At 36.1% G+C, this 72,089-nt stretch overlaps 2 non-coding genes and 1 pseudogene across 2 annotated transcripts; 1 reads left to right on the top strand and 2 right to left on the bottom strand.

Moving 5' to 3' along the window:
* Positions 1–2,952: 2,952 nt before the first annotated feature.
* Positions 2,953–3,085, bottom strand: LOC126025437 (small nucleolar RNA SNORA51). Its single transcript, XR_007501442.1, has one exon. It is a non-coding gene; the product is annotated as a small nucleolar RNA SNORA51 (small nucleolar RNA).
* A 30,346-nt stretch (positions 3,086–33,431) lies between these two features.
* LOC126025085 (U6 spliceosomal RNA) lies at positions 33,432–33,538 on the top strand. The gene has a single exon (XR_007501132.1). It is a non-coding gene; the product is annotated as a U6 spliceosomal RNA (small nuclear RNA).
* A 19,893-nt stretch (positions 33,539–53,431) lies between these two features.
* LOC126024841 (uncharacterized) lies at positions 53,432–53,610 on the bottom strand (annotated as a pseudogene).
* Between the last annotated feature and the right edge of the window lie 18,479 nt (positions 53,611–72,089).

Genomic DNA, 72,089 nt, shown 5'->3' with positions numbered 1-72,089 from the left:
GGTCTTGAGTCCCATATTGATAGACTCAAGGTCTTGAGTCCCATATTGATAGACTGGAGTATGAAATTTCATCTTCAGGGGGAAAAAAGTTAACAGAGAAAAATAAGCCTGAAAATATTAATATAAAACTAGACCAAGACCAGTGTCAGATTTTAACACCAAATAACAAGCTGTATTACTTGGTGCAGAAACTTGACCACTCTAAATTTTGCTGTCTATGCCTGAGAAAAAGTAATAAAGAGAAATAAAGAATCTTCATTTTTTTTCATATTTCTTTAGGTCAAATGAATCATTTACTTATATCTCTGAAAGCAATTATCAGCCACTGGTGAGAAATTTAGATCAGTACTAAAAGAAGATGAACTGAAATCCAGAGTTTTTCTTATGAACTGTTGCTGTTAGAAATGCAGTTTCAGTGATCTAATGTGAGTTTTGGGATAAGGCAAGGTGATACATGGCTCTTTGCTTGTTTCCTTTACTAAAAGATCTGCCTGTTCTATATTAAGTGAGTCCCTACTATAAAATTTTCTGTCTAAATAAAGTAATTTTCCATGAAAATTTATCATAGGGATTTTTTATCAACATTATGTTTTATGATAAATGAAGCAAGACACTTTCTTTCAACACTGAATCTATAGAACATTTTCAATAAAAAAACAAAAGGGCATATAAGAATAAAAGCAAATAAAACATAGAGAGAAAATTAGAGAGAAATTACAGAAAGACATAAAAGTAGGGATCAGTCAGGAACACGCACACGCACGCACACACACATACACACACACACACACACACACAAGATCCAGTGGAGTCCAAAATGAAAGAGACCTTGACTATTTTCATATTAAGCATGACTTTTTTCCCATAATCACAGTTACTTCATATCCTCTCAAAGTTGGCATGTTTCTCTTGGGAAGATAAACCCTCTCTGGCAAGCTCTCCACATGCAAGCTGAAGCAGGAAGCCCCAGTCATCATTGCATTATGCAATCTTTCGTCCGGCCAATAATTGTCTATCTAGCATGCTAGCCTCCCACATTCCTGAGATTCATCTAAAACAGCCAGGAGATTAGATTAGTGTGTATTTTCAGCTATTCACCATCACTCTTAACTTGTGTGTGTCCTTCTGTCAACTGGATCAGGATCAGGAAGGCTTCTGGCAGCTGAAGTCTCCTGTTCTTCACTGTCCTGTCAGAAATGCCCAGGGTAATGTTCATCACTTTCTATGGAAAGGAGAGACAAGAGAAATTCAATTGTATCCTAAATCCTTATTATCAAAAATTGTAGTATGATAGAATCCTGTCATTACAAAACAATAGAAAGCATTCAGTTGAACAAATAATTCTCATATCACATTTAAATATATGTATATATTTAATATAAAAAGTGGGGGTTTAAAAAAACCGGGGATACCACTCTGTGCCCCATCTTCTAGAAGCTGTGTGATTAGTTTTATCATTTTTTCTGTCTCTTCATTAAAAATTTAGGAATAATAATTGCCACTTTATGAAGTCACAAAATGATCATTTGAGGTTATGTATATAAAAACCCTTTCCTGTCAATCAGTGTTAGTTTCCTGCATCATTATCATACCTTGCTTCCATGTATGTACATTTTCAATTATGTGTTTAAAGAGTTTATCACAACACTTATTAGAGAATGCTGTAATTAAAACTCTGAGAAGCATGCCAATGCACAAGCTCTTCTAAGATGAACAATAAGGTATTTTTTTCATTTCAAGGCCTATCAGAAAACTTGGTATTTAAGCAACTATTATAATTGTTAAATATTGATAAAAGAAAAAAAGAGAAGGTCAAAATGAGGATGGATGGAAGGAAAAGAGTGAGGGAGAGAAGGAGGGAGGGAAGAGGAAGAAAAGAAGGCAAGAGAGGGTAAGAAGACAGACTCATGGGTTAATAGCCAATCTAGGAGTAGAGTACATGTTTCAGTCTTCATTTCTATAGCTTGGGGACCATATGTAAAACTGGGGATAAAACCAGGTGGCTATGTGCATGACAAGCAGCCTACCCACTGTGTTATTAACCTGGTCTCATGCTAATCATCTAGCTTTGGGAGGGATTCTCTCATTGTAGTTTTACACTAACAGTTTCTTATAAAGACATCATCCATGATATAATATTAGTCATTCCAACTCCATTGTGACTTAATTTTAACTAATTTTGTAAATATGAAAAACATACTGTTTCCAAATATATTTACATACTGATATACGAGGTTTAAAAAATCTTCCTATCTTTTCAGCAGGACTCAATTCAACTTATAAAATACTACATTTCCCAGCAAACCCCAAAAATTAAAAAGATAGAGAAATCAACTAAAGACAAAGGAAAAAAGAATAGGAAGTTGAGGACCCAAAGAGAGAGCACAGCAGAGGGCACTTGTCTTGCATGAGGTTGACCCAGGATGAACCTGGGTTCCATCCCCAGCATCCCGTATGCTGAGCCAGGAGCTATTTCTGAGCACAGGGCCAGGAGTAACCCCTAATCATCACTGATAGTGGCCCCAATACAAAACAAAAAAGAGTAATAAGTTGACAGGATAAGTGAGACTAAAAGAATGACTATAAATGACTTTTAAAATTACTTTATTCAAAAGTTATTTTAGATAGAGCCAGAGTGATAGCACAGAGGGTAGGGCATTTATATTGCTTGTCGCCAGCGCTGGGTTGAGTCACAGCAATAACTATGGTCCCCAAGTCTTCCAGGAGTAATTTCTAAGTGTAGAGCTAGAAGTAACCCCTGAGAGCTGCCAGGTATGGCACAAAAACTAAGGGAAAAAGTTATTGTGATTTAGTTAAATCAATTCCAATAAATACTGTTAATGTTTATGTTGTTGGTGTAGAAAGTCACTGCACCATACTAATACAAATGTGCCAAAGTCTTTATATTTGTTAAATGGATGGTATTTTGGTTATTTTTGGTTCTCTTTTTTTTTTTGTCCCCCCATTCACAATACAGACCAGGCAAAGGGCCTGGTTTGAGGTGTATATGGAGAGCATTTACTGTACCTCCTCTTTCTATACAGTCAGTGTAAAGAACACAGCCTGTGGTAAGCATTGAGAGGCCTTATCTTTCTTTTATATATATATATATATATGAACCTTCACCAGTGCAACATTCCCATCACCAATATTCCAAGTGTCCTTCCTCCCCACCCCACACTGGCCTGTACTCTAGACAGGCTTTCTACTTTGGTTACTTTCTATTTTGGCTATTTTTTAATTTCCAAATGAGTAGTGAATTTTGACGCAATAGTTTAGAATGAGGGTAACCATAAAGTCTCTTGCAAAAAACTGTCCCATGAGGTTTATCTTTGATTTACAAATTCTGGCCATGGCAACCTGGCAGTATTAGAGGTATATTAACAATACCTGAGGGCCCCCAAGGAAACTCTGTATAGAGAATAACAGAACACAGTGATGATTAGCTCTCTTGAGTCTTGAGAACTGAAAAAAAATTAGAATATTTTATCTGTATTTTAATCTCTTTTAGAATATTTTATCTGCATTATACAACTATTGAAAAACTTGAAGGTTCTAACTCTAAAAACATATTATTAATTACCCTGTCTCACCTTACTGAGTCCTGCAATTTACAAATTAACTATTTGCCCAACTTGGTCTATTGAAGGGATAATGAGTATTAAAGAGAATCAGGCTTCTGAAGTTTCCTCCTGAGTCACAATGATTATGAATGACTCATACCCTTTGTATCTTCAAAAGACTTTCTCCCATAGGCCAATGGAGAACTCAATTCTGAACTTTCTCAAATGGAGGTTGGCAGTAAGTGTGAAGGCTATGAACGCTAATGGGACCACCAAGGAAGAAACTGAGAAAAATGGAGGAAGAAGTATGAAGTCTACATATTTACTCTTAGACACATTTTGATAAAGGTTTTTTTGTTTGTTTGTTTGTTTTGCTTTCCTGGTACTAAGAAGAGATGTTATTAGAGGCTTTTATAGTGCTTCTTTAATAGGCATGCCCAAGGCCAAAAAGTCTTAGTGCCACTTGAATTGCACTTCTGTATTCCAAAGGTTGAGACCTCAAGTATGGATGAACGGTGAGATAATCTTCACTAGGTCATTGATACTGAGCAATAAGGGCCTTGAAGTATGCCATTAGCAGAAGAAACCATTAAACAGAATTTCTTTTCCCTTCCTGTAATAAGAAATGCCGAGAGGTCTACTGGGGTAAGGTGAGGGGATTAGTTTCAGAGGCACAGATTTCTCAGATTTCCCTTTTGTGTATATAGCAGGTGAATTTATACATAAATAGCAGAGATGTCTAAATCATTTTTCAATGAACATAAGCAAAAAATGGTTTTCTGGTATTGGCATATTTATTTATTTTGGGGAAAATCTTGTGCCACACCCAGTGATACTAAGAGTTGCTTCTGGTTTTGCACTAAGATTTATTCTTGGTAATGCTCAGGGACCATATGGGATGTTATGATCAAACCCAGGTTAGTTGTGTGCAAGACAAGCATCTGACTTGCTGCTGCACTATTGCTCTGGTCCTTGGGGATATATTTTTCCTCCTCTCTTCCTTAGACTATCTACCTTTTTCTCCTCAGATAATCTTAGTTCAATGACCAATATGAAATGTTAATTTTATATTGCACACATAGGTAAAATAACCCAAGATTTGTCTTTTTCGTTTCAGACTAACTTGGTTGAATATTATATCCTGAAATTTGTTGCTAGTGACAAAACTGTCATCTTTTTGAGTGAGCAAATAGTATGCTATTGTTTAAATATACCACGTTTTCTTTATCTAATGTCAGCGTTTCTTCCATGTTTTATCAATTGTAAATAATCCTGAAATAGTATTGGAATATAAGAAGTTATGTCAATGTTTCTGGATTCTTTAAATATCCAAACACAGGATTGTTGGGTCATGTGAAATTCTACATTTAACTTCTTAAGGAAGCTCATTAATATGTTCACAATATTTGCTCCAAATTACATTAACTTCCAACAATTTTTGGAACATGAAAAAAAAAAGAAAAGAAAAAAAATAATCTTAAACTGATCCTCGGTTTTTTAATCTGCAAAATTCAGAAGCTCCAACTTAAGCTTTGGTGCAAAAATTAAAAGAGAAAATGAAAAGGAGAGAATTGGGGATGGAACCAAGAGGGAGCAGATATCTTGCAAAAAAAAAGAAAAAAGAAAGAGAATTCCTTTTCCTTCACACCATCTTTGGCAATTATTTATTTATTTATTTTTGGTTTTGGGGTCACACCCGGTAGCGCTCAGGGGTTTCTCCTTTCTTTGCTCAGAAATCACTCCTGGCAGGCTCGGGAGATCATATAAGATGCCGGGATTCAAACCACCGACCTCCTGCATGAAAAGCAAATGCCTTACCTCCATGCTATCTCTCCAGCCCTCAACAATTATTCTTATTTATGGACATGTTTTAACCCCCAACGGTCTAAGTGTTTCTTTTTATAGTGGCATAACAGGAGGGGGTGAATTTCCAAGGGGCATGTCTAGGGGGGCATGTTCAGGTTCAACTGTTACTACAGTGTGGGTATCCAAGTCCAGCTGCCGTTGCATCAACAATTATCAAAAAGTATTCCAAAGGATGACAGAATAACCTTTAATGTGTGATTATTTAATATATGAATATCTGGAGAATTACTCTAATGTTCTACTTTTCCAAAATTACTCTAAGTACAGCATTCAGATGTTTTCATGTGGACTGATTTCTCTATTATCACACAAATAGTGCTATGATGAAAAAAAAGTAGTGACTGCTCTATTGATAGATTTAAATCATAGATGTGCATCATATCACAAATTCTTAGTCTATATTCACTGAATATTGATTTTTACTTGCAGACATGTAGAAGTTCTTTGTTATTTCTGTTTGGGGACATGAGAAACACATATCTAGCTGTTGTTTCTAGAAAGCCTTTTTTTTTTTTTTTTTTCTAACCTAATAAGGTAAACTAATATAACATAATATAGTGACATAACATAACATATAATATAATTAATATAATAATAATACATGTAAGTCAAAGAAAGTTTCTGATTAAAAACACAATTTTTTTTCCATAATGGCTTACATATCTTTCACTGTAGTATTTTGGGTACATATTCACATTAAATCAGGGGAATACCCATCACCTAATATGTCCTCTTCTCAATCAAAAATCAAATATACTGAAAATAGGCAGAGTCCTGTCTAGAGGCTTCCAACCTCAGTTTGAGAGAGGATGTGAAAAAAGTAATTAAAATACCACAACAATACACACACACACACACAAAAAAATATCGAATTAAATAACCGATAAGCACCACAACAATAAAGACAGGCACCACACAATAATCTCGGTTCTGAAATCAAATCATACTCAAGTGCAAAAAAGAAAGAGAAAGACAAAACAAAATAAAATAAAATAATATTGGAGACATCAACCGTAATCTCCACACCAAAATAAAGACGTCAAAAAAATAGATCATTTATTCTCCTCTTGCTGCTTTCGTGGTATGTGGAAGACTTCTACTTTATCTTGGATGGTAAAATCAGACCTGTTTCTAGAGATCTTGGTGGCTGTGCAGATCAGGGAATGGAGTTTATGGAGTCTTTCTTTGTGGTTCTAGCAGTTATGCTTCTTCAATGTCCTTTTTTTGTTTTTTATGTATTCTAGGTGTTTCAGAATAGTGCTACCATTCTGTGTTTTTCTTTTGTCTTCTGACTTACTTCGTTTAACATAACATGATCTAGGTCCATCCACGTTGCTGCAAAGTCTGTGATTGTATCATTTCTAACTGCCATGTAATATTCCATTGTATATATGTACCACATCTTAATGATCCATTCATCTGTTGTTGGACATCGAGGTTGGTTCCAAGATTTGGCTATTATACTGAGTGCTGCAATAAATAGTGGGGTGCATATGTATTTTGGAATGAATGTCCTTCCATCTTGGGGATATATGCCTAGGAGAGCAATTGCTGGGTCAAATGGCAGCTCAATTCTGAGTTCTTTGAGCACTCTCCAGACTTTTCTCCATAGATGTTGGACCAAGGGGCATTCCCACCAGCAATGAATGAGAGTTCCTTTCATACCACATCCTCTCCAACAAAGGTTGTTCCCATTATTTTTGATGTGAGCCAACCTCACTGGTGTGAGGTGGTATCTCATTGTTGTCTTGATTTGGATCTCCCTGATGATGAGTGAAGGTGAGCATGTTTTCATGTGTTTGTTGGCCATCCTTCTCTCTTCCTCAGAGAAATGTCTATTCATTTCGTCTCCCCATATTTTTATGGCTTCGTTTGGTTTTGAAGGACTCAGGTTTCTGAGCGCTTTGTATGTTCTAGATATCAGCCCTTTATCTGATATATCAAGTGAAAAGATTTTTTCCCATTCTGTTAGCTGTCTTCTTGCATTAAGTAGGGTTTCTTTTGCCATGCAGAAGCTTTTTAGTTTGATATAGTCCCATTTGTTTATAGTTGATGCTAACGTTTTTGCCATTGGTGCTCCATTCTCAAAGACCCTTTTAATATAAAGGTCTTCGAGTGTTCTGCCTATTTTATTCTCGATAAACTTTATAGATTCAGGTCTGATTTCCAGATCTTTGATCCATTTTGAGTTGACTTTTGTATAAGGAGTGAGATATGGGTCGATTTTCACTTTCGTGCATATGAGTTTCCAGTTGTACCAACACCATTTGTTGAATAGGCTTTCTTTGTTCCATTTCATATTCTTGCCTCTTTTATCAAATATTAGTTGGCTATATATCTGGGGGTTTATGTCTGGGAATTCTGTTCTAATCCACTGGTCTGAGGTCCTGTCTCTGTTCCAGTACCATGCTGTTTTTATTACTATGGCTTTATAGTATAGTTTCAAGTTAGGTAAGGAGATACCTCCCAACTTCTCATTTTTCAGAATGTGTTTAGCTATCCTGGGTCTTCTATGGTTCCAAATGAATTTTATAATTGATTGTTCTATTTCTTTAAAGAATTGTGTCTGGATTTGGATATGGATTGCATTAAATCTATATAGCAATTTGGGTAAAATAGTCATTTTGACTATGTTAATTCTACCTATCCATGAGGATGGGATGTTCTTCCATTTCTTTAGATCATCTTCAATTTCTTTCTGAAGTGTTTTGAAGTTTCCCTGGTATAGATCTTTCACTTCTCTTGTAAGGTTGATTCCTAGGTATTTGATATTTTTTGATACTATCTTAAATGGAATTGTATTTTTAATCTCTCTCTCCTCAACTTCATTGTTTGTATATAAAAACGCTACTGTCTTTTGTGTATTGACTTTGTATCCAGCCACTTTACTGTATTGGTTGATTGTTTCTAGTAGTTTTTCTGTGGATTCTTTAGGGTTTTTGATGTATATCATCATATCATCAGCAAATAGAGCTAGCTTGTGCTCCTCTTTCCCTACTTGAATTCCTTTGATTCCCAGAAAGCCTTTTATGTCCCAGAACACTTTGGGAGTTGCTCTTGACACAGACTTTCTGTTTGTTTTGTTTTCAGTTTTTGGACCACACCTGGAAGTGCTCAGAGTTTACTACTGGTTCTGCACTGAGAAATAATTTTCCACTGGAGCTCTGATGCCAGGGATAAAATCCAGGTCATCCTTGTGCTAAGCAAACTTCCTATTCACTATAGTATCTCTCTATCTCTGACATAGAACTTTTAAGTCCAGGACAAAGTCCTGCTGAAGCCAGAAACTGGATTAAACTTTCAAATTAAGTTTGTTGAATTAGGAGCTCAAATTCATATAATCATCATCATTAATACATGGCTTTGCACTCCCACAGACTTCTCCATCTTCAAAGCATTTTGTGAACATTAACTAATTAATCTGGGTTACAAAATGTGCCAAGACCCAGAGGGCTACAACTGTTCAGATATAAAATGGATTCTGTTGATGGTAGTGATTAGAGCAAGCATTGAGTCAATCAACAAAATGTACCATCTCAGTAAAAGAAAAAAAAATAAAAGCCTTATAATAATATTGATAGATAAAGAGAAAATAATTCTACAGAATCCAGATCACATTAATGATGAAAAGTCTTAACAAATGAAAAATGTATGAATTTTCCTCTATACACTCAAAACCATTTGCCACAAGCCCACAGCATATCGGCTTGTACTGAATAGATAAAAAAAACTAAAAGACTTCCTTCTAAGATTAGTATGAGACAAGTTTGCCACTCGCACTACTTATATTTATTTAGTACTGGAGTACTAGCCATATATAGGCAATAAAAAGATATTAAAAGCATCTAGAGAGGAAAGGAAGAAGTCAAGCTCTCACAATTTGCAGATGACATAAATATTTAGAAAATCCTAAAGATTCTAGAAGATAGGTCCTAGAAACAATATATTTTTATATTAAAAATGTGACAGACTACAAAATTGATAGACAAAATGTCATGGATTTGTATGTATGAATAATGAAAAGGAAGAGATGTTAAAACACGATTCTATTCTTAACCGTGCCTCAGAAAATCAAGTACCTCAGAATCTACTTAATAAAAAAGGTGAAAGACCTATGTAAAGAAAACTACAAAACACTTCTTAAATGAATTTAAAAAAAAGACAGGAGGAAAAGAAAACAGATTTCCTGCTCATGGCTTAGGAGGAATAATAATAGAATAATCACCAAAATTGCAATAATCCTAAAAGCATTGTATAGATTCAGATTCAGTGTAGTTCTTATAAGGATGCCCAGGATATTTTTCAAAGAAATGTATCAAGCAGTCCTGAAATTCATATAAAACAATAACTTCACCCACTCCTGAATTGCTAAAGACATTCTTGGGGGAAAAGTCAATAGGGGCATCACTTTCCCAAAATCAAACTGTACTACAAAGCAATAATTATTAAAATAGCATGCTATTGGAATAAAGGCAGACCCTCCAATTAACAGAATCAAGTTGAATATCGTGATACAAACCCTTAGGTGTATAATTAGTTACTCTGACAAACGAGTAAAAATATGAAGTGAAGCAAGGAAAGCCTCTCAGCTACATGCAATTAGACAATTAGAGATCTTAAAAGAGATTACATCTTCACGAAAGGTAATGGGGGAAATGGACAGTTGTATGCAAAGGAATGTAACTGACTCACTTTCAGATTATAAAATATTTTGCAAAATTAATTAAAGAACTTTTATTAGGCTTATCCTATAAAATACACTGAAGAAATGCTAAGCAAAACTTAGAATTGCATTAGAGGTGCTTTTGATTATTCTATTCAAAGGCAAGCAAACAAAAGCCAACAAGAACATTCACAAGTAATACACAAAATTAAAGGTTTCTATTTTCTAACCTAAATATATAGGTTTTATGTATCTAACCTTAAATTAAAAGGTTTCTAACATTCACAAGTGATATTACATAAAATTAAAGATTTCTATACAATAGTGAAGACTACTATCACTACAGCAAAAAGACATCCTACTGATTAGAACAAAATATTCACACATCATACTCTGACAAAAGACTAATAAGAAAATTACATAATTACAAATTTCAATAGCCAAAAAACAAAGATCCCATTTAACAATAGGAAAGAAAAATATTTTTCCAAAAACGTCATGTCAACATGCACATGAATTCATGTTTTCTACCACTTAGTGTGAGAAAAATTCAAATAAAAAATGAGACCATCCCATATCCAAAAGGCCAGAAAATAGAAAGTGACTACGGAAGTAGGAGATAAAAGAGACCCTTTTTTCAATGTTGGTAGGAACATAAGTTGATTCAGTGTCTATGGAAACAGTGTGGAGATTGTCAAAAATTTAAGTGCAGCTATCATATGATCTAACAGTTTTGTTTCTTAAGTTTCTAGGTAAAGAACACAAAAATATTTTAAAAGATATATGTATACCATGTTCCCAGCAGCAGTGTTTACATAAATCATAATATGTGAACAAGCCAGGTACTCTAACAGATCATTAGATAAAGATGTGACATAAACACACACCAGAATATTATTTATCTCTTAGAAATATATAAAATGTTGCCTTTTGCAAAAACAATAATAAAACTAAAAAAAGTTCAGGCTAAGTAATATAGGTCATAGGAGAAAGATAAATATTAAAATGTCTCTTTCATATGTGGAATATAAATAAGCAAAGCAAGGGAGCAGTCAAAACCAAACTAAGACAAATTCTTAGACTCTAAAAGGCAGAGATAAGGTATCTATACTGGCTATAAATCAAAGTGGTTCAGTGAACTGTGGTATAGAAATATCAATACTTTGGTTCTGGGGGCAGTGTGGCAACAGCAATTCTAAAGAGATGTTAAATATATAGTCTTTTCTTGCTCCCAATCTTAAGGAGAAATATTTAATATTTCAGCACTAAATATGATGATAGCTGCAGATTGTAGTAGATACCTCTATCAGTTGGGAAATTTGTCCTTTGTATTCTTAGCTAGCTTAAAGTTTTAATACAAAATGCTTACTGAACTGAATTATTTGTTGGTCAAATGTGCCTTCTACATATATTCAGTATAGAATGAAATGAATGTCAAAGACTGAATGTGTATGCTCCATCTCCCAAATAATTGTTTAAATCCTCATCCCCAATAGTACAAGGTGAATACACTTGGTGGTTCAGAATGAACTGTGAAATTTTGGAATAGTACAAGGTGAATTCACTTGGTGGTCAAGAATAAACTGTGAAACGTTCAGAAATTCTTCAATCTCTTAGTTATACTTGATAATTATAAATTGTGAAATTATTTGAGTTTATGACTTACGTCAAAACACACAGAACTCATCACTTTCTATTTTACTACATTTGCTATTGTGTACTTTTGCCATTGTGTACATTTGTGCATATTACCTATTTAATTTTATTTAGAAAGTATGTTAGAAATAAAATATCAGAATCCACATTTGAAAAATTTCTTTCCAGATCATCACCCAATTATGTCTCATTTGAAGATTAAAGTTGTCCACAAAATTTACTTGTATCATCTTGGTAAATCTTGCTATATAGATCTTTATTTACTTTATTGTTGATTAACTAGACTTAAAGAATTTATGAACAAAATACTAGTGCTAATTTAGATGAAATTAGTGCCGCACCATGCCTGTAGATGAAACACTATGAATAAACATTGTATTATGTGTAAACATTTTAGCATTTGAAAACAATTATCCAACTCAGCCAAGAAGTTTTTCACTTTATTGACAAATGAAAAAGTGTGGACATATTTTTTAGTTGTTTCATTCTAATCTAACTAGTTAAGAAAAATTTAAATAGCGACTTATGTTCACATATTGACGGGACTGCTGTTTGATCCCCTGGCGTCCCATATGGTCTCCCCAAGCCAGGGGTGACTTCTGAGCACAGAGCCGGGAATAACCCCTGAGCTTCAAATGGGTGTGGCCAAAATAAAAACTGAAAAAAAAAAAGAAAGAAGCTATATTTACAATTTATACCACATTATTTTAGGAATATAGGAGTTTGGCAAAAGTCAGCAGAATTATTCTCCAAAAAGCAATTGCCTATATAAAGAGTAGTGAACAATTTATTATTTGTAACAGCGTCAGATACACATTATTACAAATATTATATAATTTTGAGAGCCAAAACACCATCATGTAAAGTTACATTTCTGTGTTAATCTACTTAAAATATCCATCTTCTCTAATGAGCTAAAGGAGAATCTATGATTTTTCAGAGAATGGAAGAAGCAAGACAAAAATGAATTAAAGCTTTTGGTTTCCTGGCTAATATTTTTCTGAACATGTTACATTGAATGATTGTCTAATAAAATTGAGTGACATTGACCAGACTAGGATAATTCTACCTCAAAGACTTCTGAATTATGGGATTCATTCATTCATAAAATAAATATTAACCTTTCAGTTATCACTGATAGTATAGAGATAATACTACAAGATCTTGTATTTAATTAAAATCAAAGATTAAAAACAGTGATACATATATACATTTATCATTGGATTCCTGGTATGCCTATGATTAAAACATTATTATGATTCTTTATTTATATTCATTTTATAACACTTTGCTTGCTGCTGAGACAGCAAAGTCATCTGTTTTCACTTCCAAACATGAAAAGATAAACTTCAATGGATTGCAACTATCATTTAAAAATGCAAACCCTGTGCCCATACATGCAGAGTATAAGGAAAAACCCTGAAAAACTTTAGCAGGGAGCAACTAGGTTATGTCCTTCCCAGAGGCAAGAATTCTTAGACATCAAAGAATGTGAGAAAATAGTACCTTGGGAAGTTGTCTAAATCAGTTTTACTTGAGAAAACACAAATCTGATTACACTAATATAGCATGTTCTTTAAGCAAGCTAAAATTCATCCCAAGTTTACCTTCCAACATTTTTTCTAGAGTTGAAATTTATGCACTGAAATTGGGTAGGCTTAGCAATGTAGTTTGGGGAGGTTTGGTTGTTGTTCCTTTTGTTTATTTATTTTGATTGGTGATTTTCTACTACTGTTTTTTTTTTTGATTATTCCTTTTAGTATTATGAGATGTATTTCAACATTTTCAAGGGGTTAGACTACCTTATAAAGACATTTTATATAGAATGTCATTTATGTTTTCTGAGTTATTCTCAATACTAAATTTCTTCAGGATTTTTGCAAAAGAGTTGGGTCAGGGGTCATCATAAAGTATATTCTTAAAAGGATTTCCGGTCTTTTTTGTTACTTCCTTTTTATCTCCAAGCCTTCCTATTCCCCTTGTTACTTAATTTCTTCCTTCCTTTCTTTCTCCAGTTCTTTAATATATAAATAATTATGATTGTAGTAATCATTACAGGCTTTTTCAGGTCAGATTTCATTGTGTTCCAATAAGCAATACGTGCCTGAATTTTTTACAGGCTACTGGGAAGAAAATTATCTTGGGACTGGTGCCAACAAGGAAGCAAAGAGGCATTGAAGGAAGGTTGTCTGTTGGAACTCCACCTTCCTTTGGGAAGATGTACAGGAAAGACAGGAAATCCAAATCAATTTACAAAGCCATGGCAAAAATTTTAGTGTCAAGGATAATCAGAAATTCTTAAAACTTTGCCACCAGAACCAATGGTATCTACTATATCTCACCTGTTGGAGTCTACAGGACAGGACAAGAGAAGAATAAGATCTTCCCTCTATTCTGACTTTAGAGATAGAACGGTTGTAATTCTGTTAACATAGACTAGGCAGTTTTAGTGAGTAATGTGATAGATAAAACGGAAAAAGTATAATACACACACAGCATAGCGAGCAGATCAAAAAGCAGAATTAGTGTGGAGCTTCATTTAACTCAAAATTCCAGATATGGTATTAGATCAAAAATCATCTTTGTGGAGCTGGAGCAGTGGCACAAGTGGTAAGGTGTCTGCCTTGCCTATGCTAGCCTAGGACTGAGGACTGATGGTAGTTCAATCCGTCAGTGTCCCATATGGTACCCCAAGCCAGGAGCAATTTCTTTCCTTCCTTCCTTCCTTCCTTCCTTCCTTTCTTTCTTTCTTTCTTTCTTTCTTTCTTTCTTTCTTTCTTTCTTTCTTTCTTTCTTTCTTTCTTTCTTTCTTTCTTTCTTTCTTTCTCTCTCTCTCTTTCTTTCTTTCTTTCTTTCTTTCCCTTCTCCTTCCTTCCTTCCTTCCTTCCTTCCTTCCTTCCTTTCTTTCTTTCTTTCTTTCTTTCTTTCTTTCTTTCTTTCTTTCTTTCTTTCTTTCTTTCTTTCTTTCTTTCTTTCTTTCTTTCTTTCTTTCTTTCTTTCTTTCTTTCTTTCTTTCTTTCTTTCTTTCTTTCTTTCTTTCTTTCTTTCTTTCTTTCTTTCTTTCTTTCTTTCTTTCTTTCTTTCTTTCTTTCTTTCTTTCTTTCTTTCTTTCTTTCTTTCTTTCTTTCTTTCTTTCTTTCTTTCTTTCTTTCTTTCTTTCTTTCTTTCTTTCTTTCTTTCTTTTCTTTCTTTCTTTCTTTCTTTCTTTCTTTCTTTCTTTCTTTCTTCCTTCCTTCCTTCCTTCCTTCCTTCCTTCCTTCCTTCTTTCTTTCTTTCTTTCTTTCTTTCTTTCTTTCTTTCTTTCTTTCTTTCTTTCTTTCTTTCTTTCTTTCTTTCTTTCTTTCTTTCTTTCTTCTTCCTTCCTTCCTTCCTTCCTTCCTTCCTTCCTTCCTTCCTTCCTTCCTTCCTTCCTTCCTTCCTTCCTTCCTTCCTTCCTTCCTTCCTTCCTTCCTTCCTTCCTTCCTTCCTTCCTTCCTTCCTTCCTTCTTTCCTTCTTTTAGTGTTTGTGTCACACCTGGAGGTGCTTAGGGGTTACTCCTGGCTCTAAGCTCAGAAATTGCTCCTGGCAGGCACGGGGGACCACATGGGATGCTGGGATTCGAACCACTGTCCTTCTGAATACAAGGCAAATGCCCTACCTCCATGCTATCTCTCTGGCCCCTAGGAGCGATTTTTTTATCACATAGCCAAGGGTTACCCCTTAGCATCACTGGGTGTGGCCATAAAACTAAAAAAAAGAAAAAGAAAAAGAAAGAAAGAAAAGAAAATTATCTTTATATCTCTAGATCTGGTGATTTAATGAAAGAGTAATGAACCAAATAAAAGTGGTCATAATAATAACAAAGCAGACAATCTTCAAATTGTACCTATGTCATAATAGATGATTTAGGTTCAGCAGACCTATCCTCAGAAAAAATAATCATCAGCTTTTATTTCTTCATTATAAAAATTGAGCTTTAGTAAAATAAAATGTGGCACAATTTATGCCATTTAATAGTAAATGGTTGGAAATAGTCATCATGATGACTAAAGAAAATTTCTGTGTTCTAGGACAGTGGTGGGCGACCTTTCTTTTCAACTGAGCCAAATCTCGCAAAACCAGGATTGAAATTTATTTTGAGAGCCACACAGGGCCCGCACTGCGAGAGGCTAGGAGCAGAGTCCTGACTCTTGGAGTGGCCGCCCAGCACACAGGAGAGCTGCATTAAAAAGTGTGAAGAGCCACATGTGGCTCGCAAGCCAAGGCTTGCTGACCACTGTTCTAGGTGGTGGTTCTTTTTTTTTTTTTTTTTTTTTTTTTTTTTTTGGTTTTTCGGGCCACACCTGTTTGATGCTCAGGGGTTACTCCTGGCTAAGCGCTCAGAAATCGCCCCTGGCTTAGGGGGACCATATGGGACGCCGGGGGATCGAACCGCCGTCCTTCCTTGGCTAGCGCTTGCAAGGCAAACACCTTACCTTTAGCACCACCTCGCCGGCCCCTAGGTGGCTCTTAAGTGTCATTAAATATGCAAACATAGAGTGTTGTGTAGGATATTTTGACAAAGAGAAAAAGATACCAAATGATGAATAAAAATAAAGTTAATGCTAAAGTGTTTTTTTTTCAAGTAAAGTGAAGAAATCAGTTTAAATACAGAGTCCTGTTTAGAAAAAATTCCCCAGACATACTGGTCTTGTGTCTATTCTGAATAAAGATAATCCATTAAATTCTTTCTCCAATAGAAGAAATATAAATAGTTTTGTCTTGTTGAGGCAAAAATGCAGCACAGTGAGTGCTGCACAGCCTTCCAGAAATGTCTACATCACTCCCTGAGAAAGTCATAGAAGGCTGTTATGTCTTCAAGTCTATTGTTAATATCCAAAGGCCTTCTCAAAGACGTACTGACTTGTCTTCAGTGGCTAAGAGTACACTATGTACTTATTTTAGCTTGCTTTAATGTTTTCAGATGAGCCCAGCTCAGAAATAGAAAGGCTGACCCATTTCAGTGACATTTTCCCAAGGATGTCACAACATCGTATTTGTCTTCCCTTCAGTCCACAGAACTGCAGTGTTCTTGAAATAAAGAAAACGTCCCTTCAAGCAGATCAATTGAAAAGCAGTGCCAGGACTTGGCTTAATAATACGTCACCTATGCAGGCATACTTTCCACTTGATGAGCTGTCCTCAACTTTGAAAAATCAAAATCTATTCCATGCAAGTGTATTTGTGTATCTTTAACTCAAGGAGATGCCTTAAACTTTCAGATAAATCCTCTGAACATAATTCAGGAAGCCACAGAGAAGCCAAAGAATATTAGGATAATTTGTTACTTATTATATGTATTTTGTTATTAACAGAGGTAAGAGAGAAGTGAAATCTGACAAGCCATTTGCTCAGGCTATATTGTGGATAAGGCCAGAGTCATGCTTCTCTTTTCAGAATTTTGGAATGGAAGAATTAGCATTAGCAAGAAAGGAATGTCCTGCCTATCTTAATACATGTATAGCCACATATCTATACATATTTTAAATTATAATTTACTTTTTCCTCTTGCAGTAGAAAATAAAAATATATGGAATTATAAAATTTATAAAATTAGAAAATTTTAAGTATGATTCATTTGCCCCAAACTAATATAATAGTAACAAACAAATAAAAACCAGCCTTAATTGTGCCAATATCCATGGTACTACCTCTTTTTGAAGTTTGTGTGATGTTAGTCACTATAGTTGGCATGTTCCTGACAGATAGCCAGTTAACTAAATGTACAGGTTTTCTTTCTCTGCTATCTTTTTTCCTTTTCCTGAGATTCCAATTACCTAAGATACATAGCCCATATATGATTCTGTCAGAATTCCCAGTAAAAAACTGTTGGGACTTCTCACTTCCTTGGTGGAATTATTGGAAATAGCTTTATGGCTGCTGGTTTTTGGTTTTTTGTTTTTTGTTTTTTTGTTTTGTTTTGTTTTTGGGGCCACACCCGGTGGTGCTCAGGGGTTATTCCTGGCTGTCTGCTCAGAAATAGCTCCTGGCAGGCACAGGGGACCATATGGGACACCGGGATTTGAACCAACCACCTTTGGTCCTGGATCGGCTGTTGCAAGGCAAACACCGCTGTGCTATCTCTCCGGGCCCATGGCTGTTGGTTTTTAATAAGGCACAGCAAAACATCTATTGGCCTCAAGCATCCAGTAACTTTGTATTGTGAGCCATCAGGTCACTTATTTCAAGACTCTCTAAGAAGTCTACCAGACTTCAAATGCAAAATTAGAGGCCTAACCTTAAACAGAATCAACTAAAAAATTTTTTTAAAAATATACAGGACTTCCTTTGATGAAAATAAAACATTTTCTAAAGTAATCATTTTCCTTTCCTTGATGAGCCTGAGCAATAGTACAGCAGGTAGGGCATTTGCCGTGCATGCAGCCAAGCTGTATTCAATCCTCGGCATCCCATATGGTCCCCTGAGCTTGCCAGGAGTGATTTCTGAGTGCAGAACCAGGAGTAAGTCTTGGGAGCCGCTGGGTGTGGCCCAAGAAACAACAACAAAAACATTTCTTCAACTCAGTAACTTTGTCTTGCTCCCAGATTCATCAGCTGAAAATTGAATATCAAATTTATTTGTGAATCACTGCCTTTAGAGTATACAAAAAACATAATCCATTAGAATTACTATGCTACATATGTGTGTGTTTGTTTTCTAATCCCTAGAACAATCTTTAGCTCGTGATCAGGTTTCCATTTTCTAGCCAAAGATGTTGTCAGAGAGGTTAAGTCATTTTCCTAACGTGGTATCACTAAGTAGGGGTGGAGTTGATATTATAAAGTGAGCCTTGCCTTTACTTTTTCCAGTACATCCAGATATTGTTCCCGCAGAGGAACACAGGTTCCTTCTCTGTAGTCTGACTTCATTTCCGTGCTCTAATGGAATGTGTGCTGAGCTTGGCTCATTAGAAACGTCTGCCAGGATCAGAGGGGAAAGGTTAGGATTTTTTTTCTCCAAACAGGGATCTGAGCTAGACAATAGATGAGCCGCATGTTCATAGGCAATCATTTTTTTGGAGTAATGATAAATAAAACTATTTAAAAGTAGGAGGTCAAGCACACAGTACAGGATATAAGGGTCTTGGCTGCACAAGGCTGACCCCAGCTCAATACCTGTCTTTGCTTATGATTCCCCAAGTACTGTCAAGAGTGAAACCTGAGTGGGGGGACACAAAAGAACAAGATTTAAGTAAGCACAGACATGTTTGACCCAAAACAGCAAAAAGAACCAAATCAAGATTTACCATTACACATGAGTCATGTTTTCTGCATATTCACACTGGCATCTACTGTTACATTTCCATAGTCGATTCTGGCTAACCAAAAAGATATATGAATCACAGCATGATTTTTAGGAACCAAAATAAATTCATGAATATTAAATGAGTAATGAAATTTATGTGTGAAGCATTCAAAATAGTCAAATTAACTGGATAAAGAGAAACTCCGCCAAAAAACACATAGCGATCATCCATTGGAAAGCTTTACCCATTAACAACCCTATGATTTGGGGATTCATCAGACTTCTCATGTTAGAGAATAGCAGGAAGGCATAATGTATACTTTTGTGGAGAAAGTCCTCTAAAAAATTCAAATATAAAGCAGCACTGATCCTAGATTATTCCTTTTATTTTGTTTATTTATTTGGTATTTTGGTATATTTGGTACTCCTGGCTCTGCATTCAGAAATTGCTCCTGGCAGGCTTGGGAGACTATCTGGGATACCAGGGATCGAATTCAGGTCTGTCCCTTGTCAGCTGTATGCAAGACAAACACCCTACCACTATACTATTGTTCTGGCCCCAGTCCTAGATTATTCCTAAAGGCATTCTAATTGTTCGTTTATTTTCAACTAGTTCAGTTGCTTCAACCAGGCTTACCTGACAAGAGTTAAACATTTTAACAGCTAGAATGGCTTTAGGAATAATATTATTCAAATTTCCCATTTTGGGCAAGATGAAACACTCTCGGCTAGATGAGAGCTTACAAAGTTCCCACAGCTGGCTGGCCAGCATGAAAGCAAAGCTCAAAGCCAGATTTCTGCCTCTCACCTTCAGACCTTTGCTACTACACCATTCTGCTGCTCAAAAATTTGGCTGTGTCCCCATTATTTGGGGGAAAGAAAAGATTCCTTTAATCGCTCATAACTGCAATTTTAGACATGAAGATTTGAAAAATCTTTTGATAATTTTGATTTCATCTTTTGATGAAAGACGTCTACATATGCCTCATTTTCACCCCTTTGGATGCAAGGATAAGATAGTATTTGAATGAAGTGGTTTTAGTTACAGGAAAGAACATTGGAAATATAAAAAATAAATACGAATTTTGGAGCTGAATATGAAGATGGCAGGAAATCAGAAGGCAAAGATATAAATGATCCTATTTCAGAAAGGTATGATTCAATTTGACTTCTGGTAACTCATGAACGGTACTTGTAAATCTTCTTTTATCAATTACCTGCTCCGGAGGAAAGACTGTAATAGTTAATACCTGAATCAGTTATATCTGGACCAAAAATCATAGACACAAGTTTAAGGACTGATCCAAAGACCCTTAGCGAATTGGAGGTGAGCTTCTGATCATTCCAGTTGATCTAAACTTCACACTATAATTAATGTTCCTCTTCACTTAATAATAGGAAACTTCTTCCAGAGCTCATTCCCTTTTCTGCAGAATCCTCCTTGAAAATATGAGTGAAATACTTGGGATCCTACATTCCAAGAAATGAGAGATGTTGCAGAGCAAGAAATTCCATTCTGTGCATCTAAGATTAAAACCCTAGTGAGAGTCTGGGAAGACACATGACCCATAGTTTGTCTTCTTTTGAAAGTAAAGCAAAAATTTATGAAAGAAATAAGCAAAATAAGTTAGATACAAAATTATCAAGATTGAACTCAGGAGGCTATCAAAGCTAGTAATGCCTTCAGGGTTTGAAATCTCTTCAAGGCTTGAATTCAGCTACTGATGATAAGATCACAACCTTGCAAATAATATCTTTCTGGAGATACTCCAGTACTTAAGGACACATGCCTTGCATGCTACAAATCCAGGTTCTCTTCCTGCTATCACATGGCCTCTAAAGCATAACCAGAATGGCCCTGAGTCTCTTGAGGACCTTTGGGAAGTCCCTTCAAAATTTAAACATAAAAGTTTAAAGATTAAAATATTGCCTGTCATGGTTTCTTATATATTATACAGTGACTCTTCATGTATATGAACTTTTTTTTATTTAATATCATTAATTGATCGTCATCCCCTTTCTTGGAATACCTAGGACCTCTGTTCTTTTCCACATTGGTGTAACATTTTTGTCTTTCTGATTTAAAAAACAATTACCAAGTTTATATTTTCACAAACTATAGCATTATCTTAATTTTGAAATGTTATTTAAAAGACAATCATTTGCTTGTTCTTAGATATTTATTTCTTTTTTTAATATCTTTATTTAAACATCTTAAATATAATTATGATTGTAGTTGGGTTTATTTAAACACCTTGATTACAAACATGATTGTGGTTGGGTTTCAGTCCTGTAAAGAACACCCCCCTTCACCAGTGCAACATTCCCATCACCTATGTAATCTCCCTCCTCACACCCCACCCTCGCCTGTACTCTAGACAGGCTTCCTACTTCCCTCATTCATTCATATTGTTATGATAGTTCTCAATGTAGTTATTTCTCTAACTGCACTCATCACTCTTTGTGGTGAACTTCATGTCATGAACTGGACTTTCCATCTCTCCTCTCTTTTGTCTCTGTGAATTATTGCAGAAATGTCTTTTATGTTCCTTAAAAACCATAGATGAAGGAGACTAGTTTGCATCTATCTCCCTCTGACTTATTTCACTCAGCATAATAGATTCTATGTACATCCGTGTATAGGAAAATTTCATGACTTCATCTCTTCTGACGGCTACATAATATTCCATTGTGTATATGTACCACAGTTTCTTTAGCCATTCATGTGTTGAAGGGCATCTTGGTTGTTTGCAGAGTCTGGCTATTGTAAATAGCACTGCAATGAATATAAGTATGAGGAAGGTATTTTTGTATTGTATTTTTGTGTTCCTAGGGTATATCGCTAGGAGTGGTATAACTGTATCATATGGGAGCTCAATTTTCATGTTTTGGAGGAATCTCCATATCACTTTCCATAAAGGTTGGATTAGACAGCATTCCCACCAGCAGTGAATAAGAGTTCCTTTCTCTCCGCATCCCCCCACTCAGCACTGCTTGTTCTTATTCTATGTGATGTGCTACAATCTCTGTGGTGTGAGATGGTACCTCATAGTTGTTTTGATTTGCATCTCCATGATGATTAGTGATGTAGGCATTATTTCATGTGCCTTTCAGCCATTTGTATTTCTTCTTTATCAAAGTGTCTCTCCATATCTTCTCCAAATTTTTGATGGGATTAGATGTTTTTTTTTCTTGTAAAGTTCTGTCAGTGCCTTGTATATTTTGGATATTAGCCCCTAATCTGATGGGTATTAGGTGAATAGTTTCTTCCACTCAGTGGGTGGCTCTTGTATCCTGGGTACTATTTCCTTTGAGTTGTAGAAGCTTTTCAGCTTAACATATTCCCATCTGTTTATCTCTGCTTCCACTTGTTTGGAGAGTACTATTTCCTCTTTAAAGATGCCTTTAGTCTTAATGTCATATAGTGTTTTACCTATGTGTTGTTCTATATACCTTATGGTTTCAGGCCTTATATCAAGGTCTTTAATCCATTTGGATTTGATCTTTGTGCATGGTGTTAGCTGGGGGTCTGACTTCGCTTTTTTGCAAGTGGCTAACCAGTTGTGCCAACACCACTTGCTGAAGAAGCTTTTCTTGCTTCATTTAGGATTTCTTGCTCCTTTATAAAAATTAGGTGATTGTATGTCTGGGGAACATTCTCTTAGTACTCAAGCCTATTCCACTGATCTGAGGACCTGTCTGTATCCCAATACCATGCTGTTTTGATAACTATTGCTTTGTAATACATTTTAAAATTGGGGAAATAATGCCTCCTATATTCCTTTACCCAAGGATTTCTTTAGCTATTCAAGGGTATTTATTGTCTCATTCACATTAGTGTCACACAAACTCAAATATCTTGGAGTCAACTTGACTAAAGATGTGAAGGACCTATACAAAGGGAACTATAAATCCCTGCTCCAAAAAATAAGAGAGGACACACAGAAATGGAAACACATGCCCTGCTCATGGATTGGCAGGATTAACGTCATTAAAATGGCAATACTCCCCAAAGCATTGCGCAGATTGAATACATCCCTCTAAAGTTACCCATGACATTCTTCAAAGAAGTGGATCAAACACTTCTGAGTAATTATGAAAATCATAATGAGAATATATGACCACTAATAGTAAGCTAGACAAAGAGGGGACCACCTACTCTAGCAGCCCTGGGTGTGATGGTGGGGTATATGGGTTGCATAAAGGGAACTGGGATGGGGGGAGGACAAATTTGGTGATGGGTATTCCCCTGATTTAATGTTAATATGTACCTAAAATACTACTGTGAAAGATATGTAACCCATTATGATCACATAAAAATTAAAAAAAAATCATAATGAGAAATATGTTAGAATAAAATTATCTTAAAATTAAAAAGTTAAAATATTATAAAAGGCGACCTTTTATTTGTTCTGTTTTTAAATTTTTTCTTACTGAGAAATTATAAATAAAGTAATTATTTAAGCATTTTACTCTTGTTTAGATTTAACTGAAAATTGAAAATTAGAATTTTTATTTCTAATGAGCTGTGTTATTTGATACTTTCCTTTGCAATTTTATAATAAACCCCAATTATTCTGACCCGTTCATGCTGGGGGCTACTTTAGAAAAGGAACACTCTGACCTATAATATTTCAAAAGAAGATATTGGAATCAAATGTGCATTTTAGGTTGATAATCCCTAGACATTTTATCATTGCCTACTGATCCTGAGAAGCAGGGGTCAGAATAATTTTTAAATTTTCAAAAATTTTATAGTACCTGTAACAAAATATGTGTGTGTTTAATAGACTCATGAAGCAGTAAAAAAGGCTTGTGACATTAATTCGAATAATTTAGTATCATGAGACAAACTCCTGATTCTTCAGAGGTATATCTTATGTCTATACATAGCTTTTTGATAAACAATTAAAAGAACTGAACTACTTCCATCCAATATTTTTCAGAAAAATATTCTTGTGTAGACCAATGAGGGTTCTTTTTGGCACAAGACTTTTCTATAATTAATTTAAAAAATAAATACACTTTATGCAGTCTCAGAAAGGAGGGAGGATGACTCCCCTTTCTGCATGAACTACAGTAGTTCAATGCCACCCCCTACATCCTCTGACAGAAAAGCCCAGCTCTGTGTCTAAAATCATGTAACATGAGCAATTAAATCCTCAGGTGAGATCAGAATACAGAGTTGAAATCTCTGGGTGGTTCCTTCTGAAGTAGGGTGGAGGTAAGCCCTCTTGCTATCCAACGCTCCTCTGGAAATTTCAGTAGCCCCACCCAACGCCACCTGTCCATCAGAAAAATAACCCATCTCTGCCATCATGCTCCAGAGTAAAATAATGGCTGTTAGTACTTCCCTAGTGGTCCCATTCAGGTTGATTGCTCTGTGGCCTTTTTAGAAAGGTGGAGGACAGATTCCCCTTTCTTCATGAACTACAGTAGCCCAACACCACCCCTGACACAATCTGACAGAAAGGGCCCAGCTTTCTGACTTAACCTTATCAAACTGCCAAGCCACCTAATTTGTTTATAAATCCTGAATCTGAAAGAGGCTGCAAGAGGCCATGAAACACCTCAATAACTTGTAGCGTCAGCTTAGTAGTGTCACAGGAAATCTTAAAGATACATAGTCATCTACCCACCTCACTGAACCTGACCAGTAACATTGGGACATTGGGGTTGGGAATGTTGCACTGGTGAAGGGGGGTGTTCTTCACATGACTGAAACCCAACCATAATCATGTTTGTAATCCAGGTGTTTAAATAAAGATATTAAAAAAAAAGACTCAACTAGTACCAACTCACACTCCAGTAAATCCTTATACACTGATTTTAATAATACCATGAAGAGATGTAACAGTAATTGAAATTGACCTGAGTTGATAAACATTTGATAATTCCAGTTACCTTTGTGTTATAGCAATCACTATGAAGTAAATATGTTTATGCCTGCATGGAGGCAGGCTAGGATGAGAGATTGGTCATTTTGTGGTGGGTTTGATACCTGAATATTTAATTCCTGAAAGGGCTGTAGTATGAGCAACTTGGTAAATCATGATGTTATAATAAAATCATAAAGAAAAAATAAATGCAGCTTAGATATTTTTGATGTCAAAAATTCTTTTTTGAAAGAAAAAAATATTGAATCAGTTTTCTCCTAAGAGATCAACTCTTTGATGAGATGTTCTGTAGTTTAAGTTAATGACTCTGCATCTCTTCAGTAAACAGCCACTGATTAAAAACGTAAAAATGATTTTTATGATTTATAAATCACTGAGCTCCAGGAAGGCATTCCCTGATAGATTTAAGCATATGGAGAGTGTTCATTATCCCAAAGATGACAAGACAAGCGATCTTTGGTGATCTGTGGGTAATAGATTTCTAAAATAATACCACAAAGAATACATCATGATGAAATAATGCACTGTTTCCATGAATAAAAGCAGATGTTATTTTTTCAAATGTACATAATATGTGTTATATTAGTTTTTCAGATATTCTACCTTTTTAGGGTTAATATAAATGGTAAAAAAATTTTATTATAGTTAAATAAAAACAAAAATACATGATTATTTACATTTTTGTTATTTTAACACATTCATTCTCATTACCATTTGTGTACCTATTTCAAATTTTGCAAAGAGTACATTAAAAAGGAAAAGCAGGCTGTATGGGCACTACAGACAATGACCAGGATTGGACAAACTAGTTTGCCTGGAGACTAGAATTGGTCTTATGTCAGGAAACTTCAGGGGTAGGGTCTCCTTGTATTTAGGCCAAAGTTTTTCCTTTCCATGACCCCCATACTTTGGTGGGCCCATGCAAACGATAATTGCCACTCTACCATTGTTTTTATAGTGCTCCTTTGACTCTAAACCTTTAAGAAATCACTAGTAAAAATATCTGGAACTGCAAAAAAAATAAAAAAGGTTTACATTAGTGTTAACATATATGCTTTTAGTTACACTAGCATTCTGGGGGATAAAGGAGGGAGATAAGGGATATATGCTTGGGAACAGGGCTGAAGGGAGGACAACATTGGTGGTCGAAAGGCCCTCATTTATTGTCACTGTGTACCTTAAATATCACTGTGTAAGATTTGTAATTCACTTTGACCACAATAAAAAAAAGGAAAAGTAGGATCAATATCACATAAAATCTTTAAATTATGTGCAAGATAGATGTGATAGAACAAAGTTCCTATAATGTAAGATATACTAAATTCTTGTTTTGTTTTTGTTTTTGTTTTTGGGCCACACCCGGAGTTGCTCAGGGGTTACACCTGGCTGTCTGCTCAGAAGTAGCTCCTGGCAGGCACGGGGGACCATATGGGACACCGGGATTCGAACCAACCACCCTTGGTCCTGGATCGGCTGCTTGCAAGGCAAACGCCGCTATGCTATCTCTCCGGACCCTGATATACTAAATTCTTAAAACCCTCAATAATTTTCCTGGGGCAGAAATATTTGTGTGTAATTTCTTATGTCATCTAAGTATTTTGTTAAAAAATATATGGACAGCATAAGATGAAAAAAATCAAGGGACAAAAACTCTGGTGTCTTGTAACAGTCTACCAAGGAGAGCAGAATAAATGAAAAAAGATGAGTGCATAAGCAAAATCTAGAAGAAGAAATGTCATTGAATCTTAAAATACAGATCAGATGCTTTCTTAAAAATGAAAATGTTACAAAAGAATCTTCATGTTTTCTTGGGAAAGTTCAAGTGCAGCTTGTCTGTCCTTTGTTTATTTTCCAGTTTTATCACTGACTGCCTTTCCCCTCCTGCCCTCCATACAGGCCTTACAGAGTGACTAGCAGAGAGTATACATCCACAAAGTGGTGACAAGCCTCTGAGACAGCAGCAGATAGACTAAGAAAGTCCAGATGGCATCCAAAATGACAACATTCCTGTGGATTGGTCGTGGTTAGAGAAGATGTCCACAGGAAGGAATTGGAAATAATAAGGCTCTAATGACTTAATACGAGTTTATATATAAATCTAGCTGTGCTGTGGTGAAAATAGAGGTCAGATAAATCAATTTTAATGGAAAATGGGGATGATTCCATTTCTGGATATTCCATTTCTCCCAATTAAGGGGGTTATTTCCACATTGGTGCATGGGAAGGAAATCTTTCTTTTTAGATTATGAGTAAAGTCAAATATTAAAAGCAGAAAGGAGTCAACCCCTGGAAAAAATTATTGGATGTAATCATAATTAACATAGCTTAAAAATTACTGTCCAGAATTTCCTTCTATAGTTCCAACTAAGAATTTTTTGCATTTAACTTGCCCACTCCTGCAGGTTATTTTCATCTGCAATTGCTTTCCAAGAGAGACTATTTGTGCCCCTTCTACCTCCCTTCTCTGTTATGACCAATTTTCTTCTTCCAAAGAAACCATGCCAAAAAGCTTTCATTGTTTCCATGACTTTATATTTTCCTATTCTATTGTAGTTTTTATTTCTCCCAAGGGACCACAGCACCCAATTCCTGAACTGCTTTGTGTTTTTCAACGAGTAAATTAGCTCACGTTATTATAAAAGTAGATGGCAAAGTTCTCCTCTCCAATCACAAATTAGTATTGGAAGGTTCATAAAAATTCACAGGTTCAGATGCATTTTTGCCAAGAATCTGATTGTGCACAGACACTAGACTTACACCATTTGTAGAAAAGCAAATTTATATGAGGCAGAAATGGGAGGATTTTTATGTAATGGTTCAGGTCTTGGTCTCTAATTTTATACAGACTTTGGTTCAAATACTTAGATGCCTCAATTTCTAACCATAGAAACTTGATGAGTCACTTCATATCTTTAAATCATAATTCACCATTATAAATTTGAAAATAAGAATTGGATCCATATTACAGGCCGTTGTAAAGATTAAACAAGAGATGATTGTTCTCTCAAATGGTTAGCACTGATTAAAATTTAAATTCAGCAACTACAAAAAAGCATAACAACAACAACAGAAGAAGATGTAAGGGGCTTGTCAAATATATGGCTGATTTTTGCTTGCTTCCTTATATGATGGTCCCTTGAGCACTGTCAGGGATCATTTCTGAATTCAAAGTCAGGAATATCTTCTAGTACCTCTGGGTATGGCTCCTAAATAAAATGTATCTGAAAAATAAAAACAAAAACAAAACAAAAAACAAAAATTGTATCTAATGTTATACTATGTCGTCTAACATCTAGTCATCTTTCTTTAACATCTTACCTTTACCGAAGATTTCTTAAAATTTTTCTTTGTTTTTGTGGTTTTGTTTTTGTTTTGTTTTTTGTTGTTTTTCTTTTTTTCCCTTTCTCTTTTGAATTGATATTTATAACCTCTACACAGATTCCTTGTTTTTTTTTTCTTTTTTCTTTTCTCTTTTTTATTCAGACAGAACCACATAAATTGAATCATCTTGTTCTGCCTCATAAATTGAGGGGAAAATAAATGGATGGTACCATGAGCAATCAGTCATATGATCATTGAGTAGGAATAAAAAATGATCAGACTTAAACACCAAACCCAAAGTCAACAACAACAGTATCAATACCCAATCTACAACAAGCTTCACAAGAGGGGAACAGATGCACTAGCATTATGGGGGGCAAGGAAGGATGCATGCTGGGAACAGGGGAGGGAGGAGGACAAAACTGGTGGTGGGAATGTCAATGATTCATTGTCGCTCTGTACCTTAAATATTACTGTGAAAGACTAGTAATTCACTTTGTTCACAATAAAAATTGTAAAAATAAATAAATAAAAAATAAAATAAAATTTAAAAAATCTTCAGTAAAGGTAAGATGTTAAAGAAAGATAATTAGATGTTAGATGACATAGTATAAAATCAGATACAATTTTTGCTTTTTATTTTGTTTTTGTTTTTATTTTTCAGATACAATTTTGTTTAGGAGCCATACCCAGGGGTGCTAGAGGATATTTCTGACTTTGAACTCAGAAATGATTCCGAACAGCGTTCAAGGGACCATCATGCAAGGAAGCAAACGAAGGTCAGCCATATATTTGACAAGGTCCTTACATCCTTCACTGTCTCTCTGGCCCTGATCACTCAATTTTTATATCAAAGATGTGATTCTTAGATATGTGGCCTCTGGTAAACAGATCTGAGCCTTAGTTATGAATTGTAAAAAAAGTACAAATTTTGAAGGGGAGGAAGCATGTTCAGTTGTGTTCAGAGATTACTTCTAGTCCTGTTTCTAGGGATTCCTCCTGGTGAGGCTCTGGAAAGCATATGGGATGCCAGTGATAGAATCTATGCAAGGCAAGTAGATTTTAACCAGTTATATTATCTCTCCATCCCAAGGAACAATTTTTGAACTCAAAAGATGTACTCATCGGGGGTCAGAGCAATAGCCATAGAGCATTTGTCTTGCATGCAGCTGACCCAGGACAGATGGTGATTCGGTTCCTGGCATTCCATATGATACCCCGAGCATGCCAGGAGTGACTTCTGAGCATAGAACCAGGAGTAACCCCTGAGCACTGCCAGGTGTGACCCCAAAACAAAAAACAAACAAACAAAAAAGAGGTACTCATGGATTTGAGATATTTCTATCATGCTCTCACAGAGTTTAGTGAAATCTAGCAAAGAATAGGAGATGACTTCATGTAGATAATAATATTAAAATTTAGAGGAGGAAACACTAGAGATCATAAAAATACTCCATACAAAAATGCAAGGTTCCTGTACAATTCAATGAGGCCCAAAATATGACATAAAATTAAAAATTAAATTAAATTAAAAAGAAAATTAAAAAGAAAAATGTAATAAACTATAATCTAAAGTATTCCTATGTTAATAATAGAGCTAATTTACAAAATGAAAAAAATTTTTCTCCCTAACATGAAGGGTAAAACTGCTTTATTTTCCTGTTGAGTTTGCCTTATTTTGCCTCTTTTTGAGTCCCATTGCTGGGTCAGCACAAGTTATATGATACTGTTGGAATTTTGGTTGTCCCTTAAGGTGAAGGGTATCACAGAGTCTCCCCCGCAGAAGTAAATTATGCTCAGCATGAAGAGAAGCTTCATTTTCCAGCTGGCGGGCAGCTGGTGTGCATGCTCAACTTTTTGATGAATGGAGTCATTACATTATCTGTCTCCTGTATTCTAGACCACCCAGTACCTTCCTGGCGTTGTCTGTGGATGAGAATAAAAGCTCTTTTGTTAGACTCGCCAAAGCAGTGCTTCTGCAATGTGACCCACTAAAAAACTGTTTCGGGGCTCAGCAATTTCCTCTCTGAGAGTATGGTCCTTTTTTTTTTTTTTTTTTTTTTTTTTTTTGAATGTGGAAGTGTTGTCTGAAAACTAGAAAAGGATCCTTTCCCCAAAGGCCCTCACTGAAAGTATAGATCCTCATACCAAATCCATGGTACCACTACCTACTTCCATCTCTACCACCACCATAGTCCATTCTGTCTACACTACCATTAACTGCCTCCACCTCCACCACCACTAGTGTTACCATTTATTGAGAACCTATTTTTTCATGTCGTATTTTCTTTTTTTAATTTAATTTTATTGAAACAATTGTGATCTGTAGAGTCCTTCATAGTTGAATTTCAGATATACAGTGAATCAGGGCCCTTCCCACCACCTGTGTCAACCTCCCTCCACCAATGGACCCACAGTGCATTCTAACCCACTACCCTTTGCCCCTGGCCTGCCAATATAACAGGCCCATTTAAGTTTAAATTATTAAAATTTAGGTCCTTTGATTCTATTGTCATTTACTTTGGCTTGAAGAGAAACATTTTATATACCAGATAAATTATGTATATAAGTTCAGCTAGTTTGATCACAAGTCTAAAAGGTCTAATTGTCATTTTTTTGTATGTGACCATTAAGAGTTACTGGTAAGAAGCACCTTATCAAGATCATCATACCATAAGAAGGTAGGAGAGTGAGAATTCTGAATACAACTCCAAAGTATGTAATCTTCCTCATGCATAGCATTCATTTTAAGAAATGTTACCGAAAGAACTTCATAAATCACTATCTGTCTCTAACCATGTATTTAACAAATATTTTTATACCTACAATGACCAAACTTTCATTTGAACAATGGAGCAAGCTTGACCTAAAGAGATCTATTTTGGAGGGACTCACTCTAGATGTGGAAACAAAATAAAATAATTAACTTTTTTTAGGTTGAAAATAACTGAAGCAACAGAATTCACTTATTATTCAGTCTCGGACCAAAGTTTTTTTGTTATCGAAATAAATGTACCGAGAAATATAATACATACTGATGCTACTTTATAAAAAAAAAGTGATGTTTCTAACTTTAGATGAGTTTTTTTTTTAAATTTTACTGAAGCATTTGATTTACAAAGTTCTTCATAGTTAAATTTCATACATACAATGAATGAGGGCCAAACCCATCACCAGTGTCCAACTTCCTCTACCAATGTTCCCAGAGTGCATCCTATACCACCACCTTTTGTCTTCTGGCTTGCCAGTATAACAGGCCCATTTGAAGTTTAGATGGTTATAGTTTGGGTCTCTTGATTCCATTGATGTTGACTTTGGCTTGAATATTTAATTTTGTCCTTTGTATCTCCACCAATGCACCTAAGGCCACTTGGCCCCTGGCCCCCATCCTTTTTATGTTTTTCCACTTGGCCCCTGGCCCTCATTCTTTTTTTAAAGAAATATGTACATGTCTCCTATCTTTTCCAACGCTTATTTTTTTTATTTTATTTTTTTTATTCTAGTGTCACTTTTATTAAGCACTCTAAGATTTTTATGAGAATAACAGTAATATAGAGGATAATTAGCTTAGTAGTGGTGGTTGGGTACAGTAATTTTGTTCATCAATACCATAAGATTGTAACATCATTGTTAATATACTACAATATAATAATTAAAATAATAAAAATAAACATCCTAGGACATTAGACACTGAAAAAAACATGTTTTTTACACCTTGACTTTTAAGATAGGAACTTGTGTAGATAGATCCAAACTTCAACAACCAAACTTAAAAATGTGCCTGTCAAAGTGGAAGGCTGATTGAGAGTATTGAGAGGAGGAAACCTGAAAACCCCGGGTGGTGGGATTGGTGTTGGAACATAATATGTCTAAAACTCCTCCATGTATAACTTAGCAAACCATCATAATTTAGTTACTTTTTTTTTTTTTGGTTTTTGGGCCACACCCATTTGATGCTCAGGGGTTACTCCTGGTTATGCACTCAGAAATCACCCCTGGCTTGGGGGGACCATATGGGACGCCGGGGGATCGAACCGCCGTCCTTCCTTGGCTAGCGCTTGCAAAGCAGACACCTTACCTCTAGCGCCACTTCCCGGCCCAATTTAGTTACTTTTTAAAGGAAGTTTTCCTTAAGCAATTCAGAACAGTCTTTACTGATTTTTGTAAGCAACCCCTAATTGATCTTTTTTTTTAATTTTTGATATATTGATGTTCCTTGGTCTACTTTGCATAGCATTGTTTCTGTAACTGATAGTACATAATTTAGACCTATTTTATCTAATGATAGAGCTTATTTTCAATTGAGAAATGCCTTTTATAAATGTTTAAATAAGTTAATTCATCAAATATTATTCTTAATATGAGCTATAAAGACAACATATGACTTAGGGAAATTATGTTTATTATTAAATTTGGTGTACTCAATCATAGGATGTAGCTCAAAGTTCTAGTTGTTAATATTATCTTTCCTAATTCCTAGTTATAACCATCCTTTTTATTTCTGTCTAAAAGATCATTATGATTCTTCCTGCATCATTTTAAAATGTTAATTCCTCTGCAGAATTCAGAAACTTCAGAGCATTTGTGAAACAATCTTTGGGCCGATGGCTTCAAAATTTATATAAGTTATGTTTATTCTGGTTTAAATTTTTATAGTTGCCTTTCTTATGAATAATTCAGAATTTTGTTAATTCATCACATTTTTAGAGACTCTCTTAAGCATCCAATCTCACAACATCAAAGTCTCGATTTTGCATTCTCTGGTGTAGAAATCTTAATTAAATTAAATAATTTACATAGCAAGTAGGGTGGCATAAACAGGTTTGAAAACAAACACTACCGAATTGGTAAGCATCAGTTTGACAGGTTGAAAGAGTGAAGCATCCTGGAAGGACGAGCTCAGAGCTGTATTTAATCTGATATAAGAGTATGTGGTTAAGACCGCTTTTATTGTTACCAACTTTTGAAGTGTTATAAATGACATAGTTTTTATATGAACTGATTTATTCAAATGTAAATGATAGTCAATGTCCTAAGTATTTTAAGGTCTGGAAAAATAGAGGTCTATGTAAACCAGGGGTCTCAAACTCAATTTATATGGGGGCCGCAGGAGGCAAAGTCGGGGTGAGGCAGGGTTGCATAAGGGATTTCGCTTACCAAATATTCGCAATAAAAAAAAGCATTAGTAAGAAAAAATCCCCTGCTCGCTTCGGCAGCACATATACTAAAATTGGAACGATACAGAGAAGATTAGCATGGCCCCTGCGCAAGGATGACACGCAAATTCGTGAAGCGTTCCATATTTAAAAAAAAAAAAATCGCATTAAACATTTGCATACCCTGAACGAACTGCTCGGGGTATGGGAATGTTTAATGCGATTTTTTTCTTACTATTCCGGTAAGCGAATAATGGCAAAGACTGCGATATTTGAAGGCCGTCCGCGGGCCACAGAATGTTGTACGGAGGGCCGCAAACTGCCCACAGGCTGCGAGTTTGAGACCCCTGATGTAAACAATCTAAGGTCTAGGAGATTAATGAAGTTAGTGATCTCCAAAAGCAAATTTGTTTACCAGAAATCATCATCTAGACTGAGATTACTGAAAAAGAAAACTAAATTCTCTCTATTCAGATGTTAATTTACCAACATTAGAAACTGGCATAACATCCTTTATAATTTAGAGAATTGAAAGAAATATTGTAGAATAAAGGGATATTTTTTTTGCAATCAGCAGATCACTGTGTATAAAGACAAAACAATGAAATGACTCTCATGATAAAATAACTTAAAAACCAAAACATCTGTGATCTTGAATAAAGTGCTTGAAATAAGAATCAAAATAAAGGGGCCCGAATGGTGGAGCAAGCAGTAAGGCGTTTGCCTTGCCTGTGCTAGCCTAGGTTGGACCGCGGTTCTATACCCCCACATCCCATATGGTCCCCCAAGCGAGGAACAATTTCTGAGCACACAGCCAGGAGTAACCCCTGAGCATCACTGGTGTAGCCCAAAATTAAAAAAAAAATAAGAATCAAAATAAAGATGTCATAAGTAAAGAATTTATGGCTTATGATGGATTTAAATTTATAATTTAAACATGGTATCAAATCAGAAAAGGTATTTTAATGAAGAAAACATTTAATATAAAATAACATTTAGGGGCCGGGCGGTGGCGCAAGAGGTAAGGTGCCTGCCTTGCCTTCGCTAGCCTTGGACGGACCACAGTTCGATCCCCCGGCGTCCCATATGGTCCCCCAAGCCAGGAGCAACTTCTGAGCGCATAGCCAGGAGGAACCCCTGAGCATTACCGGCTGTGGCCCAAAAACCAAAAAAAAATAAATAAATAATAACATAAAAAATAACATTTAACTATAATTGATAAGATTTATAATAATTTCCTAGATTCAATTCAATAGAGATAACTGATGTGTTATACTTTCTCTCTCTCACCTCTTTACTCTTATCCTTTTATCTTTGTAATGCAACAAAAGAGAACCATTAGGAAATATTTACTAACTTCCCTAAATAAATCGGATAATTATACAAGTGTTTTCCTAGCTCTTACATCCTTCAGGTTGCCAGATATGTACATATATGTTCTCTTTAAAAACATGTAAAAAATACTATCTAATCCCCTAGTTTCCATTTTGCCATCTAAATGCATGCCTATAATAATCAAGACATAAATGAGAAGTGATTTGATATATATGAAAGATTCTGTAACTGAAAAGGTCATTATAACCATGTATCTGAATGCGTTGAGTCAGTAAGTACCTATTACTAGATGCAATAATATACCCACTAAATATTTCTCCCATTATGGTTTGCTGACCATAATAATTTAGGGACAGCTGGATCATCCTTTGCCTTTATGTTTGCAAGTTTGAATCTAGAACAGTGTTTAGCACAGAACTACCACCCTGGAGCTCTGACTTTAGAGCTTAAACACTCTTCCTCCACTCTCCATTGAAGAGTTTACTCAGAAATGCATTCTTAGTCTACATTTGTTTCAAATTAGTCTCTCACCCAGCTATTCAGCTGCAATCAGTTGGGACTCAAGAGGTCAAATCTTTCCCTTCACAATCCTAGCCTGTCCAACAGTTCCCGGCAGGATGGTCTTTCCTGGAAAATATTTAGGAAGATCCCGGTTCTTCTTAATCATTTAAATAAACTCATTTGGAGTATTTAATAAGTGCCAGTATTACACTTGATGTTTTCACAATCATATCATTTAATTTGTGTTGCAATTTGGAGTTGAGCATCATCAAACAATTCTGCATATGAGAAATGAAAGTTGAAATGTATTGATTTGTCAATGTCTAATAAATGTCATGGACATTTTGAACTTCAGTCTTTCTGTCTCCACATATAGTTTTTGTTTCATTGTGTTACAGCTGCCTAACAAAAGACAATTTAGGATAAATTGTTGTTTCCCATTCTCTCTTCTTTTTCCGAACATTGACCAAACAATAAAATGGAATTTTAAGGAGATAGAATAGATTCTTTCATTTTGGAATTCCTTCTCTTTGGAGTTGCTCCCAGTTCTGTATGAACCACAACAGTTCAACTTCCACATCCTCTCTTTGACCTTAACTTCCTTTCAGATCCCTTTTCCAAGAATCCTCTTCCACCTCATGTGATGAATCACCTGTTTTTGACACAAGTCTGAAAACAATAGGACATATCCACCTCATCACTGTCCACAACAAAGTTTTCAACTACCCATCTATATTGGTCTGCATATATTGTTGAAAAAAGTATGCATAAAACAATAATTTTCCATTGTCTTCTTAACACGTAGAACATATAGCAGAAGGCTAAATGGAGTGTTCACATTATTGGTTTTTTTTTTTTAGGGGGGTTACATCACACCCAGTGGCGCTCAGGGGTTCTGTGCAGCCAGCTCCTGGCTGGCTCGGGAGACCATATGGGATGCCAGGATTCTAACCACCATCTATTCTGGGAAGCTGCATGCAAGGCAAATGCCCTACCGCCGTGTTGTCCCTTTGACCCCACATTGTTGGTTTTTTGTTTTTGATTTTTTTTTTTTTGTCTTTAGGCCATATGTGGTGATGCTCAGGGTTTAGTCTTGCTTCTACACTCAGGGATCACTCCTGGTGGGCTCACAGGACCATAAGTGCTGCCAGAGATGGAACCATTGTCAACTACATGCAAGGCTAGTCCTTACCACACTGTATAATCTCTTGCCCCTATGGAGTGGCCACACTATATATTATTAGTCATTTATTTAATTAATATATTTAGTAATAAATTTACTTTTGATGTGATCTTAGATATAAATGATTCAAAACTGAATACCTTATATTTTCTTTTTTGTTTTTTTTTTGTGCCACACCCATTTGATGCTCAGGGGTTACTCCTGGCTAAGCAGTCAGAAATTGGGGGAACCATACGGGACACCAGGGGACACCAGGGGATCGAACCGTGGTCCTTCCTTGGCTAGTGCTTGTAAGGCAGACACCTTACCTCTAGTGCCACCTCTCTGGCCCCACCTTATATTTTCTTATATTACATAAAGTTATAAAATCTTACAGTGATAGCAAAACACTAATCATAAAAAATAAGTTGAGGGGCCGGAGAAACAGCATAAGGCATTTGCCTTGCATCTGGAAGTATGGTGGTTCAAATCCCAGCATCCCATATGGTCCCCCAAACCTGCCAGGAGTGATTTCTGATCATTAAGCCAGGAATAAACCCTGAGCGCTGCTGGGTGTGACCCAAAATTCAAAGAAAAAAAACTTAGTTGAGGGACTAGATTTCTAGCACAGGGGTGAAGATATATACCTTTCATTATATCAACTCTATTTTGATATTTGGTACCACATGGTCCCCAACATCACTAGGTGCAGACCTGGTGACCTAGTGCTATATGGGTCAGTTCCATGATCCAAGGACCTCAGGACCACAGCGACAACACTTCCTTAAGCCCTCACTTTGAACTGTTGGCCTGGTTGGTCAAGAGCCACCAGGAAGGGAACTAAGTTTCCTGATTACTGCTTGAGAGGTACTTTAAAAATATATAAATAATATGTGGGATAAAAGTTTATAATAGCAGTAGGATGATAGAAAACCATTATACAAGTCAATTTGTATGGGAAATTGGTCTTCCATCTTGACTTGGATATTGGCTCTCACGAAGAATTTTTGAGTTATTTTACTTAGTTATAAAATTGAGATGATGACTAACTTTATAGTTAACATAAAATTAAACAAAATCATCTAACTTTCATCAAATTTTTATGCCACAAGATAAAAGGGACAATAATAGCAAGTTATTTTTCTCAAATTAAGAAACTAAACATTGTGGCTAAATTGCACAGAAAGGAGACTAATGTTACCAAAACTAAAGTGTTTAATCCACTAAAACCTAGATAAACTAAAATATTAATAATTTTTTAAAATGTGTGTGCTTGGGCAAGAGAATGGAATTTGTACAATCTTAATTTGTGTGTTTAGCTAATTGGTTCAATTACCACAAGTAAGTTCTACCATCACTGATAAAATAATTTTCAATTATATTTAATTATTTTCTCAAATGTCATCACAAGTACTAAAAAGCTACTACCTAAGAAAATGGATTTATACCATGAAAACTATTGTAATGTTACCTCAAAAGTAGACATGAATCTTGTATGGTCCTGGAGTATTGTATGAAAAATTAGCACATAAAACTATATGTTTATAAAATTATAGCTATTTATTTAATTGAATAAATTTAAGAACCTAGTTTTGGATCCTATATGTAGGTTTCTGAGTGATCTTGTCCTTCAATACCCTCTGTTGTTGGCTGGTCTAGTCTCTTGATGTCCTACTATGCTTATGGTCTAGTGTTGCTTGTTAAAGGTCAATGCTCTTGAGGGCCTTGTGGTCCCTCATTAATTTTTTTGTGGTCTGCCTATCTTTGCTTCTTAATTCTCTTCTTCTTTCATCTTTCCCTAATTTTCCAGCCACGCACATATTAGTAAGTAGTACTGGGTTTCAGCTATGCATCCCTGCACTGGTGAGGGGTCAGAGAGAGTCTGCCATCCCTCTGAGCAAATGTAAGATCAAAGAAAATAAGTTATTTGACCCCTGACACTTTTTTTAAAAATGTTCCCCTCTCCAGCCCTTAGCCATTTCCATTATCTATCTGACTAGCTACCCCTCACGTAGGTAAAATTTAAAACTATTAGTCATGGGGCAAGAGAGACAGTACAAAGGGAAGGTGATTTCCTTGTATTCTGTCAACTTTGATTTGATCTCCAGAATTACATAAAGTCCCCCCACCCAAGTGATTCTTTAAAGAATCACTTGAGCACAAATGAAGAAATAAATCTGAGCACCACTAGGTGCCCCCCCCAATATTAAATAAGATAACCATAACCAGTTGAAAAATGTCAATTATATTTAACTACATAACTACTACCTTTACTCTCTCCTCCAGTTTTTTAACACAATAATAGGAAGAACAAAGTATAGCCTATTTCATACTACCTTTGAAGGAATCAACATTTATCACACTACAAGAATTCAAATAAATGCTGTCAGTCACTTCCCAAAAACACATTGTAGAAAAAAATTCAAAAGTAAGAAAAAGTTTGAGAGAGACATGGCAACTGTGCCAGTCAATCCTATATCTGAGGATTTACCCAATTCTTTGGATTTGTGGCAATCAGAACTCCAAGATACCCTTCCAGTTCCTCAGGTATTCGACCAACAAAATAAAAGTGCTCTCTCCAAAAATAAACCTACAAAAATAGTACATTGTCCCAATTAACATCACAATAAGAAGCATCCCCACAATAATTGGTCTTGCCCATAGGAATTCCACATTTGACCCCAACTTCTTTTCTTAGCATGAAATGAATCAAAATATTATCCTAAATTTTCCAGGAAAATAACATTTAAAATTGCAAATAGAGCAATTTTATTAGAAATAAGTCCTCCGGGACCCGACTGATAGCACAGCAGTAGGGTGTTTGCCTTGCAGCAGATGGAGCTGGGTTCAATATCTGGCATCCCATATAGACCCCTGAGCCTCCCAGGAGCTCAGCATGGCTGAGTAATCTCCACAACTGCCGAAACTGACCAAGATCACGTCTTCTAGGACGGACCTCAAGACTTCTGAACTGGACAACTCTCAAAAAGTTGACTCTTGGGTTTGTTTGTTTGGTTTTTGTTTGTTTGCTTTGGTGCCACACTCAGTTATGCTCAGGGTTTTCTTCTAACTTTAATTTGGGAAACCATATGGAAATCTGGGGATAGAACTTGGGTCAGCCATATGCAAGGCAAACACCCTATACCATATCCCCTATCCCCTATACGATCTCTCTGGTCTTTTCTGTTTAGTTTTAACATATTAATATATGAAAAATAGCTGATTTTATTGATTTTTTTAAGACCTTGAAAATGATTTGTCACCTGAATAAATAATTAAAGCACATGATAAATTTTAAATTTCAGTTAGAAATTAATATTAAAAAGTTCCCTATACATGGCTGCAAACTCTTAAATTTTATCCACAAGCTGATTGGAAGACTTAAGGATCTATAGTTGAGATCCATTGTCTAGCACAGCATCTTTCATAGAGTTCTGATGGCAGCATCTCTAGTAAGTTCACTCTAGGTGTCCACATTGCCACTAATCTCTCCTAGGTACCCTTTCTTTGATACTACTGTGTCAGTTTCAAAGCAGAAATTAACTCCCTTTCCTCTATGCCACCTGCCTAAACAAGAATCCTATAGTATTCTCTCAAATAGTAGCTTATATTCTGCCTAAATATCAGGCCTAACTCAGGAGGGTTAGAGTCACTTATGTTCTAGACACAAATATGTTCTAGACACAAATATGTTCTAGACACTGCTACAGGTTTTTTTAAATATTGTGTTGCAATTGCATTTTATAAACCTAAACATCAGAAGATAGTTAACAGTATCATGTCAACAAAATGCAATATTTTACAAAATTAATGAGCAACTTTGTTCTTTTAAGTATCTATGGGTGAGTAGAGCAGCGTCATCACCTTTTTATTAATATGAGGAAAAGTCAAGTGATTTTTGACAGGAAACACCCAATAAGTAATAGTATAGGAATGCAACCTTCCCTTTCTCCAAGTTCTCTCTGGTGTCTTTATCCTTCCAAGAGCTTGAGGTTTGGCTCTAACAGCAGGTAGTGATTGGTTCCTTTAAGATTTCTCTGTATTATACACATCATAAACTCAGGTTGACAAGATCACCATTCAGCATTGATCTCAAATAAGAGTTTTCAAAAGTAATTGATCTTTGGAGACCTTCTGTCAGGGTGCATGCGACTCTAGTTCTAAATATGCTGCAAGGATAAGCCTGCAGGTCCAGTTAAGGAATGTCAAAATAAAAAAGGCAAAGAATTTAATAACTAAGAATCTGGGAACCAATTCACACAGCAACCTTCTATTAAAGAATGCTGCAGAATCTAAGAAAAGTAAATGAACATCTCCATGAAGCAAGGGAAGATGATGGTCTCGCATGTTCTCCTGAAATTTTCGGTGTGTTTGTTCCAGTAGTTAACATTCCTTCATAAATAAAGTTCATTTATTTATGATCATGTACTAACTGCAGAGTACTTTTTTCAGATAGACTCAGAAACACAAATTCCAAGATTATTAGACACATTCTTGAATCTCCTTCGTAATGTTTTCCGTGCAAAAATATCCATACGACATATTTTAAACCTAGGAGTTGATAAGACTTCATGCCTATATATACATATATAGAAAAGCATTTATGCATACTCATGAATAGTCAAATGTAGCTTCGTCACAAAAATATATGCCTACCAGTAACTACATATATAAATCATTTTGCATTTTACATACATATATTCATATACATGTATGCATATGAATAAGTTTTCTTATTCTTCTATGTTAAAAATCTCTGTATGCTTGGTGCAATATGTGTACATATAAAATAGGCACATATACATGTATGTACGTAGAGATATATGTTATGTGTATAATATATATGTAAATATCTACATCATATATGTAATACATAGAGATATATGTAATACCTACTTAGGCACATATACGTGTTCTATACATGTATGACTACACATAAAGTATAAACTAAAGAGCTACACATCTGTATTTGTGTGTTAAATGTAAAATGCTATTCATTGACAATAGTATGTATGCAAAAATCTATATTAATATATTCTATGCAGTTTTAGAATTCAGTTTATAATCCTTTACGTTCCTTCCTTAAGTCCTGGATACCCTACACACCATCCTACTTTATCAGTAAAGTCCCCCCAAATGTGTTAGTTAACGAACAGACTGAACAAACCCACAATATTTAAAGTGCATACTCCAGGGCTGGAGCAATAGCACAGAGGTTTGGCGTTTGCTTTGCATGCTGTTGACCCAGGTTCGATCCCCCCCTCACCATGCGGCAGACCCAGGTTTGATCCCCCCCACCCCCTGCGGCATCCCATATGAACCCCGAGCCAGGAAAGATTTCTTTTTTTTTTTTTTGGCTTTTGGGTCACATTTTACTGAATAGTTAGAATATCTACATCGGAAGGATGAACAGGAATAAAGAAAGAAAATGGGAAAGACAACAGAGACAAAAGAAACAAAACCCACAGATACATGAAAACGGTAAGAATGAAACAATTTTGGAAGAAAACAATCATTTGGTGGAAGGAAGCTGGCTGAAGATAAGATTTATGGTAAATAGGACTGAAACAAAGATGGTCAGATAGGTAACTTTCTAAAGCAATAACTAAAATGTTTGCAGTTTTTGAAAGCGTCAAAGCACCAGCATTTAATCCCCAAATACAGAGTCTATTATCATATTCCATTTTCTCATTAGGTATTGTTTGTACATAGATTGGATGAGAATTTTATTGTTCATATTTCAATGTAAAGACTTTTATTTTAAACAAAAAGAAAGGCCATGTAGATATTCTAACTATTCAGTAAAATGAGAAATGAGGGGCCAGAGTGGTGGCACAGTGGTAAGGTGTTTGCCTTGCATGCGGCTGACCCAGGACAAATGTGGGTTCTATCCCCTGGCTTCCCATATGGTCCCCCAATCCAGGAGCAATTTCTGAGCTCAGAGCACAGCTGGGCATGACCAGAAAAGAAAAAGTTGAATTATGGCATGCTGGTATAGTAAAAAATTACAGCTTTTTGGTAAAATGGTTGCATTCAGGCCTCTAATATGTGGTCTCTTGATATCAAAATTGAATATAGTTATTTTGATTTTGACAGTGTGACTTATCCCATCATAAATGGAATCTGTTTCTCTATGTTTTAATATCTTGACAAAAGTATTCAACTCATTATTCAGTACAATATTCATATTCTACGTAGAAAGAGGAAATGTTATAACAAAAACAGTTCAGTACCCAGGCCCGTCTTAAGTTCTTAACATGGGTTTGTGTACTATTGCCAAAAATAGAGGTCAGGCAGATATGCAAGAAGCTGGAAGCATCTTAGTGGTGGAGACTGTACAATAGAAACTTGTTCCGGTTGACTCACTGCTGCCCAGAGACCCAGGAATGACCCCCCTCTCCCAATCAGAGGAGCTTGGTCCAAATCATAGTCATTCTCCACTTCTCCCATTAACTAATAAGCCAACTACAAACATTACTGGTTGTTTACCACTGATGGTTTGTGGTTGGTTATCATGCATTACTGTCCTGGCATGAGATCACTGATGTGGGTTTGGAATCCAAACAACTGGCTTAAGTCGTAGTACCTCCACTTTTGAGTTACGCATACTTCTGAAAGGGATTTTTCTCTTTCTAAATCTCAGTGCTATTCTCTTTACAATGGGAACAACCATACATACTCACAGGATTTTGTGAGGATATGAATAGACACATAAATTGTGGTTGTGTAATAGGTAAGTGGAGATTTAATTCTTCTTTCCTCTGCATCAATGTGGAAATCTTTATCCTTTAACACGGCAGTCTTTTGAAAGAGATTCTTTGTGAAGACCAGTAACGCAGTGTGATGAGACTGTTTGGGGGGCTGAGTATCTCTTCTTTAAATCCCACTTGTAATCAACAACTGAGTTAAAGTAGAATTCTGAAACAACAGAATACCCACAGCACCAGTGACTGCAGAACTGGGAGCCAAGGGCGTTCTCTGAGTCTGGGACTTTTTCTCTTTGCTGGCCTGATCACCATATATGCCAAGGGACCTCCTGTCAGAGTTTAGCAATGATTAGCAACTAAAAAGTTCTGCTCAGACCACCCACAAGCCTTAGCTGATGCACTTGGCTGCTTAATTAGAACATGAACTGATGAACACAATGTTCCAGCAGCCTGGGCTTGCAGGCCGCCCTAACTTTGGCTCTCTGGGTCACTCCATGGGGGAGGCAACGCCTTTGATCTACAAAGTCTATGTCCACTTTGATCCTGATCACCTTCGGGGTCAATCTTTCAGCAGCTGGCCCTTCCCACCATGTCAGTCACCTGTGCCCTAAGACAGATGTGTTTAATATTTCCAGATGGAGAGAAACAGGGAGGGAGGCTGGATGCTTCTCTGATGAAGTCAAAACCATGGTCTGAGATAGTTTGTGTCTTTTTTTTTTCATTCTTTAGAATCCTGTTTGCAGAATTAAAGGAGAGGTTTCAAATCACCAATATTAATCCTGGCATTGGGCACTGCTGCATGCATCATATACAACTTGGCAGAAAAAGGAACATAAACAATAATGTCTCCGTTTTCAAATCTGTTTTTCTATCTACAGAAAAATTAAAAGTTCTTTTAAATTTTTGTTTAGACACCATTATTTAAAAAGTTGTGTGTTCATTATGCAGCTTCAGGCATACAGTCCTCATAACTCCAACCCAACTGCCTTGTGACTTTATCCCTCCAACAAAGACCCCAGGTTTCTTCCTAGTCTCCAACATGACTTCTTGAGAGGTATATTTTTAAACTTAATTATTGTAGTTTGATTTTCAGAGCCACACCCAGGCTATCCAGGGATTGCTCTTTGTTTGGCTCTCAAAAACCTTTCCCAAAAAATGGTATGTAGTATCAGGGATCAAATTGGTTTCATCAGTGTGCAAAGCAAGTGTTCAACCCGCTGTGCTATCTTTATGGACACTAATCTTTTTAGGTCCCATGCTTTCAGTAGAAGTTGGTCTAGTAGCTTAGATATATACAGATATATATCACCTTTATACCATAGAGAAACCCAAGATAATACTAGATCTTTAATGAACACAGAAGCGCATATGTCTTTTCAAATGCATATTCTGTGTCTTGGGTATGACTCTTGGGTTATATGGAACCACAATCCTTAGTATCTTGAGAAATTTTCATTTTCCTCCCATAGGGGCTAAACCAAAAAACCTTCCTACCAGCATTGTATGTGTGTTCCTTTTTCACCACATCCCCTCTAATAGGATTTTTAAAAGAATTTTTGATATATGCCATTCTCATGATGTGAGATGATCTCATTGTCATCTTAATTTGTATGTCCCTAGTAAAAAATGATGAACACCTTTTCATATGCCTCCAGATCATCTGTCTTTTTCAGAAAAAAAAATGTCTTCTCTTTTATCTCCTTTTCTTTTCTTTTCTTATTTTTTTTTGTTTGTTTTTGAGCCACACCTGTGATGCTCAGGGGTTAATCTTGGCTATGCGCTCAGAAATCACTCCTGGCTCGGGGACAATTTGGGACTCGGGGGATCAAACTTTGGTCTGTCCTAGGTCAGCCGCATGCAAGGCTAACACCTTACAGCTGCACCACAGCTCTGGCCCCAATTTCCTTATTTTCTAATAGTTAATGTATTTATTGTTGTCAATCTTTGAGATTTCTTCATATATTTTGCCTATTGACTCTTTATCTTCTATATTGTATGCAAATAATTTTATCATTCAGTAAATGAATTTAAATTGTACTCCCTGTTTCTTTTGCCATTCAAAATCTTTCTACTTTGATGGGGCTGGAGAGATAACATGGAGGTAAGGCATTTGCCTTTCATGCAGAAGGTCGGTGGTTCAAATCCCGGCATCCCATATGGTTCCCCGTGCCTGCCAGGGGTGATTTCTGAGCGTAGAGTCAGGAGTAACCCCTGAGTGCTGCCAAGTGTGAGCCAAAAAAACAAAACAAAACAAAACAAAACAAAATATCTTTCTAATTTGATGTAGTTCCAATTGCATATTCTTGTTTCTATTGTCTTTGGCTATAAAATCATATCATTTAAAAGAACTTTGAGGTCCAAATTATTGAGCATTATCTGATCTAACAAGGTCTTTGATCCACTTTGAATTGATTTTGTTTAACTGTACAAAGGTTAAGTGAAACCGGGAACTGATTCTTTCAAAGAAAAATCAATATAGGGGTCAAGAGATAGTTCATCAGGTATACAGCTCTTACGTTGCATGTGAACAATCAAGTCCCTAGTATCATATAAGGTCCTCATAGAGCCCAAAAGTGATTGCTGAATATAAAACCAAAACTACTCTCTGAGCATTGCCATATATGCCAAATATAAAAATAAATAGCATAGACAAAACTTTAAACTGAAGAGGAAGAACTAGAATAAAAAATGAAATTCCATTAGATATTAGAGGGTATATATTACAACAGACTATTCAGAAATACAAAAGATAATAAGAGATTATTACAAACAACTCCATGTTATCAAGCTACAAACCTAGAAGAAATCAATTAATTTCTAGAAGTTTGGATCTGATCCTAAAACCAAATATATAGAGAGATGGATATAGATATAGAGATAGACATATACTGCCATGATAATATCAATATCAGGATACATCAAAAAGAAAATAATAAATATTTGTTTGGAGAATATATACTATATGTATTTTAAATATAATTTAATTCCAAAAATATCAAATATTTAAAAATTGACTATAAAATTAGCTCAGGGGTCCAAAGCAGTAATACCATGATAGGGCATTTGTCTTATATGCAGCCAACCTGTGTTTTTAATTTCCAGCATCCCAGATGGTCCCCTAAGGCTGCCAGCATTGATTTCTGAGTGCAGAGTAATGAGTAAACCCAGAACGCTGTCGGGTGTGGCCCAAGCACCCCCCTTCAAAATATTAGATCAAAGCTCTTTTCCTGAAGTCACTTAAGAAAGAAATAGAAAAAGATCTTAAAATATAGTTGAATATATAAATATGTTTACATATATTTATCAAAAACTGTTCAAGTTTAAAAAATTTGTATAAAATCATGAAACACTCTAAGTAGACAAAGTCAATATGAGAAATAGGAACCTGGTATTTCTTGACTTAAAATTGTACTATAAAGCTACAGTATCCAAACAGCATACTATAGAAAAAATAATAGACTTTTGTACAAATAGATAATGCAGTGATAAACCTTCAGATAATGTATGACTTAAGGATAGAGGTTCATGTATTGAAGTAAGAGAGCCTATTCAACAAAAGATTGGAAAACTAGATGTTTCATTGCTAATAATAAAATATATTAAGTGCCAACTATTTAAAGTGTTGAATATAATTCTCAAATCAACAGCATAATTGAGAACAGCATGGCCTGCCTTTTCAGGATCAAGTATTAGATACTCAAAGGCCCAAAGTAAGAAAGAACTGAAGATGAGATTTGTTTCAGGTGTCCAGGTACACAGAGTTTCCTGTGAGTTCAACACACTAATGCATGGTTGTTTGATTATCCTGGACTCTTACCCATTTTGGTTCAGTTGGTGAAAAACAATTTTGTGAGTCTGTCACAAGGAAAAATTATCTCCCTAAAGCTAACCTAATGTCTATGTGTACATTAGATACTGCTTGTGAATTTTACACATAAACTTTTTGTCTGCCTTAATATCCTAAAGAATTTATTTCTTGCTCTTCAGCAATTAAAGTTTGATTATCCGTTTTAGTTGATAATGTTTCTAAAATGAATTAGATATACTACTACTCCTTTTTAATAGGAGTTACTAACTGCAAGTTAAAATTTTCTTGATGGTGTAGTTAGTATAATGGCTCTTAACTTTCCCCTTACCCACCTACCTATCATATTCTCATTATTATAATGTTTGTATATCAAAGCCTTTCTCTGCCCAGACTGTTGTAACAGTGACTCACAATGCCAGCATAATTATGGTTACCTGGGAAGTTTCCCAGTGAGGCAGCTCTGAGGGCCCATCCTATAGATTCTGTAGGCCTGTGATGAGACTCAGAACTGCCTAGTTTTAATAAGCTCTCCAAGGATATGCTAATGCAAGTGGTCTGAAAATCCTACTGTGAGAACTGGAGTGCTTTGCTGAAAAAACAAAGTCCTTTAATCATTTATCTGTTCAAATACTTTCCAGACTAGGCACTAACTTTGAGACATGCAGAGATAAAATAAACTGACTTCTCTACCCTGAAAGCTACAAAAAAATATAGTGGTCTCACACCCCTAAAGCAACCAACTGTCAACATTGATAGTAGAAAAATGCAGTCAAAAGGACTCATCAAGATTGTCTTCACCTCAGCATAAACCACAACACCCAGTGTTTAGTGATGAATTCCTATTCCTGCACAGAAAGGGTATTCTGTGAGAGAGAGCAGAATGCACAAATTCAGGAATGTAAATGAACCTGGAATTGATAAGAAAATGCCAGTAGCTTAATATTGAGATCATGGGGAATGAGGGGAGATTAGAATTGAATGAGAACAGTCCTAACCATCATCAGAAGTTCTGAACATGAGGTGGGAATTTATTATGAAAAACATTGGGAGCAAGTTAAACATTTTCCTCACTGCAATGGAATGGTTGAAGCCCAGTTTTAGAAAAATTGGTGCCTTTTTTCTTAGACTCCTTCACTTGGCACTGTCCCTTACCATTACAGCTAGGTAACTCTAAGCTAAGTATTTTGAACCCAGGCAAAGAGACAATCTAACACATGATTTGTCAGATTTATTCTAGCCAGTAATATTGATAATTTAATACTAACAAAATAGAGTTCCCTATTATTATGATATGCCAGCCATTTCATCTTAAAAATGTGATAAGACAATTTACAATGCAGTGCATGGTTTCAACCATCAAATCATCTAAATTAGGAATTGATAGACATATTCTAACATGTAAGAAAGCATAGATATACAAATAAAAGAAAAATTTTAATCAAAGGTTATTAATGTTACACGAATAATTCAACCTAAAAATTGTGTGGTTCCCTCACTCGTAATGCTCCCTCTTCTTTCCCACTCCTTATCTGACACAAATTAATAGTGACTATCGAGCTACAGGAATATGTGAACATTTCCGCTATGGAAATCCTCACTTCATTAGTCCCAAGAGGAAAATATTTATTATTTTCTTATGGATGGCCATCTAGAGACAATCTAGACAGGTGAATGTCTCCAAAAATCTCCCTAACTTGGTTTTTCTCTGAAAAAAAAAAAGAAAAAAAAGAAAGGATTTAGGCCCACAATACCCTTAACAGTGTTTTCCTGGAATCCAGCTCAGATGATCACATGAAGTCAAGGTCACTCTAACCTGTATTTTCACTTGAGTGAAATGATCCTCAAAGGGCTTCCTGAGAGAGAAGTTGGCACCTAATATCAATAACTAATTTGCAGTGTTATGATGTCTAGTGTTTTCTCAGCCACATGACTGAACTCATGCAGGAACTCAGAAATCTATGGCCTGCAAACAGTCCTGCTATTAACAGTTGGATTCTAAGGGTCCAGTGTTAAGAATTGTCACTGTACTTTTTGTTCTCTCCATTCTTTAATTTAGAGTTGTCTGTATTTAAATCTAAACTTTCCATACCAAACTTGAGAGTGCCTAATTACCTGCCCTTTAAAGACTATGTACTTAATTTCTGTCATTCACTAGCCCTTTACCCTCTAACTACTTGCTCCTCCTTCTTTTTCTCCATGGATACTAGATCTAAGTCACCAAAGATCATCTTTACAACTGCACAATGGCATTGTGATGTAAAAGAAATGTATTCCATGTGCTTCTCCCTTATTTGCGCACAATACATCTGTCACAAGATGTTTGGGTTTTTTCCCCTCAACACTTTGACTCCAGCTGGGTAGACTACAATTCAATTTAATTCTGACACTAAAGGAAGCTAGAGCAGACTACATAAGTTTATGGCTCAGTCTCACAGACTTCTGGACTCCAGATGTCAATCTCAAGTAGTAGGTCCAATATAACTTAAAATTCTATTCAACTGAACTACCAATAAGAGGCTCCCAAACTCCCTCCTCAAATTAATGAATTTATTATAACAGTCCATACAACTTGGAGAAATATTATTTGCCTTTACAATTAAGTATAATATACAATAGAGGCTAGGATAATGGATACAATATACAATCAGGTATAAAGACATATAGGGTAAGTTCTGAAAGAGTCTTGAATAGAACAGTATCTCTACTTCTGAAGTTACCTGTGTCACATTCCTAGGATATGCCTACTAGTTTGAAAGTTTCCCAAGACCAGTGCTACTTGGATTATTATAGAAGATTCTTCACAAAGCGTGATTATTTGTACCTTGATAGTCCCTTTCCCCTGGTCAGAAATAGAGAACTTTGAATGAAAGTTTTAAGATTCTAACCTTTTCTTGGTCTTTCTTGTGATTGGCCACCATTGAGAAGTCAACAATTATTTAAAAAAAAACAACATTTCAATACACCCCAAAGTTTAAGGATTTAGGAGCTTGATGTCAGACATTTCTATCAATCAGAAAATTACAAAGATCTCGGGTGGTTTATGTCAGGAATAAGGATCAATGACTAAATACTAGAACAAGATATTCTTAGCACTACTATTAAGATTTAGGAGCTGTCTCAGGAACTGGAGGCAGAGAAGATTGTCCATATCTACATTATTACTCCACAATAAGATGTTTAAATACATTATTATTTAATTAAAATGTCAATATACCCTGACCAAAAGCTTTATTATCCTCATTTTACATATATGAAAACTAAGGTAGAATGTATGAACAATTTACTCAAAATCAGCCAAGTAACTTTCAAGATATATGGGATTCACATGATAGATCCCAATCTGGTCCCATTGTACCACCGTGGACCATTTTGCAAAAAAAAATTATCTACACTTTTACTTCTTACTCCTATGTGGTGATCTTGGAGTTTTCAGTTTTTATATTCATACTCCTTACAGACCTTTTCCTGCAAGAACAATTACAACCATGATACTTCATGGCACCTCTAGAAGCTTAAACAAATAAGCAAACACATTGCTGATCCTAGAGACATATGAACCCATTTTAGTCTCACATGTACCATAAGAAATCATTTGTGTAATGACAAAGACAAAACATAGCAACAATGAAAAGGATGTAGAAATGTCAAGTAAAGTTTTTGAAGTTGAAATGTTTATTAATACCATTTGGAAAATGGCTGTTAAATATGACCATAAAGGAAGGAAAAATCCCTCTTGTCTTTCCGCCCTTCAAAGTCGCTCTGTATCACAGCTGTAAAGTTTCAAGTTGGGGGGTGTGGGCAGGAGGTCTCTATAGAAGACATTTCAAAGATGGAATCTCATGCAGGAATGAGGCAGTGTGGTCCCAGGGGGGGATACTAGGGCTTTCTTCCTAATTGATTCCTCCTGTTTTTCATGTTAGCCTCCAAGAATTGCTTTTTGGACCCTCCACCACTCTCTGAGAATAAAAAAAAATTTTTTGAGCTTTTGATAAATTACACATTGAGTGGTATCCTAGTGCTCAAGATATTCATGTTCTATAATTAAGGATTCTCTAGATGCAGTTTTTAAATGAATTCAACCAAGCTTAAAATGGATATGCAAATAAGTGTCCTTGGGGCAATTTTAAATTAGTAGAACTAGTTCTCTGGACAAGGGCCACTCAAAAATCTTTCTACCGCTCCCTAGGTTTTCTTGGTACCATAATAATTTCTAAAGACTCAAGAACTTTTGATGTCAGTATAGTTGATTTAGGGTCCCTTTAAAATATACACGGGGTCAGAACAGTAGCATTATGTTTGCCTTGCAAGTGATCAACCTGGGTTCTATCCCAAGATTCCCTATAGTTCCCCCAAGCCTTGTCATGTCAGGTGTGCCATCCCTGAGTGCGGAATGAGAAGTACTGAGTCCCACTGAGTATGGCAAAAAAAAAAAAAATAACAAATACCCGCTATCGAATACAAAAGCTCTTGAAAATGTAGAGTACAAGTTCATTTAATGTGTTGTTTTCTTTTCTAACAGTTGTCTCTAAGCAATAAATTTAACAATAAGTTTGAAGGGATGAGGAGGAAAGGACAAGGAAAAGAGTCTGAGAATTCAGAAAGAATAAAAGTTCCATCTAGAAAATTAAGAGTTTTGTAAGATTATCATCCTCTTTCTGTGTGTCAGGAGATATCCTATCTACTGCTGTACTTTGCATAGGTCACCCTTTGAGAAATATCTTTGAGTATATCCACTAGATGGTTTTATGTCCCCTATAAATTCGGATCTTGCATTATCTTCTAATCATTATGTCAAGCTTCTGTTCTCTTCACATTCACACTTTGAAAGGTTGCACTTCACTTTCTGATCAATCTAGGCTTCTACATTTACATTTTCTACACATACACTCAACATCATTTTCTTTTTGTTTGTTTGTTTTGTTTTTGGGGGAACACAGGATGACTCCTGGCTATGTGCTCAGAAATCACTCCTGGCTTGGGGACCATATGGGACTCCGGGGATGGAACAAGGTTCTTCCTGGGTCAGCCGTGTGCATGGAAAATACCCTAACTGCACTATCGCTCCGGCCTCTCAACATCATTTTAATTCCATTTCTTCCCCCACAGTTATCTATCCATTAATAGTATATTGACTAATCACCCACTGCATTGTTTCTATATGTGATAGCTAGGCAATGTCCTATTCCATATAGGCCAGATATCAGTAATCTGTATCAGGTTTATATACCTTTTATAATAGGATTTTTTTCCATAACAATTAAATAGCCTATCAATGTATTTTTCAGAAAACAGCCTCAGTTTTTTTTTTTTTAATGTGGGGGAGGCAACGGTAAAAGTAATATTGGCTACACCCAAAAGTGCCCAGAATCTATTCCTGTCTCTGTGCTCAGGAGTGACCACTAGTGATACTCAAGAAACTATGCAGTGTCAGAGAACAAGCAGGAACTTCTTTGATCAAAATAAGCATCTAGCTCTCTAGTCGCAGTAGGATAATGGATGGCTGTATTGGATCAAGCTTAGCTTATTTCTGATTCTGACATCTTTAATGATTCCGATTTGACTAGTTGACTACTCTTTTTACTTCTTTTTGTTCCATAATTACATACTTTAATACATTATTTTAACAACAGTTTATAATTGTGTATTGAAGTGTTACAGGGGTCTCAAACTCAATTTATCTGGGGGCCGCAGGAGGCAAAGTCGGGGTGATCCTTGAGTGCAAAGTCAGTAGTAAGCCTTGAACATTGGGGGGTGTGACCCAGACAACTAAAACAAAACAAAACAAAAAAAGATTCCTCTAGGGCAGGACCACAAAATGTTGTATGGAGGACCACAAGCGGACCTTGGGCCTCGAGTTTGAGAACCCTGCAAAGGATCAAGCTATCATTACATTCTAGCCCTCAGAGAAGGCTCTGTTTGATTTGTCTGAAACATATCTCCAAGTCTTTCAAATTTTCATATCTTTACTACCATCACACAGACTACCTTCATCTCTTGCCTATTCTTTGGCAACAATCTCATTAACAGTCTTTTTGCCTTTCTCTCTTGCCCTTAATAACTGTTTTCTACCCCATCGCCACAGCAGTGTCTCCAAAGAAGATGAGTCATTTTTAAGACTTAATAAACTCCAAATTTTTATCTTGTTTACCGAAGCTATCTTATTTAATGTTCTTTTTATATTCTGCTCCTCTAAAATCCCCCAACAATATGAATTCACGGTGTGAGGAAATTTTGTTTTTCCCCTTATTTTCCAAAGTTTCTGATACAAGAATGACGCTAAATAAATTTTAAAGAGAATATAATATGCGATTAGGGAAAGAATACACAAGAGTGGAGTCTATAAGCTTTTTCTTTTTGATGGTTAGACATATACCAAGAAGAGCATGCAATAAAGTTCAAAAGAGTTAAAACTAGATCTTGAATTAAGTCAATGTTTGGACAGACAAAAATAATTGTGATTACTTTAGAATTGAGTATGGGGCAGAAAGGCTAAAACTGAATATTTGCTATTCTCTATCACTGAAATGTTTTATTGAGTAAAAATAGTAACTTTTTTTTCTTTTTAAGTCCCCCACTACCACAAATTATGCAGTCAAGTTTCCCACATTTGGGGAAATCGCAGGAGTCAGCACATCCGGAGTGCAAAGGATAAGCCTCGCCCTGGGAAAACCACCTTCATGATCATGGTATCTCCCCTGCCAGATAAGTATAAAAATATTAACTTTTTATCTCATCATTTTTATCTATGAAGTTATAATTCTATTATCAATTTGGAATATTATGTATTTAGGATAAGGTCCTAATGAAAGAAGCACAGGTAAAATTAGATGTTTAATGTACCTTGTTCATAATCTATTGCATATTTCTTCCCTATGTTTTGTTAGTTTCTGAGTCACACCCAGCAGTGCTCAGGGATTATTTATATCTCTCTGTTTAGGGATCACTCTTGGTGGGCTTAAGGGGGGCATATGGGATGCAGTATATCTAAAATTAGTCATATGCAATGCAAGTATACTATCTGCTCTTCCAGTCCTCAAAATTAGTTGCATATTACCAGTACACTTGTGAGTGTCTACATCAGGTGATTAATTGTATGATGCCACCTTCACATAAATATCCTTTCTTAAAGGAGTTTCACATAACTCAGAGAACAAAAACATAAGGAGTTTTTCCTCTTAATCTAAATTGCTGCCTTCACACCTGAAGCAAGTAAAAATGAAATTTCTTATCACTAAAATCTCATCTGATTCCTGAGACTATGGACAGATGGTATGAACAGCTGATTCTCAGAAAAATTGCTAAGAAAAAGCAGGAAATAGAAGAATACAAAAATAATGTTCGAACTTTCAGAAGAGGAAACAAAAATTGTGCAGAGGAAAGTAAAAAGTAGGTATTAGAAAAAAAATCTTAGAGTTAAGCTGGATGGAGGAGATATTCAAAGAAGGTTGTAAAGAAAATGGAGAAACAGTGAATATTTAAATAATTCTGAAGGTGGAAGTCATTATAGCTGTCATTACATCTAAGTATCCCAGGGTCTGCAGGAAATACATGACATTAAAATGCCATTAATCCTTTAGTGAATGGACGAACATCATAGTTACTAATGATCACTATTTCCTTCTAAATTTCCGTGTCTCTTGGGCTTCTTTTGCTTTTTAAAAATAAAATTAAGTGAAGTTTCACCAGTATGCTTTGTGCACCTAAGATAATGAAAATATAAACAAAGTTTGAAGGGCTTGAAAACCAGCATTTGCTGAGCACTAGTATCAGAAGATACTAGGAGATATGTTATTCTCATATTTAATAATTATTGACCCAACTGAACTGGTAAGAAGACAGAACAAGATCAAGTACTGACTTAAGCTGAAACAAGAGGTAAGATTTATATCTAGGGTTATGTGATGCCAGTGACATTTTGTTTGTTTCAAAGGAGGTGGCTTAAGTCATTTTGAACAAAGTCAATATAGATTCCTCCAGAACCTTGCCCAGGACTCTGTTATCTTCTTCTAAAAATATGTAACTTTTAGGACATCCCATTCTGGCTTGTTTCTCTGGGCTCCTTGCAGCCATCTGAAGTCTGTGCCTGGAGAGACTACTTCTGGAATTCTCCTCCCACTTTATCTCAGAGTTTGCTGAGACACTCAAATGCATATAGACAAGCCCTCAGGCAGTACACGAGGTCAGCAAGACATAGCCAAACAGTGTCTCCCAACAGCCCGTTTCTCCTGGTGCTGCCTGGCAAGGGAACAAGTGTTAATTATTCCACTTGGAGCATCCTTCAAAAACAGCAGTGCCAGTGTGCTGAAAACCAGCCGGGGCAGCCTGATCAGCACCACCTTACACAAGTTCCTCTTGGAGGAAGTCATGGTGGGGCGGAAGACTGTGCGCGGGGGCGGCGGGATTGCAGAGCCTAGAAATATGTCCTCAAGTAGCACTTTGTCTCATCCGTTTCCTCTCCTTGAGCTTTCTTTTTCTTTTTTCCCTTCCTTTTCTCCTCCCTCTTTTTCTTTTTACATCTTTTATTTATAGCCTCTCTATAACTTTTTCTATAAGCTTTTCTTCTTCCCTCCTTCCTTCCCTAGCTTTTAGCTTGTTTCTGAAACCCCCAACCAGAGGATTCTGTGAAACCTATAAACCAGTTTACCAAACAACAACAATGACAATGACAAACAACAGTTGTAGAAGTAGTAATAACAGTAACAAGAGTTTGAGGGGTAGATAGTTTAGTGGATAAGGTGCTGTCCTTGAAGATGGCCACAACTGGTCCTCTGAGCTTCACCAGGAGTGTTCCCTGAACACAGAGCCAGGATTAAATCCTGAGCCAGGATTAAGCCCACACCCAGGTGTGGTCCTAAAACAAAATCAACAAGAATATAATAATTATGATAATCCCTAACCATGTACATATTTTTATATCTTAAAGATCTTGGTATCTTAGAAGCCATGCCCTTGCTCTCTCTTCTGATTCTGAAAAAAATTTAGATCTCCATTATTTTTTAAATTTTTATCTTAGACACCTCTTTTTATGTAATTGTTATTGGTATGGTATCATGCCTAACTCATTCCAGCACCACACCCTTCACCTAAATATCAGCTTCCCTCCACCATTGTTCTTCTATCTCTAGGTCAATACTCCCTCTATGGTAAGTTTTCTATTGAAGACCAATTCTAAGTTTCTGTTGCCTTTGGGCATTTGTTCCTTTCTCAACATGTTTCTTTAAATCCCACATATGAGATTATTCTGGTTCTGTCTCTTTCATTCTGACTCACTTTACTCAGCCTGATACTCTCCAGATCCATCCATAGCAGCAAATTGCATGAATTCACCTTTTCTTAAAGCCAAGTTACATTCCATTGTGTATACGTGCCACAGTTTTTCTATCTAGTCACCTATTTTGGGACATTTGGGTTGTTTCCAGGTTTTGGTCTTTCAATCTCAGAATTCAAGGAACTTTTAGGAAACACCTGGTTCAACTCACAGTTGATGCAGAAGTCACTTTTCAGGAAACATCCTTAATAGGAGTGCATTAAAAATGGTCCTGATCACTCTTGAAGAGTAAATAATCAACTAAAACTAGTCATCTCTAAAATTCAGTTCTGTGGATACCTAAAAATGTGAGAGAAATTAAATCAGCACAAAATGGTCTTTTGAGTGTCACAGTAACAAGACAATATGAGGGAAGAATGTCACTCATCAGAACAATAGGTTTGGGGCCAGAGGTGTTTGTCTTGCATGCACAAGGAGCCAAGTTCAATATCCAGCATCATATGCCTCAGCTAAGTACCACTGAAGTGAATTTGGGGCCCGCTACACTGCTAGGTTCAAACATTAAACTCTACCAAGTTGATATAATCAAGAAGGCCCTTAGATCCTTGAACATTGTTTGTAAGGCTCCTGCCCTCTGCCACTCCAAAAGAATTGTTTATGAATAGCTCCAATATTATAGAGAAAGATTTTGTCAGTTGCAGACTCTGAACTGAAACCCAAGTCCTTCATAGCAAATACTCCACTGTCCTCAGCCATCTTCCTATATAGGAGGCTGGATTTTTTTTTAAAATTTAACTAAAGATCTGCTAAATTGACACATTTTAGAGACTTTCCTCCTTTGTCAACTCCCAAATTCTGTCTTTCCTTTCTTCCTCTTCAGCTCTCCTCACACTAATCTCCATTCACCTACACAGTCTTGCTTCTATGTAAGTGAGATGAGTTTGAAGAATAAATTTGCTATCTTTGTTGATGATCTCCAACTCCTTGTGATCTATGGAGACCTTCCTAATCTATGGTAGTGTTAGTTCCTTGCCCTGGATAAGAATGAATTTCACCATATAATAAATAGATTTAAGGCATCTCTTGTTGGCACAAGCATATCCCTGGTTGTCCAGGTATGATTTCCTGATGAGAAATGATGAGGTGCTAGACACTACTTTGGTTAGCTCAGTTACTGCAAGAGGAAACACGAGTTTAAAATAAGAGCACATCTCTGAATGCATAGACCTCATTGGGTCCTAGGAATTATAGACCCCCAGACATTTTGGAATGGAAAATTAAAGTCCAGAATGGCAACTGACTTACCAAAAGTCACACATCATTTAATGATGACTCTAAGCAAAAGCAAAGTCTGTCTAATTTGGAGCCCTGTGAAACACAGAGTATTCACACAAGATCTCAATGTCCTGTGAGACACACAAAGTATTCATAAATCTGGTTTCCTTGATTTTTTTATTCCTCCCTTCCCCCTTCCTCAATCTCCTCTCCTTCCTTCGCATCACATTTAAAGTAATTTATAAGCACTTAGTGCTTATTTTCCTGGGACTTTTTCCAAATTTGGTGAGATTTATAGATTTATAATTTTTTCTTTTCATTCTTGTCTCTAAATGCACTCACAGAGCTTTAGGAATCCTTTCTCTGTCCCTATTTTCTTCCCATCCCAGACAGTTGGGCCAGGGGTGAACCAAAACAAATGACTTCCCAGTTTCTCAACCCAAACAGGCTTCAGAGGACTCTGCTTGTTAGATGTCATGAAACCAGATGTGCATGGCCTAATATGGCACTGACATGTGCTAATTGTGTAGATGGGATGGGTACCTGGACATGCAAAAAATAAAAATAAAAAAAAAAGTCAAGGAAGCTGGTGGTTACAGGAAGAGGCATTCTGATTCTCAGTGGCCCTGTCAGGCTTTGTAAATATGACATGTGCACTTGGATCTGCCAAAGAAATGAAGGGAACATTTGTCTACAAATTCCAGTGGCTTGAACTGTATAAAATCTCTGTGCAGAGCCAGGGAGCACAGAAATCTTAACATTCTTCTTGAAGCTATCTTTCAGGAATTCTTTTGTTCTTAAAACTGGAAAGAAAACAGGAAGGAAATGGCAAACAGGGACCCAAGATATAAAACACAGGGTGGATGGTCTCAGCCGCCATATTCCAACCTTAGCTCCATCTCTTTCTAGCCAGGTGATCCCAGCAGAACTAGTCCATCAATGAGCCTCAGTGCCCCAGGTCCTCAAATCAAAACTGTGTGACTGGACTATGTTTCTTAATATTGATAAAATAAATAACTGGTAAATCCTGTCATGTGTAATGACTCTACAGATACTTACTCCATATGATTGTAATAAAGATGGAAATGATTAGCAAATAATACTATAATATTCTAATACTATACTATTATAAATAATAAGAAAAATTATAACTATACTGATTATTAATCTCATCATTACAGAAAGAAAAGAAAGATTCATGCGGAGTAGTTTGCACAGGACAATTCCCAGGCAAATCAGTAAATGGTAAAGTGAGTTCTGAGATTCAGCCTAAGATCTTGCTGTATTTCAGTTGTGAGTCTGCAGGGAAGCACCCAGAACACTCAGCAGATGGGTGTTGTATAAATAGCATCCTTGCCACTCTGTTGTAACTGCCCATAATTCTTTCCCCAGAACTTGGTGGTATATGTACTTCTCGGTGCCTTAAGTGTCGCCTCCTGGCCACTTGTGATTCCTTGCTCACCTTTTGATATGTCTCTATTTGAGTGCTCCCAGGGAAAGGTGGCTCCCTGACAGCTTCCTCATCAGCTATCTGTTCAGTCCAAAGAGAGCAGCACTCAAGAGCCGGCAACAAGCAGAGCCACATCCAAGTTTACAGGCATGTCTCCATCTGGCCAAGTGTCTTCTGTCTGGGACTCGACCACCTACGCCATTCTGCTCGGATCCAACCGTCATGTTCACAGTGATTCAGCTCATGTTTCAGGTCTGCAGGACCCGTTCTCCTTGAAGCTCCTGAGGTCTGTGTGATGAGTGAGCAGGAAGTGGAGGCTGTGCCACATTCCCATATGACACTCCCGAGGAGCCTACTCATATCTGAGAAGTCGGAGAAACTTCTCCCCCATCATTATTTTTAGCCCTATTAGTTTTACTTTATTTTTTCGAGAAGAACTGCAAGAAGGAGACAACGAAGAGAATGAGACAGCTTGGCTTTCAGAGCTGCTTTGGTCATCAGGAGTGACATCACCTTGAAAATGTGTCTCACCCTCTTAAAACTCATGTTCCTTCCCTGGGCAATAAAAAGAAAACTGTCAATCCATCTTACTAGAGGTGCTTGTGGCTAGATTCAAAGAATATTGTCCACTGGAAAACACCAATGTTCAATTATAGACTTACTGCTTCTCTAGGCAAAAGAATTTTCTCTTTCTAAATTTTTTCTTTTTCGAATTTTTTCTAAAGCTGTGCATTTTAGATGTCATGCATCTGTGAGGAAAAGGCAGAACTACAAGAAGGATTAGGGAGGTTGGCAGGAGAGAGAAAACTACAGGTCTTAAGAGTAAATGCTTATTCCACTAAATGCCTTCTTTTTTCATCTTCACTGCTTTTGACTTTTTTGACATGGCTCTCTGAGGAGATTCAAAGAGTCTCTTCTTTGCCAAATACTGATGCTAGAAATACAATGATGTGAAATCTCTGAGGAGCCCAGAGAGTAAAAAGGGTGAGAGAAGCAAAAAAGAAACTAAAATATGGTGTGTGAAGCTGCCACAGAACAAGTGCCAGATACAGGAAGCCTGTGGAGAGAGTGAACTAATGAACCATACAGGAGTGATTTGGGAAGCCTTCTGAGAGAGTTAATGTCAGCTCTCTTTCACAGATGAAGAAACTCATCATCAAAAGTGTTAGAAGACTCAGACCCAGGAAGATAGCACAAGGGTTAGACACATATCTTACATGCCCTTACCCCCAGAACTATACTCCCATTTTAGCACCACATGGTATTCTAAGCAGCACTCTGTATAGTGTTGGGAGACCTCAACACTACAGAGGTGAACCTGATGGTCTCCAGCACCAATATTCAGGCCCTAATCAACTGAATGGGCTGGTTGGTTGAGATTCACCAAGAATGGCCCTTGGGATCACTAAGCACCACTTGGGAGGTCACCCAAAATGAGACACTTTGCCTCTGGTCAAAAAACAACAATGATAAAATCTGGAATCAACCCAGATTAGTGTGACTTCAAAATAAAATTCCATTTTAAGTAATTGGCCACTTGAGATGAACTATAATTTTATTTAAATAAAATAAGAACAGGATTTGGGGTTAAATCTCCAATGACTGAAATGGATGCCAAATCTGGAGATGAATCCCTACCGCTACTGGGTGTGGCACTAGTGACCCAACATTATATGGTCTGAGTGACATCCCATGTCCTGACACTATTTCAACCATTCAATCTTCTGGCTGAGTATACCAGGAGTAACCCCCTTTCCCAGACCTCCAGAGCATAACTGGGGAAATCCTAGTCCTAAAACAAATGAATAAAACAAAAAACAATAAGCCATTATTTTTCTGAATAGATATTCTTTAGTAAAGATAAAGTGATCTTCCTCATACTCACAACTCACTGGTTCATTTTAGAAAGTCTTTTATTTTAGTACATTCCTACTTTAAGCATTTATCTTCTTATCCTGAAATGCTATTGCTACAGAGTTGACTTCCCTAACACCAACCTGGCTTAGTTCCTATTCAGCCAGTGTTTAAAGAAATAGTTCCCAAGTGGACAATACCAGATTCCAGGGATCAATGGAATGAATGAGAGAGAGACTCAGGCAGAAATAGTACAGGTGCAATTGGGTGAAAAAGTTTTCAGTTCACTTAAAAACAGTAGGATTCCAGGAAGCTGCTAAATAGCTTTTTCTTCTTTCTTTTTTTTTTCTAAAAGTAGACAATAGGTCAAGTAACTTTAAGAGCTTCTGGTCTCAAGTCTCTTTCAGGTCAGAATCTGTGGGATAAATCACAAATTCTTCAGCCTTTTCTAAATCTGTTACTTTTCATTCCACTCAAACTAATTCTCCCCAAATTCCCTTCAAGTTCACCAAACCAACCTTATTCTTTGACCTTATTGATTCAAGTACTGGTAGCTAGAGGGATAAAATAGAGCCCTTGTAGTCAGGTACGCTGACTCAGCTCCCAGCTCTATCAACTTCCTCTAGGTCCTAGAGGTTCCGGGTATCCATTTACTTGTCTCTAACATGTTAACATGAACTCTGACCCCATAAATTAGCTTATGTGATGTGACTTATTTCTGATATTCTTGAGATGTGCGATGTATCTGATTATTTTTAACACCAGAAGGCTATCTACAGAGAGGTATCTGACCCAGAATATGTTTCCTTATTTGCCTTTTCCTTTCTCTTAGCTCTATGAAAACTATTTGGGCTATAACAAATAAAAATCTAAGGTATACAGGATAATAATTTGATGCACAAATATTTATCTGATGATTTCCAATAAGATTAACTTACTCATTGATTGTCCAAAATTAACAATTTATTGTATTTGTAATAAAAATGTTAAGGGTTCTACATTTTGTAACTGTAAATACAATATCATCACATTAGCTACATTAGCCATGCTGTGTTCTAGATCTGTTTAATCTGTTTGAAAGATTATACAATCTTTTCTTTTAGAGGAAGTACCCCATGGAATCTTTTTAATACTAGAACCCTTTACTCTTCTCTGGAGGTGGTTATCTTTCTCACAAAAATCCCCTTATATTCTGAATGTGTGAATGAATTCCATCTCAGTTATGTCTGTGAACCATCAATTCACAATTTTCCTCTTCTCTCTCTGTTCCTTTTCTCTTCTAACCTTTTCTGCCCCTACCCCCTGCTCCTCATTTCTCATGTTCTTTTTTGCAAAATGTGTTTTCCTTTTCTAATAAAGATTTCTTCTTGCATCAGTCAAGTTGAGCCCAAGAATCTAGTACTTGGAATGAGATTCCGTGGATACAGGCTAGGCCCAATATTAAGAATGATTGCCTCCAGCACTGTCTAGACTGTAGATGGAGGCTCCAAGGCAAAGTGGTGGTAGCAGTGCTGCCTGAGTCATCCAGTATTTGGGCCAGGAACCAGGCTGGAGTAAGCAGCTTGTGTATTGTCAGGAGAGTTCTCTAACTGGCAGGCCAGGCACAGGAGGATTTTTTTTTTACCAAGGCAAGCTTCTTTCTCCCATTTTTTAAACCTTTCATTGCTATGACATTGTAAGCTAGTTGTGGCTTTACTCTTAGAAATTCCTCTGAAAGATTTCGTCAAGAAGGGAGTCAGCCATTGCTACATTCTTTATTTGACCTGTGCAGTCTAAATATTAAGCTTATATTGATGCATGGAAATAATAGAGCACACAAAGCCATCCTCCTTGCTAGCAATATGTTAGCCACCAGAGTTCACTGAATCCATCCTGGTTCTTTTATATCTCAGGAAGAAAGTCTGCGTAATTTCCAATCATCTTGAGGGTAGTAGGAAATCAGGAAGATAGGCTTAATTATAGTGACTGCCACCTTAGGCTAAGGACCAGATTTCCCTCAATTTATTTCCTCAGCTGCAGAAAATACATAATAATGTTGCATTTAATTGCATGCAAGATGCTGTAATTTTGCACACTTCAAAGAAATAAAATGCTGCCAATTAAACTGACACACTTGATAATAAAATGCATCCTGAAACCAGAGATGTTTAAGTGTTGTTTTTTTTAAAAGTGTCTCAGAACAAATGAAATGTGGCACCTATTTCAAAAGGTTCTTGTGAAGATTAATTAAGCTCATACTTCTGAAAGTGTTTTGAAAACTGTCAAGTACCATAGATACGCTGTTATATTTAATAGTGACAGCACATTACCATGGAAAAGGCGCAGGCTTTGGGGACAGCCAGTCTTCATTCAAATTCCAGGAATATCACTTAGCAGAAAAATCTTCATCAATTTTCTTTAATCCTAGTGAACCTCAGTTTGCTGCTTTGTAGAATATCAATAGGGATATCTGTACTGTTTCTCCCCAAAAAATATGGAATCACATATATGTAAAGGGCATAATAAGAGACAAAAAGTATCTGAAATTCTAATTTATCTTGATATCTTATATTTTTATTTGTGAAAAATGTCCACCTCGTGAGTACTGCAATGACAAGGAAATATAAGGTATTTGGATCAGAGGAGGAAGACCTTATAAGAATTCATGATGAACAGAGGTTAGAGAGTCACACAGCCTGTCTCTGGATGGATTTAAAAAAAAAAAAAAGGAAAAAAGTGGATAAGGAGTAGTCTGAGAGACAATGTGGCCAGGGAGGGGGAATTCAGACAGTGTGGTATCTGAGAGATTAGGGTGGAGGTTGTCTGAGAGTAAGAGACGCTCAGACATGAGTGTGTGAGTGGGTGTGAAGAAAGGGTGGGGGAGTCTAAGAGAAAGGGTATGTGCTGAGGCTGCCAGAGAGACCAGGGATGTAATGGGAGAGCAACTGAGAGAACTTGTGTGTGGTGGGAGGTGTCTGAGAGACACTGAACTGCAAGATGTCTGAGACACTGTGTGTGTTAGGTGGGTGTCTAAGAGAGTGTTGGGGGAAGGTGTCTGCATATGTGTGTGTGTGTGTGTGTGTGTGTGTGTGTGTGTTGGAGGATTCTGAGAGGTATCAGAAGCAAGCAGAGTCTGAGATTGAAGACTAAAAGTGTGGGGCATGCACAGAATGCAGGTGGCACTTGGTGTCTTTGAAAAATTAAGAGCAACAGACTGAATAGGAAGTCTTTTAAAAAATGGAGACAACTAAGTGATTAATAGCTGTAGGAAGAGAAATCAAGAGTTGCATTGAGTAAGACCATATTCCAATGTTTTTCCAATAAGTGAAGGAAATGTTGTAAATTATTCATTTGTTATGTTTGTAAGATTTTCAAATCTATGATTTTTTTTTTGTTTTGTCTCATTTTAGTACCCACAAAAATGTTCCTCCATCATAAAGTAACTTTTTTTTTTGGTTTGGCTGGTTGATTTTGGGTTGTCTAATTTTTTCTAATGAAGTCTCAAACTACACATTATTTGCAACTGTAAAGTTTATTTCTCTCCTCTCATTTCCTACTGGGTAAAAAATTGCAGGTACCTCTGGAATTAATACTACCTTGTTCCCACAAGAAGATAGTGTCTGTGTGTTGTTTGGTTTGCTTTGGCTTGAAAGTTGCTAAATTCAAACCTTTGATATTTGACCACATTTTAACCTACTGGAAAATTCTTGAAGTTCAGTCAATAGACATAAATGGCCTTTAGGTATTCTCTAAGCACACTCCAACCTGGGAATTAGGTAGACTAGAGTTATTGTTCTAGGTTTACTGGAGGAGATACTGAGACCCAGGACTCTAAAGTACCAGCCCACACTCTCACAATGAATTAGTAAAAACTGGACTCCAGCCCTGGTTCTCCTTCTTCCTCACTAGCCAACTTGGCACTTCAATTAAACCATCTGGGCTACATTGCCTCATCTAGGAAACATTATGACTATTGCTTATTTATGTAGGATTATTTGGAACATCAGATGAAATAATATGTATGGGATATTTATACTATTAAAGCCTATTGACACTCACATTATTACAAAAAAACTAGGTGAAAAATTTTAATCTTTAAATATTAACACCTTATTTCTTTTTCAACATAGGTGCTGTCATGTATGTAGAAAATGCAACTTTCTCACATTGTCTTGATTTGAGTTAGAGAATGCTAGGCTTTACTTTGTAGGCAATTGAAGCTAGGCTTGACATTGGGGTGTTCTCTTTCAGGGAACTATAGGGTGAAACAAGTCTCTAGTGACTGATAGATTAAAAATATACTACACAGGTCTATGGAAAGATTGCATGCTCATTTGATCTTCAGAATCTTCAAAAGTACTACTATCATAACCCTAACTGGCTCCAAACACTTCTAGGTGTGGACCTGTTAGCTTCTGAACATCATTGGAGAATGCTGGTTGCCCCAGCACTACAGGGATAAACAGCACGATATTCCTGGACTTTGATGATGACATTGTGCTGCCCAAGTCCTCATATTGAAATACTAAATCAGTTGGCCAGAATTGCTGGGAGTGACCCATGAGGTCCCTGGCAACATTTTAGGGGTCCCTTCAATATAAACTATATAAAAAATAGATTTCCGACAACATTTTGATTTTTTCTTTTATTTTTCTGTGCTGGTGGCTTTGTTTTTGTTGTTATTGTTGTTGTTGTTGTTATGATGAAGAAAAGTGTTCATTAAAAAACTATTATGGCATGATTTGGTCTAATTTTTTCTCAGCAAAATGAAACGTTTTTAAAGTAACACAGAAAAAAATAGTATTTTGGTTAAGATGAAAGTTTATTGCCAGTTAACAAGAGCATATCCCAAAAGCTACATGTGGGAAAATATTGTCACTTAATAATAAAATATTCATCATTTTCAAGAGTAAGTATTATTAAAAATGTGGTCTAGACATGGATGTTCAGACTTAGCAATCCATAAACTTTTGATATTTTGAAACCAAAATCTAAATAAGAAGGAATTTTGTGAGGGTCACATACCAAATCAGGGCAGAGTCAGAGAATGTAGATTACTGGCACTTAGGATTATTACTTTTGGTAGAAATTCTGTGAATTCTCCTAATTAAAAAATAACAAAATTTATTCTTCATTGTTGCTTTTATAGACCACAGGATAGACACAGTGATAGCACACCTGGAATTACTACAAATGACAACATAATTTTAAAAAAACTGTCCTTATTTGTAATGAATTCTTATAGGTACTGAATTCTTATTGAGGCAGAAAGAAACCATCCTCTTGAAAAAGAAAAAAGTGTCCTTTATAACCAATCTTCTTCAATATTCTCTGACTCTCTTGGAATGGGAAGATGGCACCCTCGTTTGACTAGTCTTTAAAAGATACTGACTCTAGTTTTTTATAGAAGAGTTATAAAAGAACTATTCAGGATTTTAGAGATTGGAAAGAAGAATCTTCTTTGGTTTAAAAAAATCATGAAGCCTCAGAGACAAGTATATATAAAAAACTAAAATCATAACTCGGTAGCATTAAAAATAAAAGTCTGTTACCCATTGGCAACTAGGTTCTAACATTAAACAATAAAAATCATGCACATGGTCTTCCCTCTATTTATGACTAGAATTATGGAAATAAAGTTTAAAATTTTGTTCTCAATTCTTATTTCTTTTCTTAGTTGGGTTCTTGGAATAGTTTAGTATGATGATATCTCCATTTTACCTTAGAGATCTCGGATTTGAGTTACCATCTTTCTTAAGCTTTGTTTTGAACTATCTGGAATAATCTTGGTCATTAGTCAATATTAAAAATAAAACATTATAAGTGAGATAAAGTGAGGGATTACCAAAAAGTAGAAATGTGTCAGGTTAACATGAAGGGAAAAGCACAAGAGACTGATGCTATACATTCTGTCTCTTTGTTTGCATAGTTTCATCCTTTTTATCTAGCAATCTTACATTCTCTGTAATGTTGGTAGAATGTCAATTTTATACACATTTCTCTCTTTAAAGATTGTCATTACTGCCTTACTAGTAAGAGCATCCTTGTATCCCCTGGTACCACAGATTGAATCATAAATAAGAAAAGGAGAAAACTCAAGCCATTAATATTCTTTCCGGAATGGCTATTCCCCAGGAACATAGGACAGGAAATTCCTTTTAGTGCTGAAAGTTTCAATAGTCATATTACCTGGATGCAAATGATAACAAATAAAGCTAAGAAAAAAAAGCAAAATTAAGAAGACAAAACAAGGAAAATACAGCAAATACTGGTGTTCGTGTTTAAATTCTTGGAGTTAGACCTATTTGAAGCAAAACAATGCTCATAATCAATTTTAATCTAAAATTGGATATATCCAAAGAATTACAATAGGTTCTACCATTTTATTGTAAGATTATTTTAGTTGTGTTTCTTATTCTTATAGATAAGAAGATCTAATTAGTAAGGTAAAATTAATACACTTGAGAAATTAATCAAAGAAATAGCATCTTGGTAATTAACATGGGATATTGGGAAGAAAGATGTGAAGCTAACTAGATCTCCTTTATGGCCTTCTAACAGATATGTGAGGCATCTCTGGTGTCCTGTGTTCCACCATCCAATTTTAACACAACTTGTTAAGTAAAATCTCTAGCTATTTCTAGATTATAAACTCAGTGAGAACAAAAACTATGTATTCTCATCTTCTTCCATCTCTTAGTATAGCGCATGATTACTTGGAATGTACTATGTGCCTAAACCGCATTTATATTAAATAAATGCCTGTTGCAATACTGCCCTTGATGGGGCAGTGAGGCTTGTGAAAATATCAGCTTTATTCAGAGGACAGGACTGAAGCCAAAAGCCTCAGCATCCGTTCCAGCCAAAAAGCCCCTGCCTTCCACAGACCCTTGCTTTTATACCTCAGAATCAGGTACCACCCAATGGTGGGAGCAGAATCAGGTACCACCCTAGGGTGGGAGCAGAATGCCAGGTCACACCCTAGGGTAGGGCACAATCACCAATCAGAGTAGGGTCAGTAACATAATGATCCCATTGATATGTTTACATACACAACAAATGCCAATGATTTTCTACTTATAGATTTTAAAGTGAATGTCTCATTATCCTAATTAAATAAATTTTTTTCTAATTTGGTGAGTTATTTAATTGGAGCATGATATATATAGTACCCTATATATATAATATATAGTATTATTCTATTTCCTTATGTCTCCAAAACTAAGTATACATCTGTTACATTTTGTGGAATATACAGAAGACCTAGAATTCAAAGACCAGTACTTTAGGCTCTGGTCCACTGTAGTGTGATTTATGCAAGGCCCTCTCTTTCTTTGCCTCTATTTCCCTATTGGTAAAATAGGAAGCTGGACTGAATGAGCCCTGTAATCTCATCCAAGACTACTATTCCATGTCTCAGTATAGAGCAGGATATTGATGACTCATTTAACAGGATAAACAAGTCTCTCCATGTGCAGTCTGCTAAAGTAATGAGCAATGAGTATAACTCTTTCTAAATAGAAAAAATTTTCACACCAGCTTAGTCCAAAACTTCTGAGGGTTAAATGAGGGAAACAATAATACTAAGCAGATGAATTCTCTAAAATAATATTGCAACATTCTCTTGGCATTTCTATCCCTGTTTCCATAGGATCTCTTTTTGAGCGACTGAACTTCAATGGGGAAAGGAGAGGTCATTTGAAGCTCTGGTCTTGACCCCACCCTTTACATTGCATTGGGCACATGGACCATAGAGTTTCTTTTCTAACAGCATTGCAGTGAGACTGTGAATTGATCTCTGATGCTTTGTAATCTGGCTGCCTTTCTATCATCTAGAAAAATGCTTTTCTCAGATGGTTTGAGGGTTCTATGAAGCAAATGAAGATTCAACTAAAATTAGTCAACTAATATTAACATATTGATTGTGATCTTGTTTGTACTTGCTGTGTAAGTATCACAGCAGACATATGCAAAAGGTAATATCATCCCCCACACATAAAAGAAACAATGCTCAGTTAATTTTAACTCCTGGTCCAACATCACTGTTTCTCAGAGAGTCCAGAATTTCAGATCAAAAGTCATTTCTCTGTGACTCTATTTTCAACCTATGAAGATAGTAAGTGTTCATGGAGGGTTGAGAGGAAGGAAAGAGGAACTACTTTACCTGAAAGGTATAACACTGACAAAAGAAATTGTGAGTGAAATCAAGTCATTAAGTTAGACCTGAGATCAAGAAGAAAAAAGGCTCCATGTAATCATAATATGGCTCAATTACCTGACTTTATATTATAGGGTGGAATTCTATCTGAATTTTTCTGCACTAATTCTGTATAGTCCACACAAGAGAAACATTCCAAAACTAAAAACTGAAACCCAAAACTAGAAACTCTGAAAACTCAATAACAATGGCTATTTCTAAACTGTGCACTAACTGTAATTCTAGAAAATCTAACAAGACTCAAATTTAAATCATATGCCTCCAGAGTCTTCCTCAGTGATCCCCATAAACTAACTCCCCTCATTGGGCTCCAGTGTCTTCTAATATGCTCTGCCACTCTGTTCAGGAGCTGAGCACACTTTAGGAAACCTTAAGAAAAATCACAAGCCAAAAATCTACCTTTATGTGTTCAATTTATATTCTGAAAATAATGTGTACTTATATCAGACCTAAGGATATTTTTCAAGAGTTTGATGTTAGGTGATATTTTATTGCTGTTTAACTAATTTTTCTTTCTAGAATTATACATTTTATAACAATTGCTTTTAGCTTTGGTTCAGTAGCTATTGCTGGACTATAGCAGTCTCAAACTGATGGGCCTCCTAAAACTTAACTACTTTTTTTGTCATTAAATTCTTACTCATCCTTCAGGACTCAGTCTAGCCAATTTATTTTTATGAGAGTTTTTTGCCTCGCTGCAGAGACTGAATAAGTGGCCTCATAATTCCTTGATCTGATATGGATCACAGCAATTCTCTTGTGATCATCTAGTTTCTTTCCCCATAAGCCTCAAGTTTCTTAGGAGCAAGAATAATGAGTCCTTCATGTCTACCTTTCTAAACAATGTGTGTTCCAGAAGTAGTTATCGGGAGTATTTTCTGACTCAATATATGACTTAATAAATACACAATGGGAGAAAGAGAGGGTAAAGGAGAAATGGAAAAATAAATATTGAGGTGAGATAAAAATACCTTCAAGTTCAATGATAAATACTAATGTTTTAGATGCTTCAGCTCTTGACTTTCCTCCTCTAAATGTTTGCTTTCTTGTTTATGCTAAAGTTGTATGCGAAATAAGTACATTTATAAAAATATTTATGAATTTGGTAGATAACTTATCTTTACTAGTACCAATATAAACGATAATTTGCTCACCACAAAACCAGAATTCTACAAGTGTTTGAACCTAGAAGATCCAAGGGTCACATAAAATGAGTCAATGGTCCTTCTGGTTAAAAACTGTTAAAACTTTGTCTTATAAAAAAATGTTACTTTTAGATCTTTCTTCCTAGGAATGCATTTGTATGCGGATGGGAATACAGAAGTCTTTGAGATTGTCCCTTGGGATAATCTGAGAGTAAGCAGCTCAAGTCAAACCACAGCATCATGCCTTGTCAGCCTGGATCTTTCACTTGCCTTGAACTCTGCAATGTTTGCCCATTAGTCAATCTGGTTAATTCTATTAGAGGGTATCTGAGAAATCAGCCCCCATGTTGTCAGTATTCCGATTTTGAGACTATGTGATTTGACCAAATACACACATCAAGCAGAATTTGAGTCATAATTCTCTCATGCTTCATTCATCGCAATGCATTTCAGTTGCCAAGGGCCACAGAAATCTCAGTGGAACTTAGTGATTATTAGGTCACATGGTCTAGTGTAGTGAGATGATAGATTTTGACCTGGGGTAATTTTCCATGGAGGAATGTCAGAATATCATTTAGGGTAAGTAATATGCGTGTGGTTTAACATAGCAAGATTATATTTAGAGCATTTTTATTTCTTTGTTTTGGGAGCCACACCTGAATGTACTCAACACTTACTCCTGGTTCTGAGTTCAGAGAATACCGAACACTCCTGGAGTTCAGGAAACCAAGGGAGTTACCAGGGATTGAACCAGATTGGCCACATGCAAGTCAAGGGCCTTAGCCATTCTACTAACGCTTGGCCCCAGCAAGCCTATATTTATAAAATTAAAGTCAAGTAATCAAAAATACAGAAATTTTTCTTTTTTTAGAAATACAGAAAATTTTAAATATTTCTTTTCCTGGCTTTGCGTTCAGAAATTGATCCTGGCTCGGGGGACTATAGCGATGCTGGGGATAGAACCTGCGTCTGTCTTGGGTCAGCTGTGTGCATGGCAAACTCCACTATTCTCCCACTCCGGCCCAATTTTAACAAATTTTAAACTTTGAATTTTAACAAAATTTTCAATATGAAAATAAGCTAAGGATAATTTTGATTTTAAAAGTTTAGAAAATATAATTTAATGGTTGTGGTACAATAGTAGTCAAGTTATTCAAGAAGTACTTTTCTTTGGAAAGGTTATCATCTAAGTGATCTGATATTTACACTGAGTTGACTATCTCAAGAATTTATACTAACACTGGTGAATGTCATGGAGGCAATAAAAATAACTGATCTTCTTTGATATGACTTCAAAATTACTTTCCAGAATGATATGCCTAGGGGGGAAAGACTAGAAAAAAATTAGAAAACTAAATGAGTTTTGTGAAGATTTTGTGAATTGTTGTGAAGATTTTTTTCTGCTAACCCTAAAATCTATTCTTTCAAAGCATTTATTGAGGGTCAATCACCTGTAAGATCCTTTATAAAAGCTCAAAGATAAATAGAACATCATGCCTGTTTAATCAACTCTAATATTCTAAATTTCAGGCCTTTAGATGATGTAGAATTTAGGCAACCAGTTCACACTCTACTTTTCAATTTACAACATTACCCACTATCACATGTGATAGCTGAAGCCAAGATATTAAAACTGCAATGCTTCTTATGTAATGATTTAGATTGTTGGCTCAGATTAGAAAGTACAATTTATTCAACTTATCGTTTGTTCCCTCTGTCCTCTATCCTTTCCTCCGTCCTTAATGCCCTTCTTACATTGGCCTAAATATTTCAGTTGTGAGATTCATATCAGACAGTGGGGCTTTGAATAAATGTGTTGGAAGTGTTTCTCTAGACTGACTCTTAAAATGCCTCTCATAGATCTTTATGCATTCAATGCACATTTAAGGAACCTTTACTGATCCCGAGATCCTTGTGAGTCACTGGGAGTATAGAGCTGAATTAAATCAGTCTTCCCTCTAGAAGAGGTGGAGCAGCACCCCTGTGCAGGGTGGCAGTTA

This window comes from Suncus etruscus, chromosome 12, assembly GCF_024139225.1.
Source record: "Suncus etruscus isolate mSunEtr1 chromosome 12, mSunEtr1.pri.cur, whole genome shotgun sequence".
Classification (NCBI taxonomy): domain Eukaryota; kingdom Metazoa; phylum Chordata; class Mammalia; order Eulipotyphla; family Soricidae; genus Suncus; species Suncus etruscus.
Note: the sequence above shows the minus strand (reverse complement) of the source record. Positions and strands in the feature narration are given on the sequence as shown.